Source organism: Rhinolophus hipposideros (assembly GCF_964194185.1).
Source record: "Rhinolophus hipposideros genome assembly, chromosome: 5".
Classification (NCBI taxonomy): domain Eukaryota; kingdom Metazoa; phylum Chordata; class Mammalia; order Chiroptera; family Rhinolophidae; genus Rhinolophus; species Rhinolophus hipposideros.
Window position 1 is genome coordinate 15,797,830 of NC_138051.1, and position 72,089 is coordinate 15,869,918.

A 72,089-nucleotide genomic window follows, 5' to 3' on the forward strand; every position below is an offset into this window, starting at 1 on the left:
TCTGAAGGCATTTGAAACAATGTTTCATCATTGTCCCTGTCCCATTGTCCTTACTAAGAAAAGTAATATTCATGCCAGTAGTGTTGTTTTTCAGTATTCTCCAACACTCAAATCCTCGGGGTTGGAGAACAGCGGTGCATTCCCTTGCGTGGTCGCTGGGTGGGAGCCATGCGGTGGTCAGAGCAGAACCAGGGAGAGAAGCAAGTCCATCCATAGAGGTGAGACTGCTTGATAAGAAGGATGGGGTGAGTGCTCTCTGGTCGCTGGAGGTTCTCCTAAGAAACTGCAGGCCTTTGAAGTGCGTATTGTGTTCCCCTGGTTTATGTTCCTTTCCCCCGTTTACCTTCATGCAACATGAATACAGAGCTTCCTCAAAGCGAGGGTGAAGAAAAAACTAAAGATTCACCAATGGGCACCTAATCTGTTCCTGTCCTTATGTCCGATTTAAGCTATTACATATCCCCAAGGTTGAAGTCATTACTAGTTCTTGAGTAAGTCCATTTAATGTCCTTATTAACCCCAGTGGGGAGATGTTCATGACATGGAGAGAGGTTTTCTTTTTTTCTGATAACCAATCTGCATTTAACTTTTCTTAATTTCTTCTCATTCTCACTATTTAAAATCTGTGGTGTTTACAGTTCACCGGAGTATTTGTAATCTGTTCTTTCCTTAGGCAAGCAAAACGTGTTAAATGATGTTATTTTTCACACAAACATCAGTTCTGTTTTCCAAATTTCTTTTGATGCTCATGTTGGAGCTTTAGGCAAACTGTGCATATTGAGGTATACCTCAATTTACAAAATAGACATATTGCTAAAGATTGCGTTCAAAATTTTCAAATTGAATCCAACTGTTCCATTGACTGAGGTATAAAATTGGCATTGTGTTTCCTTGGGGGCAAAGGGAAATCCCATAATGGCCTTAATTAAAACTTTTGTTAGAGAATGGGTAAACATCGAGCTGGCTTCATGTTTTTGTACTGCACTGTTTCCTGGGAGGATTAGTCTCAGTGGTGTTTTATTCTGAGATTTCACAATAAAACTAGGGTGTCTCTAAACATTCCCCACAGCCTCTTGCCATTACAGAAAGGCTCTCCCTGCCTTTCTCAACTATTTTTAGTACTTTGGCTGAGCCAGAGGCTACTCGCCAGCAACTTTTGGCCTTTGGCCCAGGGGAGATGTACCAAGGACCCGGGCTTTCTTATTCTTTCTTTCTTTCTTTCTTTTTTTTGCTAATTCCATTTGTGCACAGCAACTACACGTTTTGGATTTTTGAGGACAGCTGGATCTTAAGTATCCTGCTCCATTGCCTCCATTGGAATACCCAGGTTTCCTATTATTGTTTTACTATTGGGTTCTGAGAGATGCTAACAATATAAATGGAAGAAGATGACACCACTGAGAAATGAATAATGTTTGTCCATTAGTCTAGAGGATATAGGTATGATTTTTCCCTAACTTCATTAATGTAGTTTTAATAAATTTTACACCTATTTGATTGATTTTTGTTACTGAAAGTGTTTATTTCTCTGGTGTATATGTGAAAAGGGAGGAAATAACTATACAGTCAGGCATAGAAGGGAACAGGTGGGAACTAAACATAAAAACAACTGAGAGGAATGAGAGGAGATACTGAATTTATAGAACATTCTTGCTGGAAGTGCTAGATGCAAATAAGAAAAAAAGTAGCTGTTATTTTTCTATAAATAAGTCTCTAGTCACATTTCCTTTTTGCCTGTCTAACTTTCACTGTTCCACATCCGTATTATTTTCTTGTTATTCATCACATATTTCAGTTTTTCTGTTTTCTGCCACATATCTAACTTCCTCAAATAATAGTATTCCTGAGGGCTTGTTCGGGTTGGGTTGGGGATCTTGTACATTCCTAGAATTTATTTGGTAGCAAAATTGAGGGGTCTTAACTACATATTCCTGAATATGGTTAGTGAAATTTCTTAGAAAACTCTTCAAAGAATAAAACAGTGATCACTGAAGGAAAATGAAAAAGGTGGCAAGAAGGGTGACTTGGACCCTTCACTTTTTTACTGAGCAGAAACTGAATAGTAAAAATAAAAGGAAAATAAACAGGAAATTTTAGAAATTTGAGTTAGTGGCAGTGACAGGAGTCTGACTCTGGATGTGGAGAAGACTCAGAATTATCTCCCTCACTCGTTAGCCATGGAACTTGACATTCCATCAAGATGGACTCAGCCTATGGGTTCACTCCTGGGAATGCTAATTTAAAATGCAGACATTCTTACAGGGGCTGACCCTTACCTGGAAGGCATTCATCATAAGACACATTTTAGCGTAGGCTACTGTATTAGGGTTATTCCTCTTAGGTAGCCAGGATGTGGTCACTGAATGAAATGAGGTTTGAATAACGCTATCTCACCTAGCCCCATGGCTTCAAATACCATCTGTGTGCCAATGGCTTTTATTTTAGATCTCCACTCACAACGTTGAACTCTAGACTGCTTATTAGATATCTTCATTGGGTGTTTGTTTATTAGCATCACAAACTCAACAAATTTGAGTCAGACAAAAAGCGAATACCAGGATAGGATTAAAGGTTCAATCCCATTTACTGGGGAAAATGCCTGTGAGAAAAATTGGGAAGGCAGCTAGAGAAGAGTGAGGAAACTGGAGGAGGCTGGGACAGACGTCAGACTGTCATGCAGGGCTGGCCCATGTCAGGGACAGCCAACCTCAGGCGTACAATCCTCTCCTTACCTTGAGTATGACCCAAGGAAAAATTTTTGTTCCTAGGATTGTGGTAAGGAGTAAATGGGAAAAGGCATGCAAAGCACAAAGCACACCTAGTAGAGTAAAAGCTAATAAATGGGAGCTCCTGTCGCTGTTGTTACTTTATTTGTGTGTTTACACTGTGCTGTTCTGGGGGTGAAACTATTATTCACACATTTTTGGAATCCTTGGGCTTAACAGAGTGCCTGAGATACTAGTAAGTAGTAGTAGTGCTTTAACTACTCAAAAAGTGTGTGTTGTAAGATAAAAGATTGTATAAATCTTTAGTAACAGTGGGACTCTTTGTCTTAGCTGATGTCTCTGTGTCCTGATTCAGCTTCCCGTTTATCTGGTCTTAGAGTGTGTACCTCAGTCTTCCTGGCCTGCCTGCTCCTCATAACCTTGACTTGGGGTCAGCCAAATTATGGCATAACAGTTTCATGCTACTCAATAGAAATTTTAGACTTGATGCTTCCTAGGAAGTTATGGGTTGTGGTAGCCTATGAGTTGTCTAAATGAAAATAGGAATGTCATGTCATCTATTTTTTTTTTTTTTTGCTCATAGGCAATTCATTACACATGCTTTCTCAATATCTGAAATACCTTTATTATATTTTATTTAATCACTTGAGAAGACCCAGGAGGAAGCAGAATTGCATTTCTCTATAAATAACCAGGAGAGGGCCTTCTTTAGAAGGAAAGTGCTCTAAGGTTATTTTCTTTGCCCCTCCAGGCATCCTTTAGAGAGATGCCCTACAGAGACATATATCATAAACTATGAATAAGATGGGAGAAAACCCAAAGATGCCACATTGGATTTGGAAAGTAAGTCAGAGAGAGAACCTAAATTCATGAAATCGAATGTTCCATTAAAATATTTTCTTCTCCCTGTTGTCATTACCCTTTTAATTTCACTGTGGGCTGGTCTGTTGGGGTTTCTGGAGGTCTTATTTTAGTTTGAGACTTTGCGATGGAACCAACTAGCCAAAAGGAAGCCCAACACAATGATTGCTATGACTGCACTAATTAGATTTATTGAGGTTGTGGTGAGATACTAGTCAAGTTTTCTCTTGGGAAATACTCGATGAGAGATTTAACATTTATAGCTGACATTCCAGAATTAACATAACTATGGCTGAAATCATTTTTCTTTTTTATCATTCTTTGCCATGCCTTCCTTAGTCACTAAATGCTGTCGGCTCTGAGCAACCTTGATAGATGAGGCAACATGCTTGTAAATAACAGATATACTTGTAATGCTTGCCAAATAAGAAAGAAATGCATCTTTGCCATTGCATCGTAACTGGAACAGATGTCTGAATATTTTAAAACATGATCGATGTTGTAAATTAAGATTTTGGTCATTAAAAGACATTAAAATTTCTGCCTAACCATTTTTGGATATGATAGAAACAATGTCTTCACATGGTAGCACCCACAACAAGTCCAATCATTTGGAGAAAAAACAAACACCCCTCTCCAATGAATTATTTTGATGTTTAAAGAAAATTCAATATAGAGATCTTTCATTTCCACAAAAGACAATAAATACATTTAGTAATCAAATAACATTGATTCTAACATAGAAAATATAAACTTACTGTATGAGGTTGGACAATTAAGCTTGTGAACTCATCCTTGAAAAAGTGCTACACACCTCATGGCTGAATATCACTATGGTCACCTTCGAAGTGCTCCCCTTGGGAAGCTATGCACCAACACCAGTGCCTTCTCCATCCTTCAAAGCAATTTTGGAACTCTTTTTCTGGAAGGGCCATCAGAGCTGTCATCGTATTACTGTTGATGTCCTGAATGTCATCAAAATGTCTTCCTTTCAAAATTTCCTTTATCTTCGGGTAAAGAAAGAAGTCATTGGAGGCCAGATCAGGTGAGTAGGGAGGGTGTTCCAATACAGTGATTTGTTTACTGGCTGAAAACTCCCTCACAGACAGTGCTGTGTGAGCTGGTGTATTATTGTGATGCAAGAGCCATGAATTGTTGGTAGAAAGTTCAGGTCATCTAACTTTTTCATGCAGCCTTTTCAGCACTTCCAAATAGTAAACTTGGTTAACTGTTTGTCCAGTTGGTACAAATCTATAAGAACAATCCCTCTGATATCAAAAAAGGTTAGCAACATTGTTGCAACAAGTTCACGAACTTAATTGTCAGACCTTGTATAGTAGTACAGAAAATAACAGTACAAAAACGAATCCAAGCTCTATTAATTAGCTGATTTATATGTGCCGTGACTAGTTTCAAAAAAGTTTTTGAGTATAAAATGATACATTCATTTATCGCTTCTCCGCCTTTTGGCTAAGACCCAGTGTAAAATGATACATTCAAATACCGCGATAAGACAGTCTTTCAAAAGTGAGGAAATAGGGGTAACAAGGAAAGGTAATGACGGGAAGTAGAATGACACTCCCAGCAAGAGCCACATGTTAAAAGTGGGCTGTACAGTTTTTCCTGCCAGAGGTGGATCACAGATTAAGTGCTGAACTTTCTAGCGGCCAACAGATTGAAGGAGACATGATTAGTTACATGAGTCACAATGTCTACAAGATGAAAATCAAACATGTTGCTCTGGAGAAGTGTGACTATTCCTGAAATTGAGACCAGAGAGAATTTTCCCCAATTGTTCCTCATGAGAGGACACTGCATAATTGGGGCACTATATTTCACCTTCAAAAATATCTTTACATTAAATATAGGGATTCGTTTTATAGGACAGTTCCTTAAAGCTATCCCTAATAGAGTCCAAAGGCATCAAGCTAATATACAAGTACCAGACCTGCACAGCTCATGTGCAGTGTGATGAGAGTGTAGCAGTGGGGCTTGGGGTCCCGAGGTCACCAGAGGTCAGGCTGTGGGTTGGGGGGAAGAGATTCAATCCACTTGTGAAGTGTGGCAACACGTGCTTCCTAAAAGAGAGGCTTAAATTGAATAATGAAAGGAGAGTAGCAGCACCCTGGAAGATAGCCTGGTATGCTATTTTGCAACAAATTAAAAGATAAAATATTAATTTTGCTTCCATTTTCATTTATTATTTTGGGAAAAGATTTCTTTCAAAAATAGCATTTATTCCTCTCTTGTTGAAACTTTAGAAGTAATAGTTATTTTAGAACATTTACAAAGATAAAATATAAAGAAAATAAAAATTAACCAGAAATAAAAACGGTTAGTGTATTTGTCTATTTTCTTCCAGTTTTTAGTTTGTACATCCCACATATACATATATATGTTTTAAAATTGAGATCATACAGTATGTATAATTTGCATCCTGTAAAATATAACACTATATCTCTCCCCAGTTAGTTAATATTCTTTGATAACTTTAAATAGCTGCATATTATGAACTTTTATATTCATTTTGGTTGTTTCTATTTTTTCCTAATTAAAAGCGTGCTTCAATAAACATGCGTAAGTCTCTGCATAACTTCTGACTGTTTTCTTAATATAGGTTTTCTAGATGTGAAATTATTGAATTAAAGAATATAAACATTTTCAAATCACTTGATAACTATTATCAAATTGAAAATGTTTCTACTTTAGTTTACATAAAACTGTGCTTATACAGAGGGTACAATAAAATGTACATACATTTTAAAAAAGGAAAAAAATAACTATTAAAATTGTAATACTCAATGTATACTGAGAACAAAAAATGAATACAAGTCACATTTGACTTCTGCAATTACAAGAGGTGCTCAAAGTGGTTACCATCAGCATAATTTTCATGCAGTTTTTTCTTTTCTTAAAATGTATAGACATTTTTTTGGAACCCTCTGTAAATGTACATGTATTTACTTATTTATATTTATGTATTTGGGGGTTTATTTTATTCTTATAACAATCAAATGTGTTGGGAAAGTCAGATTTTATTTTTACAGAAGAGAAAAGCTACATGACAGGTTCCTTACCCATTGTTACAGAAAGTGTAGGTGTGTTTTCCCTGAATTGAGCCATGCTTTGATTTTCTCCTTCATTTTGCATAAGCAAATACTACAATGGTATTTTAAGATTGTTTTCTTCTTCCACGGAAATCATCAGATGGCTTGGTGATTTGTTTTGCTGTCCTTTTTATTATTAATATTTTGTCTTCTAAATAGTAAAGTCATAGATGAATTATAAAGCACCACTTGGGGAAGTAGAAATGCTGAACGAAGATATGAGTTTGTCTGCACAACAAATTATCAAGGTGAACTACCTAAACCTACAAGAATCTCTGTCAAGACTGTCCTGAAAAGATCCTAGCACATTTCAAGGAAATTGTTGAGTAGCAGTAAATGATGGAAGCTTCATTTGGCAAGCCCAGGTGGTGATAATCCTTATACAGATAAATGATGAAATAAGGCAGATGCATGAATGGTTCAGCGAAATAAACATTTTCACCTCAAAAGCTGCATTATCGCAGCAAAGGCTATTTATTCCCTTGCGTTAAGGTATTTCATAGAATTCCACAAATTTCATTTCAGTTTTTATGTGAAGGCACATGTTGAAAGAAACATTTTGCTCCTTGGACATAATCAAAACTCATGAAATAGCAGTGTCCTGCAGTGGGCATATAATGCTCTCTGTGGTTCTTTGCCAGAGGCCGCCTCACAGGGAGGTCCACTACAGGTGTGGAAGTTAAGGACATCGAATTGGTCATGTCACAAGCAAATGTGTCGAGAGCAAAGGCAGTCCGAGCCCTAAAGAACAACAGTAATGATATTGTAAATGCTATTATGGAATTAACGATGTAACCATCTAGAAAAGACAAGGACCTTTTTTTGGTGTTTCAAAAGAGTAACTGCAGCTTGATTTGAAATTTGTACTGTTTCTATCATTAATAAAGTTATGGCTTCTTGTGGGATGAAAAACAATAATTAACATGTGAGGGCCTCCTGGTTCTCCTGGACACGAGTGGAGCTACACCTGGGAACTCTCTTCAGAAATCAAAGGTGATAAACAGTCAAGTCCACTTCTGCCGCTGTTGATCACAAAAGGCTTGGAAAAGGAGAATTATTTTATTTTATTTTTATTTTTGGAGAAAGTGAAGCTGTAGAAGAGGACTCAGACTTTAAACGTGAAAATGAGAATCAAAAGAGTCTTGATCAATCAGAAAATTTTCACCTTGGGATAAAATATGTTGCCACCCATAGAATTTGGAATGAAATTGCATTCAGTTTTAGAAGTCCTTCAGGGTACAGTTTTTCTCTTAGTCCTCTATGCAGATTTATTTCAATCAAACCAGGGGAAGGGTCTATGATCTGTAGAAATTTAATTGTAACAAAACAATTAGTTTTGTAACACAAAATTATCAGCAGAGGAGAAGACAAAAATCCATCTGGAATATCTCTCTGGTCACGTATAAATGATATTAAAATATAATGTTTCTCTAAATGCAAACTTATTGGAGAGCTTCCCAAAGGGAATACACAGCCCAGGGTTTTCAGTGCTTGAGGTCACTAGAGCATGGCTCATTACCATCCCACTGAAAAGCTAGTTACTGAACGCCCCTTCCCTGAGTCCATTACGAGCGGAGTTTTGGTCTGACTTGTCTTTGCTGCAAGGGTTGCACTGAACCTGGTCATCCCAACTCAGTGAACTGCTGGTCTGTTCCTGTGCATTATTTTTGCAGCCACCTGTTCACATTCCCAGGCTGCTTGGCAATTAATACCAATGTATGCGAATTGATATCTAGTTCTTAAGAAGTAGGCCTTATCCTTCCTCAGCGAGTGCCACTTTCACCAGTAAAGCCTGGGATTTCACATCTGGGCAAATCCACACAGGCACTTTAGTTTTCTTCTGGATATCATTGATCCTTTCTTGTGAGAGTCAAGCCATTGTTTTATTTGGAAGAGGAAGCTTTTTTTTGAAAAACATAAATCTGTTTTTAAGGAGGCATAAACAAGATTTTGTTTTAAAATCATTTAGAATTTTTAAAAAATGTTTTTCTACCTTCTGCTTGGGTGTATCCTTGTTATTTTGCATTCATCGATGCTATGGTCAAAAGTTAAAAACACAAGACAAACAAATGAGAAACAAAAACTCATAGACACAGACAATAGTTTAGTGCTTACCAGAGAGTAAGGGGGGTGGGAAGAGGGAGATGAAGGTAAGGGGGATCAAATATATGGTGATGGAAGGAGAACTGACTCTGGGTGGTGAACACACAATGGGATTTATAGATGATGTAATACAGAATTGTACACCTGAAATCTATGTAACTTTCACAGTTGTCACCCCAGTAAACTTTAATTGAAAAAAAGTTATATCAAATTAACATTAATTTTCTAATTATGTATAAAGTATTCAGTTTGCTGGGCATTAGAAGGCAGGTTGCCTTCTTTGGAGAACTAGTGATCTGATTAATGGGAGTAGAAAAGAATAACACATGTACACCTGCAATATTAACAGGAAACTCATCTATAATCAAATGCTGGGTTATGTGTACACTCTTAAGTATTGCAAGAATTCAGAGACTGTATAGTGAATGGAGCAGATTGGAAAGGATATGGTGTGTGGGGCAAAGAAACCAGTTGATTATGGTGGGGTGAGAATGATGGGTGTGCCCTGGGTTATGTGGGAAATACATGCAGAGTTAGTGAGCCGTTCAGTGCCAGGGTCAACAAGTTTAGGTTTGATTTAAAATAGCAGAAATACATTACAGTTTCTGAATTAAGGAGATTACATGATCTCCTTAGAAAGATTTATATGACAGTGATGTGTGGAGATAATTTATAGAGGGAGAGTGTAGAGGCAGAGTGAAATTTAAAAAATCATTTTACGTCTGTTTCAGCATCTTTATAGTGTCCTAATTTGCCATTTGGTTTATTGTATATTCATCTTTATAGGGTAGAGATATTCATTGAGCTTGGATTTTTCAGTGTGAGAGCAGGACTTTTTGCTTTGGTTATTGCTTGAGATTATCTATAATACTTGCCAAAATTGATCTGCAATACTCTGTATTATCAACTTTCTAACATCACATTTATGATTTTACCGGTATTTATTATTTTAGAGAATCTTAAATAGATGGCTGTACTTGCTTTCTAGTGGATTTCCAGAAATTTATGGAACTATTGAGAACCTGTATAAGTCAGACTAGGCTAAGTTTGCTAAAGTATCAAACAATCACCAGATCTCTGGCTTAACACCATGAAAGTTTATTTCTAGTGTTTATTTATGCTGAATGTTTATTGTGCGTCCTTGCAGTCACTTGGAACCCTTATGTCAGTATGTGCTTCCATGCTTGCCAAGGCAGGAAAAAGAGAACATGGCAAATTACATACTATCTCTTAAAACTAGAGGGGTACATGCACTTTTTTTTACTATAAATTTTATTGGGGAATATTGGGGGACAGTGTATTTCTCCAGGGTCCATCAGCTCCAGGTCGTTGTCCTTCAATCTAGTTGTGGAGGGTGCAGCTCAGCTCCAAATCCAGTCACCGTTTTCAATCTTTAGTTGTAGGGGGCACAGCCCACCATCCCACGTGGGAATTGAACTGGCAATCTTGTTGTTGAGAGCTTGCACTCTAACCAACTGAGCCGTCCGGCCACCCCTGGATACATGTACTTTTAAATCACATGTAGTTGGCCAAAGGAGAAGACCCGGCTATGCCTAACTTCAGAGTGGCAGGGAAGTGCTGTGCCATCATATGCCCCAAATAAGGGAAAACAGGATATGTGTGGACATCTCTAACGACCACCACAGGTTGTAGCCTCTTTTCAAAGCACTCATGAGCATAGGTCTAGAAAAAATAATATCTCTCAAATGAAATTATTTTACTGAGAAGAAGTATTTCATCCACTGATTTGGTCTGTAGGCTCATAGGCCCAGAGCAAATTAGAATTTTAATATAAATGGTCAAGGTGACTCACAACATGACTAGAATATGATTCTCCGTTATGAATTGATAAGTGTGAGGAGAGATTTTAAAAACTTCTCAATCTGGAAGTTTAATATTAGATTCGTTAGGACTTGCATCCACATTTGCGTACAGAAAGGCTATCATTTTTAATGGAGAAACAATGTATATAATGTATCATAAATGTTTATTATATAAATGCATGCTATTTGTGCTTATATATATAGACCTTATATATTACTTAACAACTAAGGGATGAGTGATCAATATACAGAGACTATGGATCTCTCTCTCGCTCCCTCTGTCTCTCTCTCTCTCTCTTTCTGTCTCTCTCTCTGTCTCTGTCTCTGTCTCTGTCTCTCTCTCTCTCTCTCTATATATATATATACACACACACATATAATATATATGTATATATATATGTATATTTTTAAATTAAATTTATAGGGTGACAATGGTTAGTAAAACTACATAGGTTTCAAGTGTACAATTCTATATAATACATCATCGACCTATCACACTGTGTGCTTACAACCCAGAGTCAGTTCTCTTTCCATCACCATATATTTGAACACCTCATCTACCAGCCGCCTCACCCCTTACCTCTGGTAACCACTAAACTGCTGTTTGTGAGTTTCTGTTTTTTCATTTGTTTGTCTTGCTTGTTTCTTTGTTGCTTTCTGTTTTAATCCCACATATGAGTGGAGTCATATGACTGTCCACTTTTACTGTCTGACTTATTTTGCTTAGCATAATAATCTCAAGATCCATTCATGTCGCAAATGGCACTATTTCATCTTTTCTTATGGCAGAGTAGTATTCCATTGTGTATATATACCACATCTTCTCTATCCAATCATCTATCTAAGGACACTTTGGTTGTTTCCATGTCTTGGCCACAGTAAATAAAGCTGCAATGAACATCGGAGTACATATATCTTTATGGATGAATGTTTTCAGATTTTTTGAGTAAATACCCAGGAAAGGGATTGCTGGGTTGTATGGTAATTCTATTCTTAATTTTTTGAGGAACCTCTATACTGCCTTCCATAGCGGCTGCACCAGTCTGCATTCTCACCAACAGTGTATGAGGGTTCCTTTTTCTCCACAGCCTCTCCAACACTTGTTACTATTTGTCTTGTTGATGATAGCCATTCTAACAGGTATGAGGTGATATCCAATTGTGGTTTTGATTTGCATTTCCCTAATAGCTAGTGAAGTTAAGCATTTTTTTATATATCTGTTGGCTGTTTGTATGTCTTGTTGGGAGCCGTTTCTGTTCATGTCCTCTGCCCATTTTTTAATTGGATTGTTTGTCTTTTTTGTTGAGTTATATTAGTTCCTTATATATTTTGGTTATTAGCCCCTTACTGGTGACATTGTTTGCAAATATATTCTCCCATTCAGTTGGTTGGCTCTTTGTTTTGTTGATGGTTTCTTTTGCTGTGCAGAAGCTTTGTAGTTTGATACAGTCCTATTCATTTATTTTAGCTTTTACTTCCCTTGCCTTTTGAGTAAAATTCATAAAATGCTCTTTGAACCCAAGGTCCATATGTTTAGTACCCTATGATTTCTTCTATGCAGTTTATTGTTTCAAGTCTTATGTTTAGGTCTTTGATCCACTTTGAGTAAATTTTGGTACATGGTGACAGATAGCAGTCTAGTTTTATTGTTTTGCACGTGGCTTTCCATTTTCCCCAGCGCCATTTATTAAAGAGGCTTTCTTTTCTTCATTGTATGTTTTTAGCTCCTTTGTCAAAAATTATCTGTCCATATTTATGTGGGTTTATTTCTGGATTTTAAATTCTATTCCATTGATCTGTGTGTCTGTTTTTCTGCCAATATGATGCTGTTTTGAATATTGTTGCCCTGTAGTACAAGCTAAAGTCAGGGAGTGCGATACCTCCAGTGTTGTTCTTTTTTCTTAAGATTGCTTTGGCTATTCAGGGTCTTTTGTGATTCCATATAAATCTGCTTATTTTTTGTTCTATTTCTTTAAAAAATGCCATTGGTGTTTTGATGGGGATTGCATTAAATCTGTATATTGCTGTGGGTAATATGGCCATTTTAACTATGTTGATTCTTTCAATCCATAAAAAAATCCATTGCATTCCTATATACTAACAATGCAATTTCAGAAAAAGAAATGAAAAAAAAAATCCAATTTCTTTTGCAATTGCAACAAAAACAATAAAATACCTAGGAATAAACTTAACAAAGGACACGAAGGACCTATACACTGGAAATTATAAGACATTTTTAAAAGGAATTGAAGAAGACACAAAGAAATGGATCTCTGTATATTTAGCATATATACTGGATGACTTTGAGAGCACAGCATGTGGATTTTTAAAGTTTTAAGTCAGAGTATTAGAGTATTAGTATGGGGAACACAAGTAAACTTATTTCATAATATTTTAGTTATGAGAAACATAGAATTTACCATTCTTATATAAAGTTTGGATTTTATCTGTTGTATTCTGAAATTTTAAATTCTACAAAAATCATTTTATTTGAGGGAATTCAAGTGTGGTCCATAGGGGCTGGCTTAGAAGACAGTCCAAATAGTAGACTGTGTGCTCCACATATTTAGCTGCATCCCTCTTTGGTAGTGTTGGCCCCTGGACCTTTAGTCAGAGTTAGTGCTTCAGCTTTCAATATTCTTAGGAGTGGCTACTTCCCAGAAGGCTCCTTGAAACCTACTGTGAACGTATGCAATACTCAAGTTTGAGCCTCTGCTAATGGGTATAAAAAAGTAGAAACCTGCAATTTCAGCAATTGTTTACACATAGTACCTATATATTTATATTGCGAAATATGACCTATTTCTTTGATATGACTCAGGAGGCCTAAAGATGTATGCTTAGATTTTAGACTCCAAGTGTTGAGATGAAAGTTGCTAAAAACGATTGTTTTGAGTGGAAGGGAAAACAGCTTTTTGAGACTTCATATAGAGGTAGCAATTGTGTTATTGTTCTCATATCAGTACATCAATATTAATAATACTAATCTCAGTGTGAGTCATTTTATTTTGTTAACAATAATTATGTTGGTGATGCTTGTAATAGGAAGTAATAGATGGTAATTGCATTGACTATTGTATAATAATAATTATTATTATTAAAAGATAATTTTATGTCAAGTTTCAGAAAGAAACTGAAATATAAAATGGGGACTGAATAACTAGTAAGGATATAAAGTAAAGGGTGTTTGAATGGGTAATGTGTAATGTATCTGATTTCAGCTTCCCTATTTATCATGACTAAACAATGATTTTCAGAGTACTGAGAAATTAGTGGACGTAAAACTATCTCAAAGCTTTTGAAAATTGCAAAACGGTGGCACCAAAAAGCACCAAATGCTACATTATTGGTGCCTTCAGTGTTGTATTTGAACCGATCAACTTGGACTTCAGACGTTTAAGTATGCCACTGTTACCTTGATGTTTTGGAGTCTTCATAAAGGACTCAGGGAAATGATATTTGTCAGAATTGTTTCATCAGCTTTCAATCAAGTATGTTCTGTATATTTTCACAAGAACTGATCTAGAGTAGTGACTACCAAATAAGTATATTTTTGTGCATACGTGTGTCTGCACACAATCACACATAAGGGTGAAACTTTCTAATCAATTTATGTTAAAAAATAAAAAGTGTATTTCTCATTGAGATTTTACACTGCAAAATATATCAGTTTGTTTTGCTAGCTTTCGGGTAGGCAGCACAGTATGATCTTCTGCCACACCTGGTTACCATCTCGGTGACTCATCTCAAGGGTCTCGTAGTGATGATCTCAGCTCTTGCACTCCCTTTATTCCCTTCTCCAGTTTTCTTCCATCCATCCCATTTCTTCCATTTTCCTAGGAAGTTGCTGTATTTTCATTCTCCCTCAATTCACTGATGTTACTTATAAGAATACAATTCAGTGAACTTCGGTGTTGCAGATAAATTGAAGGAGTAGGTGAAGCCCAGATGGACTAGCTTAGGCATGTCTTAGTGCTCATGGTAAGGTTCCTCTTCTAGCTCTTATCATACATACAAGGTATGGCAATTAAGTTCGTGAACTTGTTGCAAAACTTTTTTGATATCAGAGGGATTATACTTGTGAATTTGTACCAACTGGACAAACAGTTAACCAAGTTTACTATTTGGAAGTGCTGAAAAGGCTGCATGAAAAAGTTAGATGAAAATGACCTGAACTTTTCACCAGCAATTCATGGCTCTTATATCACGACAATGCACCAGCTCATGTGGAACTATCTGCGAGGGAGTTTTGAGCCAGTAAACAAATAACTGTATTGGAACACCCTCCATCCTCACCTGATTTGGCCCCCAGTGACTTCTTTCTTTACCCGAAGATAAGGAAATATTGAAAGGAAGACATTTTGATGATATTCAGGACATAGAGCGTAATATGATGACAGCTCTGATAGCCATTACAGGAAAAGAGTTCCAAAATTGCTTTGAAGGGTGGACCAGGTGCTGGCGTCGCTTCCCAAGGGGAGTACTTCAAAGGTGACTATAGTAATATTCAGCAATGAGTTATGTAGCATTTTTTCTAGGATGAGTTCACGAACTTAATTGTCCTGCCTTATACACATACAGATGGTATAAGTGAGGAAGAGAGGTGTTAAAGTAACAAGATTAGGCCCAAGATGGAGTTGCTCATGCTAAACCCAATCAGTGAATGCCCAGTATAACTTCCTGTTCCTGTTCACCGTGGTTTATACAATCTCTTGCTTTGTACAACTCTTCAGGGTTCTTTCCTATCTACTAGATTGGATGCTGCCCAATTCATGAACTGCTGACTAAAAGCCTACTAGATCAGAAAATAGTCTATGGAAGGACTTCGAAGCACTGTAGGAGAGCTGAGAGCAACCAAGGACATGGGAGTGAAATCAAGGTGGCCCAGAATGTGGGTCACAGTTCTTTTTTATATTGCCAATTAAAGAAAAGACATCATTTTACTATATTATACAAATTAGGTTGAGCCTACTTAGTCACATTGGAGTACTGAAACACACAGATAATTTAAATCAAAAAAAAAAATCCTCCCCATTTAATTTTCTAGATAGTGCAGGCAAACATGTATTTTAGGTCATGAATTATGCAGAAAACTTCTTCAATTCATCATTATACTTTTTCCCCTGAAATTTTCACAAATACAGCGTTTGGGTGAAATATAAAAGGAATTGAAATGTCTGTCAGAGACTTAGATTTCTCTTCGATTTATCTCTTCTTATTCAGGCTCCCACCTAATTTCCTTTGGGATGTCTTGACTGTATACATCCTGAATACACAGCCATTTGCTTATTTTCTTTGGCACTGTGTCTGATATTTGCTGTACATTTTGGGAAGCCCCTTGCATATTTAGAAGGATCACTGGTCATCTACAAAGAAATAATATTTATACTGTTTGACATTTTTAATCTAAACTTTAAACTTTTTCTTTCACAGTTGTATCCCCTAGTGACAGAGATACAATGTCAGAAAAGCCTAGACAAGCCTCCATTAGCCAAGGAAAGGAAGAGAAGGGATAGTGTAAGTAACACAAAGGAATCATGTTCAGCTGAATCTGCATTTATTTTGTAAACTCTTTTGGGATATATAATGTTTCTAATAAAATAATAAGTCACATTGTAGAAACTCAGAAAAACATGGGAAATTGTTTCATTTTCTTTTTTAAAAAATTTATTGGGGTGACAATTGTTAATGAAATTACATAGATTTCAGGTGTACAATTCTGTATTACATCATCTATAAATCCCATTGTGTGTTCACCACCCAGAGTCAGTTCTCCTTCCATCACCATATATTTGATCCCCCTTACCCTCATCTCCCTCCCCCCACCCCTCTTACCCTCTGGTAACCACTAAACGATTGTCTCTGTCTATGAGTTTTTGTTTCTCATTTGTTTGTCTTGTTCTTTTGTTGTTTTTGGTTTATATTCCTTTGATTCTGCAACTCTTCCTCCACAGTATGGAGGACATTGGGTTTATTCTGCTGAAGCTGAACTTTCCTTTTGCCCTGAATCCACTGATAGTTTAGTGTATGTGTTGTTTGAAAAGGAGGAGATAGGGGATAACATTTTGATTTTAAAGGTTTTTTTCTTGGTGGTTGGATTTGGATGTGCAAAGAGAAGGCAGATATCTCAAGTTGTTTACCCTTCCAGCTTCAAGCGAGCTGTACACATTCAACCCTTTCAAAAGAAAAGCCAGGGAGTACATCTGATACTTCCCCACAAACTGCATACTCTTCTAGGAGATAATCAAAATTTGAACCTAACAAATACCAAGTAATTCCCACTGAATACTTTTCAAAAGAACTTAAGCAAGAGGTCCAGTAAATGCTACACATTTCTTAAAAATAACATATCTTCATTGTATGCTTTGATAGAGATTCAGCTGTCTCCTCATATCTAGTGTCACTTTTGCTGGTTCCCACTTGCTGAGATAGATTATCTGGGAAAGGAGGACGCTGGGCAGGACCTAATCAATGGTATTTACCTAGAAGCCATAGAGTTAATAGCACTGCAAAGAATACCAGGCCCTTGTGAAAGAAATCAAGGTCACATGCAAGGATACAGTTCACATCAGAAGGGAACAGTTAACATCAAATAAGGTTTAGGCAGGGCCCCATCAATGTTCCCAATTACCTTTGGATCCAGGAGATACTGATTAACATCTGTTAGAAAAGTACTCCTGGATCTGGCTTCTGCCTATAGTTCCAGCTTTTTTCTCTGCAGTTCCTAACTCCAACTCTATTGTAGGCCAGTGAATTTTACCCTTTTCTCACATACTTGATCTTTCTCACAGCCAAGCTTCATCCACACCCTCTGGCTAACTGCTCTAGCTCAGGGAGAGCATTTCGTTTACAGGGAGAGTCAAATGTGCTAAGGAGAGATGTGGAAGATGCTTTAGCACCCAACTGAACTTTTCTAGTTGATGTCATTAGGAACATTTGAAGGACACTGGAAAAAAAGACAACCTTCAAGGAACAATGGCTGCCTGCCTGCGCCATGGTTGGGTAGGAATAAATGCTTCTAACTTTTCCTACTGTTAGTCCACATAATCAGTCTGCATTTTAGGCTCCTGATGGAAATATTAACCTTGAGTTCCCTGCTGCTCAACTCTTTCCTAGAGCTCACTTAGAGGAATAATATTCATGGAGGGACAAGTGATCTATTTATTTCTCTAGATAAATGTTACTCTGGATCAAGTAAGATTATCAGGGAACAGTGAATGGATTTAAGTGAATTATGTACATCAATGACTTATTCTTTATGCACAGTATGAAATTCCACCCTTTATGAAGCACTTATGTGTAAGTGGCCATATTTTTAAGGGATGTTTTTAAATATACTTGATGACCCAGCAATTTCATTCTTGGATATATAACTAGGTGAAACTCTTATACACTTTTAACAGGAAACATGAACACGAACCGCCAAATAATCCAAACACCCACCAATGAGAGAGTAAATGAACAAACTGTGTTATAGTCATGCAACGAAAGGTTATAAAGCAGTCAAAACAAATGAATTATAGCAATATAGAGTAATATAGATGAATCTTTCATTTAAAAATTTTTGAAGACTTTTTTTTAGAGAAGTTTAAGATTTACAACAGAATTGAGGGGGAGGTAATAAGATTTCCCATGAAGCCCTGCTCTCATACATGTATAGCCTTCCCATTATCTGCATCATTCACCAGAATGACGCATTTGTTACCAAAGATGAACCTACATGGACTCATCATTATCACCCAAAGTCCACACTTTACGTTCGGGTTCAATCTTGGTATTGTCTACTCCATGGGTTTTAACAAATATATAATGATATGTAACCACCATTATAATATCATACAGAGTACTTTCACTGCCCTAAAAATTCTCTTTTTTCTGTGTATTCTTTCTTCATGCCAGCAACCACTGATCTTTTTATTGTCTCCATAGTTTTGCCTTAACATGGATGAATCCTAGCAACATAATGTTAAGTGAGAAAATTAGTTCTAAAATTACATACATATGATACTCATTTTTGTCACGTTGAAAACAACTAAAATAATAAAAATAAAAACTTTAGGGATATATATAAATGTAATACATTTGTATAAAAAGGAACCCAGTGAATGCGGAACATGTGATTCAGGGATGGTTGCCATTGGTGGAAGGAGTCTGTGGCTCCTTAGGCTAGGTCGGGACCATAGTATTGATGTTTAGCAAAATAAACCTCATTTTTATTGACCAGAATGAAATTCCTCTTGCCATGCCAATGACTTTAAGAAATTTTATCATTCAATGTTTTGTTCTTCATTACCAACAATAAATTTGGGAAACAACAAATTGTATTCCCAAATGAATCCCTTAGTTAACGCAAGTCTGTCATCTATACAGGGAAAATGGAGTTTAGTGTTTAGAATTGTGATAATATCTGTGTGATTCAGAAAGTAAAGCACTGAGACATTTTAGATGCAAACAGGAGTTTTAGATCTGAGTTGGTGGGATAGTAGCCTCAGTTCTTAAGTTTATTTTCTGTATAGCCACAGCCTGAAAGGACAGGCTAATAAAAGGAAATGGACCTTTGAGTAAAACAGACTGATGGGAAGGCCTTAGGATTTTGTCTATTCCTTCTGCCTTCCACTTGATTAATAGCCCTATATAGTGCATGGGCAGAAGGAAAGAATAAAACTGCATTTCCTTAACTACTCAAAGGCCATAACATTTGGATATGTTCTTTAGGTTGAGCCTAAAGCTGTAATACCCTTCAAGCCCTGGATGACTCATAAAAGTGTATTATAACCTTAGATTTGTACTCTCCTTATCTACCTTTAACCAAATGTCTGGACTGCCTTTTGAATTGCTTTTTCATGACCATGGCACAACTAAGCAGCCATTTTGTTCTTTGTGGGATCTTAAAGAAGTAGGCAGTATCGATATGTGTAACACATAGACTGTGAAATTGAAGCAGTTACTGAATAACTGAAGATAATGAACACTCTTTTCGAAATATCTGGATGTTTATAGAAAGACAAGCCCTTTTCTAGAGACATAAATTAAATGTTTCTTGTTCACCTTTTATTTTGCTTGGTGTGCATAGGCACAGCAAGCATAGCATAAAATGTTCACTCCGTGGCTTGCTTTAGTCTTGCTTTCAAATCTCGTCCATTGCTCTCTGACCATCTTTATTTCTTCATAGGACATAGGTTGTTGTAAGCCTACGAAGCTATGATTTTTCTCACCAATCTTAGATTCTATCTAACCATTATTATTGAAATCTTTTTAACCTAAAGCTAATTTTAATCTTATTGAACTATCCCAGGGATTCATTTAATATTTTACACACTCATCTCACTTAAGCAATAAATAAATTTAATTGAAAAAAGCCTTCCTTAAAGAGAAAAAAAGCTCAGAAATCATGATAATACGTCCTCTTTACTGAGCACTTTTATACACAGGGCTTTTTATATGGGTTATCCAAAATAATCTTCACAGTGACTGTATGAGATAGGTATCACTATCACCATTTTATATCAAGAGAGCAGAGACTCTCAGAAGAGGTTGAAGCTATGATGTCGTTTGTTTTGACACTGCATTCCTAAACATTTGGCTATACCCCAAATAGGCTTATGAACCTATGAGAGGTAATGAAACTGATTTAAAAATGTGACTTGGAGAACTGGTCTTATAAAATTGTTTTCTTGAGAGGTTTCTATTCTGTTATCACTTGCTTATTCCAACATATACCTAGTAGAGACAGAATAACTCTTTAGTTCTGCAGTGGCAAATGTGGAAAGACGATCATTTTGACCCTTTCACATACCACACATAAAATTTATTTGGTTTTGTGAAGTGGCACTTGAAGTATTTGTCTTGCTGGTTGGCTATGCAAAGGGACATTGGCTTTTGTTATTTCAAAGGATGAAAACAAATAGGAATAACCTCAGGTGTCTCCTTTCTGTCATCATAAAACACGGTATCTTGTGTGTTGGGTTGTTACTAGGATTCTAATAGCTCACACAGAAATTGCCCTATCAATCACCAATATGCTACTGAGCGCTTTGTGATAATTTAAAAAATCAAATCCAGTCAGAAACCCACTAAATATTAACATTATTCCTGTATTGTATCTCAGAGTTAGATTAATTATCAATTCAGCACTGAAAAAGACATCAGGAAGTTGCCTTAATAAATATTCTGGTCTTACTTACCTGACAGTAGATATATGAGCATTTTGGAAAAGGCTTAACTGGTGCACAGGAACATGAGGCATTAGTTTTTAGATGAGAGTGTTAACACCAAATCTGAAAAACAGATCAGAATCTTGGCTTTGAAAAATACTGATTTTGGTCAGACTGAAGAGAGTTGATTAGACCATGACTAGTTGTCAGACTCATTTTTCAGGTTTGCTCCAACCTTTATTTTTTTTAATACTTGGTGAGTGGATTAACATTCAGAAGAGAAAACAACTGGAATATAAATAACACACTGCAGTTTGGAAGGTGCTTGTCTTGAAGCATACATATATGTAGCTTTAGTATTTAAATCTTGTCCCTGAACCTACAGATAGTTCTTGTATCCACCCTAAATATTAGTTATTTTGTCCTGGGTGTTTTTTCTAACCAATGATAAATGTGCGTTCAATGAGCTCTTCCTTGCTGCAGTCTCTCCAGACAGAGCAGCTCTTGATTTTTTATAGTTTTAAAAGTTAAATATAATTTTCATATATCACATTAGCAAAACCTACTCATTTTTTAGCACGATCATACAGAATAGAGTTTTTATATAATTGGAAAATTTTAGACTTGGAAGTCTTTGTAATTTATATAAACTTGTATAATTTAAAAGTCTTTGTAACTTGTACAAGAATAAGGATGCCAAAGAACTGAGGCTATCTGAAGATGGTCATGGAAAGTGAAGAGAGCAGAGTAACAGGTTATTGAAGAGGAAACTGTCACTACCATGGCAAGGAACACAGGCTTAAAGCTACAGAGAGCCAAAAGAATCATAATCTCTATCTATCCTGTGTGTTTTATATTGGAACTTTCCTTAGTTTAAGAGGAGATATTAAGGAATAATAATAATAATAATAATAATAATAATAATAATAATGTAAATAGTCACTGTGTGCTCAGTACCAGGCATCTTTACCAGGCATCCTAAATTCTCTACCTATAGTTCCCATGAGGTAGCAATCCTTATCATCCCCACTTCACAGATGAAAATACTGAGGCACAGAAAAGTTAATTACAAAAGATCACACACATGAGTGGATCCATCATTATAATTTTGACTATTGATTCTACAACTTGTATTTGTAACCTCCAAACATCAATTTTGAAGAAAAAAAATATTCATATTAGCTTCTCTTTTCAGTACACCTTATGTGGAGGTGACCCTGTAGCTTCGTATGGTTCTTGTTTTGTTTCAACTTTTATTTTTACTGGCATGTCCTTTTCTTTTACTTACCAGCTCACCTCCTTTTTCTTGTTTGCCAGCCATCAGGGAGAAAGTATGGGCTTTCCTGGTCCTGGGAAGGAGGGTGAACTGACACAAGCAGACTTCATAGTATAGTCAAGTTCATTAATAGCATCTTCACTGGCAAGTTCATGGGCTCCTCCCCTCATGAATAGTAATGTGACCTTCTCATAGAATCAAGTATGTGCATATGATCCTAGGTAATCCGGTTTCTTTATCTTTATTTCCTATTCAGATTATCAAGGTTTAAATTTTATTGCGGGTGTGCAATAAATAAAACTTGCAAAATCTCTGGGAGCATACAGCTTCTGAGAGTAAAAGTAAAATATTCCTTAAGACTGTCTTAGCACAGCTGATAATTAAGACAGATGCTGATTCTTTCCAAGGGCAGACGCTGCGCCCTGTATACAGTTATAATCAAAACCTGAAACATTTCACATAGCACACTCATGCTCTGAAGAATGCAGACCAACTTATCAACATTTATAAGCTAGGAAAAAGAAAATAACACTCAGAAGCCTCTAATGAGAGTGTGTACAGTGATCCATCTGTAAATATAGCTTGTGTACAGTATAATCATTTGGATTTGGAAGGAAAAAAAGGATTATTTACAGGCCTTTCTTACAGATGGGGCATGGCTACGTGTATTTGCATGCTGTTCGGGCTACAACTTCATTGGGTCCATGTTTTCCTGACAATAGGTATTGAGTCATCTGAAATCTATAATTAAAACGATAGCAAATTCGTTTAGAAAAAACATATGTACTGTCAGATCCACTTTGTGATATCCTTTACTTCGAGAATTATCGGTGGTAAAGATCAATGAGCTAAGAGTCATGCTCATTTTGTTAACCCTCCACCCCACTTTCAAAACTTCTTTAGTGAAGATTATATCCTGTAGCCTCCGCATTTTAGCAACTGGAAATCAATAATGTCTCATGTCTCTGTGGGGTGAACACAGATGTAGTTCTCTGAAGCCAAAAGATGTCTTCTGAAAGGTGTAAATTCTGGCCCACAAATGGTAGTGGGAAGGTAGGATTGGAGAGGATCATTTAAATAAAAGTGGGAAGACTCTGTAGGGAAACTGCATCCCAGATGGAAGTGAAGAGAAGGAGAAATGCTTAGTGGTGGAAAGATCTCTGGGTTGGTGGTTCAGGTTTTGCTACAATTAGCTGAGAAAATAGGTCAGTTACCCTCTGTGAGCGCTCTTAAAAAAAATTGCTAACGAACTTCTCATTTCAGAAGTTTGTCATGAGGATTGAATGGGATGGTATTTTGTGAAGGGGGTATTGAAATATGTTCTCATTAGATTTGGTGTGCATGAGATGGTGCTAAGCACTTGAGGGGAAGAAATGTGAATAATATTTGTATTCTCACCTTAAGCTAATTAGGTAGATAAAATAAGCACCTAAACATAAATAAATGAGTAGATCACAAAACCAGTAAATTGTTTTATGTAAGTTAAAGAGTGATTTTTCACCATTTAAGATAGGATGTCTCTAGCGCAATGGCTCTCAAATCTGGTTGTGCATTAGAATTATCTGGGAGCATTTAAAATATACCCATGCCCAGGCCCCAGTCCAGAGATTTTAATTTAATTAGTCTGGTATGTCCCACACGCCTCCCATGCACATTCTCATTTAAAAAAAAGTGACCCTGGGGTTTTTAATATTCAGTACTTCTCAAACAAACCGTAACTTCATCAGAATTACCTAGAGGACTGGTTAAACCTCATCTTGCTGTCCCCTCCTTGAGGTATTCTTATTCACTAGATCTGGGGAAGTAGCAAGAATTTATAGTTCTCAGGTCGTACGTGTATTGATTGTCTATAGATCGTACTTCAGAGCCTGGACATGCATTTGATTTTACTATTAATGCTGTATATGCAGTCCACATAGTTATGTTTTCTGGCTTGAGAAAGCAGAAATCCACCCTTTGGTAAAGCAGTAGGAATAGTTAGTTTCACAGCTGGGAAAAATCAACACCGTGTGGCCAAATGAATGCAATATCCCTTGATTGAAGACATAAACGGGCTGACAGAAAAATGTCTTCATATAAAAGATGCTCACTTGCAAATGTGCTAGTTTGTAAAAAGCTTCTGCACAGCAAAACAAACCGTCAACAAAATATACAACCCACCAAATGGGAGAAGATATTTGCAAACAACGCCTCCAATAAGGGGCTAATATCCAAAATATATAAGGAACTCATACAACTCAACAATAAAAAGGCAAACAATCCAATTAGAAAAATGGGCAGAGGACCTGAGCAGAAACTTCTCCCAACAAGATATACAAACAGCCAACAGTATATGAAAAAATACTCAATTTCACTAGCTCAATTTCACAGAGAAATGCAAATAAAAACCACAATGAGATATTCCCTCACCCCAGTTAGAATGGCTATCATCAACAAGACAAATAATAACAAGTGTTAGAGAGGCTGTGGAGAAAAAGGAACCCTCATACACTGTTGGTGGGAATGCAGACTGGTGCAGCCATTATGAAAGACAAAAAATTAAGAATAGAATTACCATACAACCCAGCAATCCCTCTCCTGGGTATCTACCCCAAAAATATGAAAACATTTATCCATAAAAATATATGTGCTCCAATGTTCACTGCAGCTTTACTTACAGTGGCCAAGACATGGAAACAACCAAAGTGTCCTTCGATAGATGATTGGATAAAAAAGTTGTGGTATGTGTACACAATGGAATACTACTCTGCCATAACAAAAGATGAAATAGTGCCATTTGCAACAACATGGATTGATCTTGACATTGTTATGCTAAGCAAAATAAAGCAGACAGAAAAAGTGGAGAACCACATAATTTCACTCATATAAAACTGAAAGCAACAAAGGAATAAGACAAATAAAGGAACGAAAACTCATAGACACAGACAAGAGTTTAGTGGTAAGTAGGGAAGGCGGTGGTAGATAAAGGTAAAAGGGGGTCAAAAATATAGTGACAAAAGGAGAACTGACTTTGGGTGCTGAGCACATAATGTGATATATAGATGATGTATTATAGAATTGTACACTTGAAACCTATGTAATTTTACTAACTATTGTTACCCCAATAATTTTAATTTTAAAAAAATGTGCTAGTTTGACATTATCCTGTAAGATGAGAAGGCATTATTTAGGGGACACCTGGTAAGCAAAGCCATGTTCAACAAAGCATATTTAGGGAGAAGATTTTAGATTTGGAAGGGAACTCTGATTTCTTTTCTCTGGAAATATCTCCCTAAGCAACAGAATGAATGATTCACCTTTCCAAATCCTTGGGTATCAGAATAGCGAAAGCAACACAGCATAATTTTCAGAAATAGAACCCTATTAAACTTTCACAGCCCAAGTAAGATGTTAGTGAGAAAATGTGCAAAATTGATCATCCTGTGTTTCTTACTTGAAGAAGGGCATTCAAGGTTGATTTCAGTGTTAAAATGTATGAACTGTCTATTTCCCAAAGAGTGTAAATCCTAAATGACCATGCACAGCAGTTATAGGAGACTCTAGGGCTTTCGTCACCTTGAAATTAGGAAAATGGAAAATTTGCCTTGACAATTTCTTCCTGAGGGTGGCAAGTTGACAGCTGAGGCTTTGTAGATGTGAGAATGGAATAATATCAGTGATTGGGGAGAGCTCACACCATTCTATTTTATCACTTTTTTCTGTCATAAATATATTTTATGAGCGAAAGACAGGAAGCTTCTGCCAGGACAGCCTTTTTTCTTGTCATGCCCTACCAATCACAGATTGACTGGGGAAAAGGGGATTTTAAACACCTGTTAAAGTCAAAATAAAGGGAAATATCAGTAGAAAAAAATTAATACGATAAACTTAGTTTTATACATGAAAAATAAATGCAGCAATGTATACACTTGCTCTTGTATTGCCGTGGAATAGATAAAGCCTGAGTAAGATTTTATAGACTTTTGTTTTTCCATTTAGAATCAGACAGGTGGAATCTATAGTATTTCTGGACCTGTATCATATTAATTCAAGGTGACACTGTTTCAGGCAAGCATATTATTAAAAAAGCTTGAAGATAGCTTAATAAGATATAAATGGAGATCATATTATATTGTAAAGCAGGCATTGTAATATAGATTGTATAGTATATAATGCTCAAAAAGCCTTTTTTTTAGGCTACACCTAAAATAAGACAAAAAGAAGAGTACACAAATTATAAAACAAAGTCTAAAGTGGCATTATAGGTACAGTCATATTTTATCTCTTTATCAAGTTTACAGTGAAAAAACTTGCAGCAACAAAGTTCTGTTTTTTAAATAGAGACTTAGAAAACACTCATAAAACGTTTTTTTTTTTTCTGGGCTGGATGGGTACTGAGTCAGATAAGTTGCCATAGTGGTAGTACGTGTGAAGTTTGGCATTCTCTAGTTGATCTTTATTCAAGGGCACTATTCTCTTTGGAATCTCCTCCCAGATATTCTTGCACTTGTCCAACATACAGCCTTCTCTTCTTCTATGGCAGCATTCTCTTTTCTCTGTGTCCACATTCTCCTTCAATTATTCCCCCACGGCGTCAGTGATAACTTTTTTGTTGATGACTCGCGAACTCTATATCCCAGGCTTGCGTTCATTTCTTAAGCTCATGTGTATGACTGCTGCCTGGTTGGTGCCCACTTAGCTCTGTTTTGTGGGCCCTTCAGTTCAGTGTTCTAACACCCAAAGCTTGTTACAGTTTCTGCATTCCCTATTTTGATTAATGGTGGCATGATTCTTGCTGCTTAATCCAAAAACTTGATAATCTTAAAGGATTGCCCCTCGTTTACCTCCATTGAATGGCCATTAGCTTCTGTTAGCATCTACCGAAATGTCTCTGAAAGCTATTACCATTATTATTTCTTTAAAAATGCTATTTTGTAAAAGTTTAAAACATAGAGGAAAGTAAAAGTAAGAAAAGTAACAATCATACATCTTAACTTGTTCCCATTAATATCACCTGTACTGCTACCATCCTGGTCTCACATCATCCTTCACCTGGATTATTCCAGTAGCTTCTTCATTCTCTCTGTTTTACCCTTGTTTCCCTATGGTCTGATATTTACACAACAATCAGATTACTTTAATATATAAGTCAGATCAAATTATTCCTTGCTCAAAATCCTCTCTTAGCTTTTTATCTCATTCAGAGTAAAAACCAAACTGCTTACAAGAGCCTACAGGGCCCTTTATGACTTTCTCACATTCTTTCCCCTCCTTCCCCAATCCCTGTGGCCTCACCTCCTACCTCCATCCCTTTGGGTCTTTGTGGTCTTCGAAGATACCGACCACATCTTCTCTTAAGGTCTTTGTCCTTGCTTCTCCTTTTGCCTGGAGTATTCCTTCCCTCAGGTATCTCCATGGCTTGCTCCCTCCCTCCCTTCAAGTCTCTGCTCAATATTGCCTTATCAAGAAAACTTCTCTGGCGTCCACCCTAAAGAACTTCATATCCTCCTTACCTGGGGTGAACATATGATTTGTCACTTAAACAGGGCAATTTTGGGAATGTAAAAGAGCCCCAGTCAGAGAGGAAGTTGGAACAAGAATCCTAAACTAGATTGGCCCTGGCAAACTGGGACATATGGTATAGTTATCCCGTTCTTAGACAAACTTATTTTTTCTTTGTAGCTCATTTTATCACTCTGACTTAGTGCATGTTTTCTCTCTCTCTCTCTTTCTCTTTTTCCTTCCTTCCTTCCTTCCTTCCTTCCTTCCTTCCTTCCTTCCTTCCTTCCTTCCTTCCTTCCTTCCTTCCTTCCTTCTTTCCTTCCTTCCTTCCTTCCTTCTTTCTTTTATCTCTCTCTCTCTCTCTCTCTCTCTCTCCCCCCCGCCCCCGTCTGTTCTTCCTCGCAAGCTCCTTGAAGAAAGGGACTTTGTTTTCTCCGCTGTTGTATATTCAGAAACTTGGACAGTACTTATCACATAATAGGTACTCAATAAAGATTTTTGAATATTATAAATCAATAAATCCATATTCCTAATATCCAGTATTAGTCACTACTAACATCTTGGCATATCAGTTTTCACTTTTGTAAAAACTGTAAACATGCATTATTAAAATCAGTGCTGGGAAGTGCAAAAAAACCACTAAATCACAACTCCTAGAAATTCCCATTTAGTAAACATTCTGGATATCTTCCATGCAAATTAATGGAAGGACAGAAGAGAAAAATAGAAGGATTTTAATAAAAATTAAGTCATATTACTGATGATGTTTTTCAAATGAAAGGTATTTTGTTAATTTTACTTGAATTTAACTGTAGAAAAATAAATGAGTAAAATTAATTGTTGAAATTCAAATATTTTTCTACCATAAAGATTTTATTTCTTACATAATCTCTTTATGGATGGAAAAAGAAATTTTCCCCCCCAAATAACAATTCCCACAGTTATTTAGGACTGGTTTTATATTTAAATTGATTCAGTCTCACTACCAATCTCTTTATTGTAGCTTCTTTATTCTGAAAACCGTTTTATCTATCCATCTTCTGATATGCTGGATTTAACTGTCAGGCAAACTTTTAAAGAAATGCTCATTACTACTGTATTATTTGTGTTATATTTTTGGGTTGCACTTTCTACTGAATTTACACATAGTGCTTTCTTATCTTTTGGCATTTAATGTCCCAGCAGAAAGATGGCATCTTTTTCCTTGTGAAGATGATCCACCCCCTTCTCCTTTGTTTGACTAATCCAAAAGTGGGTTTTCCTTTTAAGTTCAAAAACGTCACTGGGTTTGTTTTAGAGTTGAGGTGTTTTTTTTCCCCCCAAAATTTCCTAGAACACAACGTGCTTTATTTTTTTTTTTTTTAATTTATCAGCAGACTCAGTTGTTTCTCCATTTCTAAGAAATTTTTATTAACACATTATTCTTGTGTTGGACCATTTTTGTATTTCATTTCTATTAGCTTTTGACTAATAACTTTATTTTTTTCTTAGAAGTCACTGTGATATTTTTAAATACCCTTTTCTATGTTAACTAATATAATTTTCAGTAGTGCCTATTCTGTTCCTTGTTTCAGATTTAATTTTCTCATTTCATCCTGTTTTATCAGCTAGTCTTTGGGCTTTTTTCTCTTTGAGTTGATATTCTTAAGTTGTTTTATGGTATAAATCAAGTCATTGAAACTTTTTTTTCATTCTTTGAGTTATGTTTTTGTCATAGCTTGCTTTCTTTTTCTGGCTTTTGCATGCATGTTCTTTGCTGTAATGTGTTTGTATAATGTCTATGCCATTTCTTCATATGTTGCTAAAGCATGGGTGTCTCTGATTAGACAGTCCATTTACTCCGATATGGTACAGGTGATTTGATCCATTTCCCAGAACTGCTTCCTTGAAAGCAATTCTTTTTGTTGTTGTTGTTTTCCTCTCCAAGCTATAGTGAAAGGGATGCATTTCATTCTCCCCATTTTTCTGTCATCTGAAGAAATGGTAAGGAAAGAAGAGAACCAAACATTCTTAGACTACGCAGATTCTGCTCTTTTTCCTAGAAGAGTGTTGAAGGCCGAGTAACAGAGTTAATCTTGCTTATGTGGTAGGGGGTGTCCCATTCTAGAGGTTTTGGGTCACTTATACAATGTAATGTATAGACTTGGAGCCTTCAATTCCAAAGTTAGCATCATTTCTAAGCTTCCCAGTTTCATTTGTTTCTCCTCAGCAGTGGTTTCCATTGTATCTTAAAAAAAAAATGAACCAGGTAAAGATATTCATTTTGCTCTCTTCTTTCTAAATTTGTGGGTTCAGGGAAGATATTCCATTCCCTTCTATGTTTGTTTTGCTCTAGTTAATGTGAAACTTCTTGCAGGAAGCTGCTGTCATGTTTTCTTTTTGCCTCTATGCCTCCACAAATTATTTTCCCTATGTCTGGAGTGTTCTTTCTCTTCTCTCTGTCTTCTTTTCATTCCATTTTCTGTCCTGTGAACTTTTACTTATCTTTAAAGACACAGCTCAAATGCAACAATTTCCTTGAAATTTAAATACTTTTTCTGCATTCCTATGGAGTTAATATATGCATTTTATCACATTGCTGTGGTAATTTGTTTGCATATTTTTTTCCATACTAAATTCTGATCTCTCTGTCCCTATGAAAATATACTTAATAATTGCTTGTGGAGTAGCTCTTCTGTCACAACAACATTGAATAAATATTTTTTTGTGTGTACATCTGGGTGTGGTAGACCCAAATCTCTAAAAATAAAGAGGTTCTTAAAGAATATACTTTACGTTACCCCTGCCTTGTCTCTTAGGATGATTGTCACTTTCTCAAGAGGAATTTACAGGACACTTGAAGTAATACCTTATACCAGAATCTTCAGGGCAAATATCTGTGATTTGCTTGACTTGGCTAGGTGCTTGCTCACTAATCACTGTGAGAAAATGCTTCTAGAGAAGGAAGGAATCCTGTGTCTCCTTGATACAAGCTACCCTACAATGTGTGAAATTTGTACGTCCATTTTTTTTCCTTTCTATTAGTAACAAAATTACGTATTTCTATCTTTTTTTTCCTGAACTTGCTCTTTGAGATCTTTCTCAAACAACTACAGTTAAAAAGAAGATACAAACAACCACTGAAATTATTTCCTTCAGTACATTTTGGCTATCAGAGAAGAATGTACATTTAAAAAATACAATTAAATAGAGATCCTCGGAAGTAGAATGAAGTAATGCTCAACTTAGAGTAGAGGCCATTTTTAAAGAAAAACAGCCATTTCCATCACCCTGAATGTGTAAGGTCAGACCACAAAAGACACCAACCACCTGAACTTATCACAAATGGGTAATTAGTATAAAGGTTCTTCCTTTCAGTTTAAAAGTCCTTGCACTCTGATGACATTATTTAATGATTGTCTATCAAATGACAAAAGTGAGCTTCATTTAAAACATCTCACCTCGTTCAACACCAGGAGACACTCTTGTGACATACAATTAGATATAAACTAAAATTTTATAATTATATAAACATAATATCAATCAAAAGCTGACTTATTTGTATTACTTACATAAAAGGACTGGATCAAGAACACACATCAGCATAAAATTATATTTCCCGTAGTAAAATGAATTAGAACTATATTTGTTATCTTCATATGATTAATATAGTAAAAATCAGCCTAAGGGTTTGAGTTATAAATTTTGATTGCTATGTGCATTAGACTAGTAATCACCAAACTTGATTCAAGTCCTCATATCTTTTGGGTTATGGAGACAGCCTAACATCAAAGTGGATAAATATTTTGATTAAGACATTTACTCCACCTAATGATATTTGCAGCTCTTTTTTCCCAATAGTGTAAACAATATTTGAGACTCTTATCTTTTCCAGTAATGTATGTCTTAAGTGATCCACCTAACAATATAACTCAGGAACACTTGTTTTAGACATCAGTTTGAGCTAACTTCAGGATAAAACTAAGCAAGACTGATACATTATTTCACTTCTTTGTTGCGCTTTGGCTATCAAATCATGTGCTGCCTGATATCCAAACCACTATTTACATTGAAAACTTGAGGATCCATGAAGATTCAGCAGCAGCTCTTATTTTTTTAGAATTTCCTTATCCTAATGTTAGAATATTATTTACAGCAGTAGTTTCTGCTGACTAATATCTTTGTCATCAGTAAGATATATTATGAAAATAAACTTGCAAGTCTTTAATTAGTATATATTGGTTGTATAGTAAAACAACATCTGGTGTCATTCAAGTGAATTTCCATTCGGAGATCTGAATTTCAAACATTTATCAATTCACCTTATTAGCTTAAGACTATTACTGTCTTTTAGTAAAATGGTCCTATGCTCTTTTACATTGTTGTGTTCAATGTACTAAATAGTTTTTGTCTTGTAGTTTAACCATTTTTAGAATTAAAACAAAAAGAATAATATTTTACTTAGAAACCATTTGGAACTAAAGAAACAAGCTGGAACTTAAAAAAACACGGTTTCTTTAATCCCTGGCACTGTGCTTCCATACAGATGTCATGTTACTCATCCTGACTGTGTCATTTACTGCTCGAGTCTGATTTATATATCTGTGGCAGTTGGGCATGTTTCCACTGCCGCCGTGAATAATGAAAGTTTCGAACATTTAGCCAATAGCATCAAGCTGTTTGGTTATATAAGCAAGGGTAGAAGGGACTTTGAAACAAATAAGGTTTTTTTTATTATCACATTAAATATGTATGTTATAAAATATCTCAAGGTTTTACAATGTACATACACAAGGCCCTGAAGATGTCTCTTTATATAGTACAAAACCTCATAAATGGTTCATCTGACCAAAGCACATCCATCTTCCCTTTGTGGTTCAGGGAGAGAACAGAGCGTAAGGTTGTGTATAATGCAAATGGTTCTTTCCTCAAGGCATTGTTCTCTGATATAGTTTACCTTAATGGCTACTGTCATTTATGTAGTCACTGTACTTTCTTTGATGGATCGTGATGACACTGAGAGATGCTCTAAGAAGGATGAAGACATTAAGGCAAAGCAGTTTAACAAATGTAGAAAATTCCATCCATCACAGAACTGGTGCTGGATTCAGACTTTGTCTATATGCTTAGACCAATCTATATGTTTCGATTAACTTGTTCAGTAAAATTCATCCTCATCCCAGCAGAGAAAGACAGAGAAGGCCCTTTTGGAAAAAGTCCAGAAAGATTGCTTTGTTTGTGTGTTTAGACAGAGCTTTGTCTTACCAAGGATATCAAGCACTGTTCTCATTTCCTTCTAGCACTCTTGGCATGAGAATGTTTTATGGCTATTGTATTTTATAATTTGATTCAACAACTGTTCAATAATGCTACTTTTAATTAGGTTTAAATTACGAATTTTAGTAATAGATAATGGGAATTGGTAAAAAAGTGTCATAAATTGTCCCAATGTTACCAGAGACTACTCATTACAAAATCAATACCGCCTGAAACAGGACAATGTCCATTTGTGTGATTTAGCTAAACTGTGAGAAGTCTCGGTAAATAAATAAATAAATAAATAAATAAATAAATAAATAAATAAAGGCCCTCACTTTTTCTTGAAAGCTGGGCTGATTTGTCCGTATACCTGTGATGAGCCTAATTCTGTGATTATTCATAGATGGGGGTAAAGCAAGAATATAGAGCTGGAAAAAGAAAAAGAAATAATAATAGACCATATCTATAAGAAAACATACAAAAGGAAGTGTTTATCTAAATAATGTCTGACGACCAACTTGACTGATTAATTACCCCCTTCCTGTGCCTCTGTCCCAGCGAATTAATTGGCTAAACTTGAAGAGTTGTTTTCCTGCACAAACACGATCTATAAGAAAGTTAACACTGGAGGGAAAAAAGTTGTCACTATGGTCTATTTTAATACTGTAATATACACATATATACATTTATAAACAACATATAGAATTGTTTTGCCTGTGTTTTGAATGTACAAAAAGGGCATACAGTTTTGCATCAATATTTTTTAAAGATAGATCTATCTATCTATCATCTATCTATCTCTATCTCTATCTATCTATCTATCTATCTATCTATCTATCTATCTATCTATCTATCATCTATCTATCTATCTACAGTATATATCTATCATCTATCTGTCTGTTACTTTTATTCTTTCTTAAAGAGTTAAAAAAATATCCCTCAGTACTTCTTTTCTGGAAACTGAGGTGCCAAAATTCCTATGTCATTCTAACAGTAATTTTTTCATTATCTATACAATCTAAAACAATTTCTAAATTCAGTTAATTCATTAGAGAAAACAGTCAAATTGGTTGGAAGAAGGAGAGAAAAAGCTGTAGCAGACCTTGACATTCTGTACCCAGTGCCAGCCTGACCCCTGTCTGCGCCCACTTCTCTAGGACTTTGAATTTCCTTGTTCTCCTTGCCTCCTGTTTGGGCTCCATAACTCAACATCTGTTATCACCTACTCTATTCTTTTCCTTTCTTCTTTGGCAGTTTATTTGAGACTTGCTTTAGCCTCATCACCGTGGCAAGAGTTACTCTTCTTCTGATTCTGTGCCCTAATTTGGGACTCAAGGGAAAGCGCAGGGGTTCCAGGTCTTCCTCTGACCCATCCATTCCCACCTCTCCTCCTTTTGAGTTCTTACCTCTGAGTGTAAATACCAGTCCCTTAGGGTCATGCAATAATTGCCAGCAAAGTAATTTGGATTCAGGTAGCCTCATGTTTCTCTCATTCTTATCAATTTCTCAATGTAAGACAACTTTATGTGAACATTTTTGAGTGTGAAAACCAAACTGAGAGAAAGAAAAAAGCAGATGACCTAAATTAGATGTGCGTAAAACACCTAACACAGTGGTTGGCACATAGAAAGCTCTTAAGAAATGGGAGTTCTTATGGGGATTTAAATATGATTAAATGGTATCATTGATTTCCAAGTTTTATTTATTTTTATATTTCCAGCATGGATTTAGACTGATTAAACAAACAAACAAACAAACAAACAAACAAACAAACAAATGACCAGGAAATTTGTTTAGGCTAATGAAGAACAGGGAAATGCTTATGACTTACTGCTCTTTCTTCCCTTATTATTGGAGGCAAACAGGATGCCTGAGAGCAATGCAACACTAAGTCCAAGAGGAGAGGGGTGAGAGGCGGGGCAGGAATGGGAAAGGAAGCTGACTTCATCTCTGAAAATATATAACAGGTCCCATGGCAGTCATTGATGGCAGCTGCTGTTTTGAGAAGCAAAAAGACTGCTGGGGAAAATAATTATGTAAAGAAAATTTGTTCTTGATTTTTTTTTCCAAAAAATGTGTAGGGATAGAAAACACACTGTAGATATAACATATTTAACTCATATTCTATGATTTATTTTTTAAAGAACAAATATCATCTGGGACCAAGTATAAAAAAATGAATTCATTTCCATTACTATCACAAGATTTTGTTATAATTGCATTCTTTCCAAGTGACCTTTAAGCTATGATAATGTTTGAAGTTGGCTTTCCCAATGGATGAGTTGCAATTATAAGGTGATAGTTGTAATAGCTTAGGTCACAGGTGGAATAATTGAATATTATTAACAATGGCATTTGATTATGTTTCTTCATTTTTTCTGATGATATGTCAGGTTCCTCATGAAATCAAAGACCATGGAGATTCATTATTACTAGGGTTGATAGTATTGCAATTTTATAACCACCTAATAAATTAGCATTGAATACTGAGAGATTTCATCTTAAACTCAGTAGGTTGCTTTTGTATTAAAGAAGATTATTGCAAGAAGAAGCAAAAAATAATCAGAAAATGCAGGAGATGAAAAGTCTTGTCCAAGCAAATGGATCTTGGATCTTTGTAATTATTTGGATTATCAGAATATGATTCTATGGTAAAAAGGGAAAATAAGGGATTACATGTCAAAAATCACTGAGCCAAAATTCTCTCGACTTCACCAATTTTGTACTTCTCTGTTTCCAGATTTTTCACATAGTTCTCTCTCCATCCTGGTTATCCTTGTTCTTTTCTAGCTCATTTCCACACTAAAAGAAGTCATAAATATAATGTTCTATACAGAGTCAGAATTCTCTCACAAATGCAGATTTATATGAATGTCAAAGGAAAACATGTTTATCACATTTTTCTAATTTGAGTCAATGATTATTTTATTAGGTCAGATATTTGGGTTAGGACCTTCACAGCCTCTTTTTTTTTTTTTAAATGTTCATTAAAATAGCATGTTGACATAATATTATTGGAATTCCAGATTTTGGCTTTTATCAACTAATATATACATATTTTTTCCTTTGTGGGTGGGGTGGGAGAATCATTTTCTATTTAAAATGAAAGGAACATGTGAATCAGGTCAAACGGCTAGTGTGTGTGTATGTGTGTGTGCATGAGTGTGTGTGTGTGTGTGTGTGTGTGTGTACTACTGCTTTCACTTTCCTTCAGAAAAAAATAAAGGAAAAAAATTAGTGCCATAAAATATGTGGATGAATATATAATGTGACATTTTACATTTTATTTATTGACATTTAGTCCTCTGAAAAATCTGCTTAATTTGCTATTAAATGAAAAATGGGCTGTTTCCAAAATAGCTACAACATTGTAATGCACTGATGTGTCTTCATGCTTGTCTTATCAACAGCAAGATATTAGGAGGATTTATACTGCATGTGAAATGTCAGCTCTGGGGTTCTGATGTCTCAATGAATGTTTACTACTCCAATCATTATTCAGTGGTTGCTTTAGGGTTAGGATTACATCTTTAACATCACTGGAAAAATTTAGACAGAAACTTGACAAATTTGATAGTAACTCCTTATGGTTCTTTTGGGGTTGTAGGGTTTGGTTTACTTGCATACTTGTCTAATGGTTCACATTTAAAATTTTTGTGGCAGATAGATTTACTGCTACTATTAGTTTGACCACTGTATTCAAACCAATTATGTTGCTTTTAAAATGAATTTTAAAAGAGAGTATAAAGTTACCTCTGTTTATAGCGATACGAAGGCACATTTTCAAATATGATGTTGTTTGAACTTGAGTGACTAAAACCAAATAAAGGTGAAGGTGATTCTGAAGTAAAGCATAAGAGGTGACATGAGCGGCTAAGTTGCCTACTTGTAAGTGTCACAAAAGGATTTATCCTCACATCAGAGGGCATTTTTGAAGCAGTGAAGATTGGGGCTGTATGACCAGAATATGGTCACCTTGGTTGTAGGAATATTGTTTTCATAGTCACTTTTAAATGTCTATAGACCAACAGATAGTTGTACCAAGATATGTAAGGCATTAAAATGTTTCAAATTTTTAAAAACATTTTTTTATTTTAAATCCCAATTCTTAACAATTTAGGGAGAAAGAGAGAAAAAGATTGGCAAATGGAAGGAGTCACACAATTCAAATATTGGTTAGTCACATGATGTTTCAAGTATACAGAGAGTTTTTCTGGAAATGAACATTGTAGTATGAATCTTCCCTCAGGGTGGTAAACTAATAGATCTATTTGAAACAAAAATGTTTTTAACATTTTGCCAAAATTGCTGTTACTTATCTATCTGTATACCTACCTACCGACCTACCGATTTACCTACCTATCATTTGTTGCTGAACCATTTGGATGTAAGTTGCAGACATCATCACACTTCATCCCTAAATACTTCAGCATCCATCGTACATACCATAATGCCACTGTCATCCCTAATATGATCAATAGTAATTCAATAATAGAATTTATTATACGTTTATATTCAAATTTCTGCAAAGGTCCCCAGAATGTCTTTTAGAGTGGAAACAAATGTTTTGATGTAATATTTTGTTAAGTGAATCAAGTTCTCATATAAACATGTCATAATTATGTTTTCTCAAAATAGTCACTGGCTGTTAAATAGGCTTGGGTTTCCATGGCCCCAAACCTCCAACTGAATCCACTAGAGTAATTGCTAAAATGAGAAATGCTAACTGCCAAAACCAAGGAATGTTAATCAGCAACCAGCTTGACTATGATTTCCAAGGTGCTAATCACTTGGAAAAATTGCCTCTCATTGGCTCAGTCTATAGGATAATTACTAATTGAAAAGCAGCTAGAATAGTAAAAAGGTGTATTAGCATGTTAATAGGTCTTTGTGCCCAAAGGCTTTGGATTATAAATTATGAAGACTGCATTAGCCAGACGGACAGGACTAATTAGCATGCTGGTATTACCTGGCATCCTATGGTAGTTAAAGGTAAATAAAGTGACTGTGACCATTTAGGCATAGCGTGTTTGTCATTAAATTGCTCACTTTTGGTAGTCAGGAATAGGGTTTTATCCTGCATGTAGAGCACTAAGAGTCAGTAATTCTTGATAACTAATAACTAGCAAAGCATTTCGACTTTTTGTATGTTGACTAAAATCATTCTTTTGTGCTTCAGTTTACCCCACTTCTAATAAATGAAACAGGCAACCCCTTCAATCCCTTCATGCCTCTGTTTCATATCTGTAATATAAGGTTGAACTAGAAATTCTCTGAGATCCTTTCCCAATTTGAGATTTATGGGGCTGTGTAGATTCATGCCCAGAAACAGATCTGGAATGGGAGGAGAAGTAGGCTAAAAGCAAATGTGTTTCATTTAAGGCACCTGGAACCAATATTTCCAAATGAAAACAACCTATAAACAAATATAGTGGGGATGATTTGATATTTCCCAAGTCATACAGGCTGCCTTGTTGGCCTCCTGGGTGGTTATTCTTCCCAGGTAAGTACATGATTGTTCTGTTTTTCTATCCTGGAACTCACTTTTTACAAAGGTGCTGTGGGAATCCTTGGGAAGAGAGAGAGATTCCCATCTCAGCTCACCTGAGAGCTCAATAGGAAGAAGTGATGTTATCTTCAAAATGCTCTGTGTCAGTGGCTTCAGTTGTACTAAGTTAAAACTATTTAACGGAGTAAAATTTTTCTGCAGTTGTGACTTGAAGAGTACACTTTAGTTCGTGTCATAAGTCAATGAGTGTGTGGCTTTGATCAGAGCTATTTCTACTATTGAGTATAACGATAATAACTAACATTTAATGAATACTTACCATTCAATGGGGATAGGGCTAAATGCTTTACAAGGATTATTAGCATATTATAGTTAATCCTCACAAAACACCATGCCATTGGACTCTTAATAGCCTCATCTAAAAGATGAAAAGCTTAGGAGTTTAGGCCACCCAACTAAGTTAAAGGGTGGAGCTGAAATTTAAATGTAGGGCACATTCTCAGAGTGTTTGCTGTGGTTCCTGATGCTGTGTCTAAAGTTACGGAAGGCTTGAAGTCTACTTAGCAACACCTACAACTCCATGTCTCCTAAAAGAGACCTGAAAGTTTCAGAAAATCCTGGAAACTTTCTTTTGTCTTCCCTGCTTGTTATTCCTCCAGTTGCCTGCATCATACTCCTCAGTAGCTTCTTAACTTTCCAGGCAGGATAGTTGGCAGTTTTGTTGTAGAAGGGCTTTAAGAATTGGAGGCGGGGGGATGGCTGTCAAGGTCCATTCTAGTTCTGAGTGCCTGCAACTCACCTACAACTCATAGCATACATTTAGGTTGTGGTTAGTACTTTAGTGCTAGCACTTAGCCTCATCTCAGTGTGATGCCCCTAACCTGTCACTTCGATGTTCAACAGTTAATAGGTGGCATTGATAAAGCATGTTGAAAAATCAAGTGTGTTGGTATGTTAATTTCTGTAGCAGGTCCATGGTTCGTTGGCACAATGAGATAAAAGACACCACTGCTTATGACCTTGCTCAATAGTGCAGTGTCATATTCCTGCCATGTTTTGTTGGCTCCCTAAAGTAAATTTCTCTCCTCTTTGTCTAGCAACGACACTCAAATAGCAGAATTCAGTTACAACTTTCAGTTTTATTTGAAAGGCTTTTTCTTCTCAATATAAATTTATCTAATAACATAAAAGAATGGGGGAATTTGAGGGTTATATTTAAATAGCTATTTTCATATTAGTGGTATGTCCATAAAATATATTGTACTTTGCTGGTCATCTCAGTCGAAGAACCCTGGATCCATTCCCCAAAGTGGCTCTGATTCCACTGCTATGTAAAACCCATATATAACACCCTGGTACATTAATTATTTCTGGCTACTATCACAGAACACTGGGTGGCTTAAAGAACACAAATTTATTTCTCATAGTTCTTGAGGCTGAGAAGCCCAAGATCAAGGTTCTGGCAGCTGTGGTATCTAGTGAGATGCTGCTTTCTGGTTTGCAGAATGGCTATGTACTCACCTGGCGGGGAACAGACAGAGAGGAAGCAAGCTCTCTTGTGTCTCCTCTGAAAAGGTTCTAATCCCATTATGAGGACTCTACCCTCATGACATAATTACCTCCCAAAGGTAATTGGAAGTACCTCCAAAGGTACCTCCCATCTCTTAATACCTTTCCATTTGGGATTAGGGTTTCAACATACAATTTGGAGAGACTTACACAGGCAATTCATCACATCTTGTTAATAATTATTAGTAATAATATTGGTAACTAACATTTATCAATTATCTCCTATGTTCTAGGCCCTGGGCCAAATATTTGACAAGTATCTCCATATTCAAATAATCTGATAAGATAAATACTATTAAGTTTTAAAACTTCCTTTTAAAAGAAAAAATTATCAGCCACTTGGCCTGCGGGGTCAGAGGAGGATGTGGCAAAGCCAGGAGGAGGCCACCCTGGCCAAGTCCGGGTGTCCCCTTCTCCCACCTTCACTCTACCCTACTCAGTCCTGGGCTCTGGCCCACTATAGGGGTAAGAAACGGGGTGTCCTTCCAGGCCGGTCTGGCCTGCAAGAAATGCACAATTGAGGGGTTGTGCCAGCCAATCCATCCTAGCAGGCTGGAGGCCGGAGACAGCGAGGTGGGAGGATGTCCCAGCAACCCCAGCTGTGGCCAGAATTTTGGGGTGCCCCCCAAACATGGGCAGGGGGAGAGCCCCAAGTCCCCACAGCGGGTCCTCCCTTCAAGTGATAAGTTGTCCTGAAGGAAGCTCCAGAACCTATTGTCAGTCTCCAGGAACGTTATAATAATCTACATATGGAAAAGTCCCAGAAAATAATCCTTTTATATTGCATATACTCCAAGGAGTGGATGAAGAAATTGATAAGGAATTAGAAGGAATCACATTAAACATTGCTGGTAACAACCGGTTGGAAGAGTAACAGGTGAAGCTTTTTGGCTTCTTTCCAGAATTTTAGAGAAGAATCCATATATCAATGAAACAATACAATTTCATTTACTTAAACCTTATGTTTAACGATATTGGGCCTGAAGGTGGAGAATTGATTGCTAAAGCACTGCATAAGAATACAGTGCCGACATACCTAAGAATGACTGGAAACAAGATTGAAAATAAACGTAGAATATTTTTTACTGCCATGCTACAAATTAATTCATCCTTAGAGAAGTTATATCTGGATGACTGCCATCTCGGAATGCAAAGTGTGATAGCATTTGCTACAGTCCTAACTCAAAACCAAACAATCAAAGGAATAAACCTAAATTGACCTATACTGTACAGTGAACAGGAAGAGTCCAATGTTCACCTAGGTCACAGGTTAAAAGAAAATCACTGTCTTGTTGAACTACACACGTGTAAGCATGATCTAAGAAACTGTGGTATAAAAGTTATGTGATACATTGTATCTGAACAAAAGCTGCAATAACATAACCTGATGGAATGGTGTTTTGGGCTTATGTACTAAAAGGTAATACTACCCTAGAAGTAATAGATCTTTCTGTTAACAAAATGAAAAATGCAGGAGCACAGTATCTCTGAAACTCTTGCTTCCCAACACAGGAGTCTTCAAGCGTTGTCAGTAGTCAGCATCAACATACAGGGAGAAGGACTTATTACCCTTTCACAATTGATGAAAACAAATCCTACACTCTCTGCATTTGAGGAAATAGCTACATTTGGGGAATCAAGTTTGATGAGGCCACTTGTGTGGAGTATTCAGACTTAATTAAAATGGGCTGTCTAACACCAGACAATACAGATGTGGAAACATTTGTTGGGGATGGATGGGGGTATCTGATGGATGGGGGTATCTTGCGGAAGTCTCCAATGGCCTTAAAAAGCTCCATTACTGGACACCAACTTATGGAGAAGCTTGTAGCCACTCAGCTAATGCAGGTGTTAGTCTTGTACCAGTAGGTTGACATCTATAAATAACAAGTTGTTAAATAATTTACACATATTTGTCTTATTACATTCACAGATTAATATTTTATTGCCTATTAAATTTTTCTTTCATAAATTAGAACAAGCTACTTTTGTCAAATGTGTAAAAGATATGACTATATTAAACTTTGTATAACTCCCCATTATGAAAAAAATTATCAAAGCAATTAATACATATTTTGAACAGTAAAGAACTTAAAATGTAAAGCAACTTTGCTTCCTATTTCTCGCTACTCCAAATTTCACTCCCTCTCCCCAGAGGAAACCTCGTTTTTTAAAAACAATTACAATCTTTTAAATTGAAAAATTGTAATTTTTCAATTACAATTGCCATACAATGGTATATTAATTTCAGGTGTGCAACATAGTGCTTAGACATTTATATATCTTATGAGGTGATCACCCTAATAAGTCTTGTACCCATCTGACACCATATATAGTTATTATATTGACTATATTCCCTGTGCTATACTTTATATCCCATGGCTATTTTTTATAACTATCAATTTGTACTTAATCCTTTCCTTTTTCACCTAATCCCCCTCCCATCTAGTGACCATCAATTTGTTCTCTATCTATGAGTTCATTTCTGTTTTGTTTATTCATTTGTTTTTTAGATACCACATATAACTGAAATCATGGTATGTGTCTTTCTCTGTATGACTTATTTAACTTAGCATAATACCCTCTAGGCCAATCCATGTTGTCGAAAATGGCAAAGTTTCATTCTTTTGCATGGCCAAGTACTATTCTATTGGATGTACATACCACCTCTTCATTATCCAGTGGTCTATTGATGGACATTTAGGTTGCTTCCATATCTTGACTATTGTAAATAATGTTGCAATGAACATCGGGGTGCATATATCTTTTTGAATCAATGTTTTGGATTTCTCCAGATAAATACCCAGAAGTGGAATTGCTGGGTCATACTGTAGTTCTATTTTTATTTTTTTTTTTGAGGAATCTCCATACTGTTTTCCATAGTGGCTGCACCAATTTGCAATCCCACCAACAGTGTACGAGGGTTCCCTTTTCTCCACATCCTTGCTAACATTTGTTGTTTTTTGATTTATCAATAACAGCCATTCTGACAGGTATGAGGTGACATTTCATTGTGGTTTTGATTTGTATTTTCCTGATGATTAGTGTGATGTTCAGCATCTTTCCATGTGTCTGTTGGCCATCTATATGTCCTCTTTGGAGAAAAGTCTCTTCAGGTCCTCTGTACATTTTTAAATCAGATTTTTAAAGAATTTGAGCTGTAAGAGTTTTTAAAATATATATTGTATATTAAACCCTTATTGGATATATAACTTAGAAATATCTTCTCCCATTCAGTAGGTCAGAAGGAACCAACGTTGCATATTTATATTATTATTCTAATTCTTTTTTTATATTATATTTTTTAGATTTATTGAGGTATAATTGACAGATAAAAATGATATATATTTAACGTGTACAATGTAATGGTTTGGTATACATAAACATTGTGAAATGATTACCACAATAAAGCTAATTACACATCCATCACCAAAAATGGTTACTTTTTTTTAAACTTTTTTTTAACAATAAGTTATTCAGCTCCATGAATTGGTGTGTCTTCCAGTTTTTTTTCCTGTGGTTCATTTCTAATTTCATAGCACTGTGATCAGAGAAGACAATTGGTATGATTTCAATTTTCTTAAATTTATCAAGACTTGTTTTGTGGCCTAACATATGGTCTATCTTGGAAAATGTTCCATGTGCGCTTGAGAAAAACTTGTATTTTTCAGCATTGGGGTGAAATGCTCTGAAAATATCGATTAAATCCAAGTGGTCCAATGTATCATTTAAGGCTGTTGTTTCCATATTGATTTTCCGTCTGGAAGACCTGTCCCTTGTTGTCACAGGTGTGTTGAAGTCCCCTACTATGATAGTGTTACTGTTGATCTCTGTCTTTATGTCAGTCAATATCTGTTTTATATATTTAGGCGCTCCTATGTTGGGTGCATAGATGTTTACTAGGGTTATGTCCTCTTGTCGAATCGATTTCTTTATTATTATATAGTGCCCATCTTTGTCTTTTAATATGTTCTTCATTTTAAAGTCTATTTTGTCAGATATAAGTATTGCAACTCCAGCTTTTTTCTCATTTCCATTTGCATGAAATATCTTACTCCAACCCTTCACTTTCAGCCTGTGTGTGTCTTTTGATCTGAGGTGAGTCTCTTGTATACAGCATATACAAGGGTCTTGCTTCCTTATCCACTCAGCCACCCTATGTCTCTTGTTTGGAGCATTTAATCCATTTACATTTAAACTAATTATTGATAGGTACATAGTCATTGCCATTTTAAAATCTATAGTTAGATTGTTTTCATCTTTCTTTTATTTATAGCAGTCCTTTTAGTATTTCTTGCAATGCTGGCTTGGTGGTAATAAATTCCTTTAGCTTATTCTTTTCTGGGTTGCTCTTTATCTCTCCGTCAACTTTAAATGATAGTCTTGCTGGATAAAGCAATCTAGGTTGTAGGCCTCTGTGTTTCATCACTTTGAGTATCTCCTGCCACTCCCTCCTGGCCTTCAATGTTTCTGTAGAAAAGTCATTTGATAGTCTTATGGGAGTTCTCTTGTATGTAACCCTCTGTCTTTCTCTTGCTGCTTTTAGGATTCTTTCTTTGTCTTTAAGCTTTGCCATTTTCACTATAATGTGTCTTGGTGTGGACCTGTTTGGGTTTATCCTGGTTGGAACTCTCTGCACTTCCTGGGCTTGTATGTTGGTTTCCTTCATCAGGTTAGGGAAGTTTTCAGACATTATTACTTCAAATATGTTCTCAATCCCTTGCTTCCTCTCTTCACCTTCTGGTATTCATATGATGCACATGTTGTTGCACTTGATGTTATCCCAGAGATCTCTTAAACCATCTTCATTGTTCTTTATTCTTTTTTCTTTCTGTTGTTCTGTTTGGGTGATCTCTGCTAACTTGTCTTCTAAGTCGCTGATTTGATCCTCTGCTTCATCTAACCTGCTGTTAATTCCTTCAAGTGAGTTCTTAATTTCGGTAATTGTGTTCTTTAGTTCTCACTGGTTGTTTGTTATGATTTCTACATCCTTCTTTATGTTGTCTCTAAGCTCCTTAAACATTCTTATCACCAGTGTTCTGAACTCTGTCTCTGGTAGGTTGGTTACCTCTGCTTCATTTGGTTCCATTTCTGGAGGTTTCTTCTATTCTTTTATTAGGGACATGTTTCTTTGTTTTCCCATTTTGGCTGTCTCTCTGTGTTTGCTTCGATGTATTAGGTAGATCCCCTAGAGTTCTTATTTCTTGCTGGGTTATCTTCTGTAGTCTGTGTCCTTCATATTTGACTTGCACTACTTCGTTCTTCTCCTCTGCATGTGCTCCAAAGGTGACTCTTGTGTTGTCCTGTTAAAGGACATTGTCCTGTTAAAGAAGATCTTTAATTGTTTTTCACTTGTGAGTAGGTGGGGTTAACTCCCAGGCTGACTAGTTGTGAGACTTGGCTCTGTCCACCAGCAGGGTGTTCTGATGCGTGATGGTTGACCACTTAAATGTGGTTTGGCCTCTATGGGCTCTTGTGCCTGTAGAGAATTCCCTCTGCGTGTGTGACTTGTAGGTCAAACTAGGTAGTACTCTGGTTTGGTCTGGAGTTGGCCTCTGGATATGTTGAATCTTATGCCTCTCAAGCTGGGCCCTGGTAGGGCAATTTCAGAACAAAACAAATCACCAAGCACAACAACCACAACAACAACAAAGAAAAAATCAAATACGTTCATATGTAAAAGCAACCGACAATCCCCACTCAACACAGGCAAAGATATCAAAGATATAAAGACAAAACAAAACAAAACAAAGCAAAACAAAAAGCAGCGCCAGTCTTGGCTTAAGCCCACCAAGTAATCTCCAGGTTGTCCTCTGCTGTACCAAAGAGTCCCCTGCCTATTGTGCATGCAGAGCTGGTCACCTGGTGCCCAGAGTGACTTTTGGACTGCAGATTTAGATGTGTGGGGTGAGGGGTCTGGATGGTAGTTTTTAGAAAGTCAGTGCAGTTTCTGTCCTTGCCTGCACATATGCGCACTGAGAGTAGCACTACCAGCCCTGTGTCCATTCTCCTGAGTCTTAGGGCATTTCTTCCGTGTGTGTGTGTGTGTGTGTGTGTGTGTGTGTGTGTGTGTGTGGCAGGCGGGAGATTTCTGAGCTGCTGAAAGTCGGGAGCTGCATCTACCACTTACTGCTGATCCCTGGGAGTACCTCTGCAGTTGTAATTGCCCTGCCCTAGACAGGCCAGAAAGGGTGGGGGCTGGGGATGGAGGGTTCTTCTCTCTCTCAGCCCAGCCGTGTCACACTCTTCCCGCAGGCCAGAAAAGATGGTGGCTGGAGATGGAGGAGTCTCTTCTCTCCAAGCCCAGCAAAAATCACACTTTTCCCAGCCTCTTCCCTGGGTCAGAGCTGCCTGTCAGTCTTCCCAGAGCCTGAGCACTAAGGCTCCTCTGTAATCTGACACTATTCCTCAGTTCAGGGGCCAGTTTAAGTCTCTGGAAGGGTGGGGATAGGATTGGAAGAGGAGGGGGGAGGGGCACAGGTATGGAGTTTGTGTCCTTTGTCCGACCTAGGGCCCAACTAGCTGCCCCCTCCGTGGGAGAGATCAGCTGTGGGACGCAGGGAAAGAGCCCATGTCCTGGCTTTTGTTTTCTCTGTTCCGTCCTGGGATCCCCTGCATCTCTGCAGCTGTGGATGCTGGCCACATTTCCACAGCTTGCAGATGTGGGCCACGTTTCCACTCCGCTCCCTTCCCTCTTCCCCCGCTCGCCCACTTTGCGCACCTTCAAGTAATCCTTGCACGAGTCTCTTAGCTGTTCTCTATGATGAGTAGAGAGTACTTTGATGGGTTATATGTCCCGTTTGTGATTAGATCCGAAGGAGAACTGAAAAAGTGCTTGCCGCTGCCTCCATTCCTATGACGTCACTTCTACTTCTTTTATATCCTTTTTTTAGAGATGAGGAAATTGAGGCAAAAGAGGTTAATTTTCCCAAGATCCCACAAATAGTAAAGCTGGGATTTGATCCCAAGTAGTGTGACTGCACAGACTTACATGTAACCACCCTTCACCACTTACTTGCAAACTAGAAGTTTTGGTAGCTGAAACTATGTAAGTGGAAAGGAAATCAGATGAATTAAGATTAACTGTTGATTAATCTTTCAGTTGTCTAGAGACAGAGACTTTCTCTCTTACATGAGGACTTTTACTTAAAAAATGCTATTGTATTATACCACCCCAGTCACCCAAATTATTATTAGACTTATATGCCCTACTGCACATGAAAACAAAAGTCCACTAAGTGATTGAAAAAATGCCATTAAGTAGAGTTAGGGATTTATTAAAGTGGAACCAGTCCAGTTTGGTGCATGTCAGGTTACAGTAGCTTCCTTCTAATATCATTCTAAAGAAGTGATTTGGGAATCGAACAATTATTGGCTACTATTATGTTTGTGCATGAGCCTGGACTGCTAACAGTATAAGTCAAGTGCATTCCATTAGTGATCTTAGCAGCAAAGCAAAGATACATAATTGATTGTTGGTGTTGAATGAATATGTCCAGTAAGCAGCTGGAAGTAGTGTCTCTGTTCAGTTTCTAAGAGTGACAGAAGTAGCCTCTTTTCATCATTGCTAATGTGGGGGAGAAGAGAAGTAGCATTTCCTGTCAGGGCCAGTCAAACAGTGCTAGGAATTAGTGTCCAATATCACTAAAGACCCAGAGCACTTAAGTAAGAAGTAGAAATGGTGTCTCAGAAATGGAACGTGTTTTTCAAAAAGGTTTCTGTACTTTATAGTCCTGTTTTGTTCTTTGTTTCAGTATTTTCTTTATCACTGAGTAATTTAACAAGCAAACACCTATGGTGAAACCACTAAACTAGGTTTTGTGGGGACAACAAGGGCATAGGCCACATATTTACTCTTGAGAAGTTTGTAGTCAATCTGTGTGACAGGCAAAGATGTACATACAATCCGAAACTCCTAGGGTTCTTTAAGATAGAATTTAATCAAGCTCTGTACTCTGTAATGCAGGTGACAAGTACTAAGAGAATCTCAAAATATTTTCTTTCTTTTTTTTTTTGTTGTTGTTAGCATATAAAATAGTTTCTGTCTCCTTTTTTTAATTTCCCCCCAAGTTAAACAAAATACCTCCCCTTCTCATAGAACAGTGCACTTATTGAAAAGAGACTGTGGCATGGTTTTTAGGGCTATAAGCCTGGATGGGCTTTGGGTCCAGTTTCTTTTTGTAGATCTTGGACCTTGGCTGAATTACTTGACTCCATTAAGCCTCCGCTTTCTTATTTATAAAATGAAGAAAATAGTGGTCATTACTTCATGGAGTTTTGTGAGGATTAGAGAAAATAGTGTAAAGCACTTTACCATATTGCCTAATGCATGATGAAGATTCAGTGATAGCTCTTACTATTGTTATTCATAACAACATTGAAGAAATTCTTAAAAGTAAATTACTCCTAAATTTAACTCTTCACCTTAGCAATTGATATCATTTTGGTGTATTTTAGTCTTTGACTATATATATAAATTTTTTTTTCTTAAAAAACGTAATTCTCCTTTCTCTGTGAGCTCAAAATGCTGATCTTGCCAATGGCAAAGTTTCATCTAATAGAATTCTTCAGCCCCTTGTGCATGATGGGAATTTAATTATTTGTTGGCAAAATAAGCCCTTTTCTGACCCTGTCTTGTGTTAATTACTTTTAACTCTATCCTGGCTTCACAGGTAAACATGCTGAAGGCTTGTTTGCACCTGTGATTGATTTTTGGTGCTCACCACGTCTCTGAACGGCACTTACCAAGATCATCATGCCTTCCTTGCCCCTGATTCCCAAGGACATTTTCAATCCTTACCTTCTTATTGACCTTGGGCTCACTTTGGTGCTGTTAGCTCCCCACTCCTCCTAGAAATACACACTCTGGATTCCCCTGTCTATTGTTTTTCCAATCCTACCTTTTCCAAGGCTTTCTCTACTTTTATAGTCAAACTGACCATTATGGGATGAATTATGTTTCCTCAAAATTCACATGTTGAAGTCCTAACCTACACTACCTCAGATTGTGACTGTACTTGGAGACAATCTTTAAAGAGTTAATTAAGTTACAGTAAGGTCACTAGGACGGGCTCTAATCCAACTTGACTGATGTCCTTACAAGAAGAGATCAGGACATAGACAAGGAGAGAGAGAAAACCTTATGAAGACACAGAGAGAAGGTAGCCATCTACAAGTCAAGTAGAGAGGCCTCTGAAGAAATCAACTCAGCTAACAGCTTGTTCTTGGACTTCTAGCATCCAGAACTGTAAGAAAATAAATTTCTGTTACTTAAGCCACATATTCTGTGGTACTTTGTTATGGCAGCCTTAGCAGACTAACGCAGTGACATTCCAGACAGTGAATCTGATGGTGCCATACCCCAGCTGAAAACTCTAACCATTCTTTATTAACCAATTTATCAGTACCAGTGTTCTTTCAATAGCTCGGTTGGCATTTCGGACCCCTGCCCTGGTTTCTCGCCAACGTCTCCCTACACCTCCCCACACCTTCTCTTGGCCAGCTCCATGGATCCTTCAGGTCTCAGCTTTGAGACTGCCTCCCCCTGCATTTACTGCCACCCAGCACTCACCACACTGGTATATTGCCTGGTTACTTGGTTGTATTTCCCCTGGGCCGTAAGCTCCTTGAAGACAGGGAAAACATTCCCTTCACTTGTATCCTCTGGCATGTAGTAGGGTCTCAGGATTGTTGAATAAATGAATGAGAGGCTATTAGTAGAAGAGAAAATTATTTTCCTAATTCTGATGGTGAGCTTAATGAGATTGGGCAAAAATACAAATGTTAAAGCTACTTTAATTCTGTAGATCTATTCTATTTTGAAAATTGTTCATTACAGAAGATACTTAGACTTGGAGTACAAATATTCCACTTTGCCTACTTCTGGTGGTAAATTTCTCAGCCTCAGACCTCTGTTCTGTTAAAGCACCCACTGCTGCAAGAAAAATTAAAAACCGGTACCATATAAATGTAAAATAGGATTTTATTAAATTTCCTCCCTCCCTCTCTTCCCCTCTTCCTCCTCCTTCTCTCTCCCTCTCTCTTCCTCTCCTTCTCCCTCTCCCATTTCCAAAGTAATACATGTATATCTGATTATATTAGTATTAGATATAAATGTATTACTTTGGAAATGATAAACTCACCTTCTGAATCTACATAAATGGAGACACATCAGGAAAATCAGTCCAAACAGTGTTTAGTTTTCATGTGGTAAATTTACTTGGTATTTTTAGCACTTGTGGAGCCAGCAACCAGCATTTTTACTGGTGGAAGAGAGTGGATAAATTTGTGCTTCAGGAAACGCTAGAAGAGTTTTGTGTAGATGATTTTACAGAAGTACTTGGAGCCCAGGAAATGAAACTCTTTCAACATGTCGACATTAGAAGTTTGTCACTGCATGTCCTTCAGAGGGGAGGAGAGCTCCACATTAGGCATAGCCACCTGGCTCTGAAGAAATAGTTTTGGTTCTGGGAATGAGCCAGATGAGAAATAATTTCATCTATTATTGATGAACATGCTCATAGTTAAAGATGATTTTCTACATGAGCAGAGATGGAGCTCAGGCTTCTGCATATATATATATATATATATATATATATATATATATATATATATATATATATATATATATACACACACACACACACACACACATAATATATTTTTTTTAAACTTCCAGGCACACACTCAACACTTAAATGTTTAAAAGCATCCCACACACTGAGGATATTCATAAGCATCTAACTAAAGAGAATCAAAATTAGAACTTAAAAGAAAAAATATACAGACAACTGGCATATTTTAAATTTAAAATAGGGAGGGGCCCCCAGCCCCAAGGAAATTCTATTATATCACAGCTTACTTGCCTTTTTTGTTTTCTTTTTTTGAAAATAACAATAAAGAAAATTGGGAAGGATCATGTTCTCTTCAGGTTGAAATTAAAAACAAAACTAAAAACACCAACCTCTAAAAGTTCTTTAAAAATTCCCTTCTATTTATTAAAAAAAAAGAAATCTCCCTAGCTGAATTTTCTTTGATTTATTTTGTTGACCATGCCTAACTTACGTTACCTGTAAAAACTGACACATGCTTTCGTGTCCATGCTTTCGTTCCCAGAGCAGAATTATATCAGGGCCTGACGCTAAAGCACTATGCAGTTACTATTATCAAATGCTGAATCTCATTTCAGCTGTGATGAAAGGCCCCTAGTATTAAAACACTGGGTTTACAGATGATAGATGAAAAATGTATTTTTCAAACCATGGCCTTTATGGTTGGACATGACTTGCTTACTATGGAAATTTCTCCAGCTGCCTAGAAATGTTGCTTAGCAACCCCTGGAAACACAGAAAACCTAATATCATTTCCAAGTTGCTTGTGGGTAAAGGGATTATTAAAAATATCAGTTAGAAAAAAAGGACCACAAAGTTTGTTCTTGGGCACCACAACAACGAATACTTTCTAGTTTGAAAGTTGCTCTGTGCCCCTTTCCCACAGAATTTCAAGTGTTTTGCATGTGTTCTCCTGTGAATGCTCTAGATTCTAAATCTCAACAGAAGAGGGTGATTTGAAAAGACCGTCAGAGGATTCAGCTCCTTACCCTCAGGCTTGTGACTCCATTCCACTCCCTGCTTTGGTTAGCAGCAGCCAGCCAGCTTTGATGGCTGCCTAATGCCATAGCTGCCAGCTTCCTTCAGACCCAGCAATTTCCGGGTGGATTGTGAGTGATTTGTAGTTGGCTGCTGCCCTGACTCTGTTCTGCTGGTCAGCCAAGGCTGTGGGCAGCTTGTTCCAGAAAGAGCACCCTACACTCTTGCTCTCTGGTCCGACACTCTTGCTTTTGCCCACAGATCCACTCCACTGATGGCACAAAACTTATGAAGGGCTCTAGTCTCTACAGCAGGCAGATAGGCGTTCTGTATTGTAAGCAGAGTAAAATGGCTGGCTCGGCTCTGGCTTTACTTCATTTAAAGTCCCTATTTTATTCATAGGACTGGAAAATTGTTTAGTTGGATAAATGCATTGATGGATTTTCTGTGTGTGACAGAAAATGAATCTTCCTAAATTAATTTGAACAACTGAGTTGTATCCAACCTGAAACTAAATATAGCTTTGAAACTAAATATAGTTTTAAAAGCCCATCTCCACTCTTAATAATTGTCATAACAATAGTAATAATGAAGATAGCACTTTCAATACTTGTAGTGTTACAGTCTATAGAAAACGTGGACATCTGTGTCTTCATATGATCTGCATAAGTGCCTTTGAGAGGGGTTAATACTATCTCCATTTTGTAGCAATTGAAGGGATTCTTGAAGAGGTAAGAAGGCTTGTTCAAGGTCATTGACTAGTAAGTGGAAGGAGTGTTCTTGAACCTGAGTTTTCTGGTTTCCAGTCTAGTGTGATTGTTAATATTAGACTTTTGGGTTGAGGCCTGTCTATAGGAGAAAGCCCAGAAGTGACCAGTATAAAGGTCCCTGAACTGGGAGGACTGGACTGGAATCTCCTGTGTGATTTTGGGGAAATCACAAGTCTTGTGGACATGGATTTCCTCATCGATTATGTTAGGAGTTAAGCCAAATCATCTCCAAATCTTAAAATTCTTAATAAAAAGTGAAAGTGGCATCGAGAAAGCCACACACTACTCACCATTATTGTGAAAAACTTCAGAAGTAGTAATGGCACGTTGATGGTTCAACCTGAAGGCCATTCTTGGTTTTAGGATCAGTTTTCATGTAATTTATTTTCTCCTGAAGAACTAATTTTACTTCTTCAGCAAAAGCCTGAAAGAGTAAAAATATCAGTTCCAATATCCTGCTCCTATCATGTTAATTGAGTGCTTACTGTTCGCTACCCTGTGCTGAGCACCTCACATGGAGTAATCATTTCCACAACCCTGAGAAGGGGCTTGGATTATTACATGCCCATTCCATGGAAGTTGCTGTTCTGATAGTTGTTTGACCAGATTTGCCCAGAATTACACAGTGAAGAAGTTTCAGAACCATGTTGAATCCAGGCAGACTGACCACCATGCAGGACTGACAGTACTTCCTTGTCTCCAGGAGGTGGCTGTGAGGGGACACTGTGGCTGACGCTTTCAAAGAGACCTTCATTTTAAAGTTTCATTTGAGATTGGTTTCTTTACAGTTAGGGTGGATTACACATGAATTTACATGGATTGAATTCTGTATCATCAAAACCCAGGCCATATTATATGCCTCCTTTACTTCTCCTAACTGAAGTGGACCTCCTTCCCCCTCCCCCCGCCACATCTTTGCATACACACCATTGATCTGCCAGACCTAGGCGTGGGTCCATGCATAGATGCTAAAATTATATTTTATTCCTCTCCCAGTCACCTGAACTAGGAGCCTTCTATTAGCCTGCTTATCAGTTTTGACTCATTCAAAGATGGACTCATTATAGTCTCAAGAAACCCTCAGGCCAAATGACTTTTACTAGATCATTATAGACCATAGTTCCTAACCATGTGGTCAGTGGACATCTGCACATTAGTCACCAGAGGAGGATCTTTACATAATTCAGATTTCTTAGTATTGCCTCTCAACCTAATGAGCCATAACCTTTGGGAAAGTGGAACCTTAGAATGTGCATTTTTAACAATCTGCCCAGGGGACTCCTGAGCATGCTGAAGCTTAAGAATCACTCAGGTGCAACTTATGCCCTCTCAAAAAATTAATTGCATGCATAGTGCATGCTCCCTTCCTTCTGTATTTCAGTCTCCTTTTCTACCGGAAGGGAAAACTTTAAGGGCCTTCTTCCCCTTTTCTCCATTTCTTTCTTTCTTTCTGTTTTTTTCTTTTGCTGCTGTGACTTCTTGCCGACTCCCTTCTGCCTCTCATATTGGGAAGAACCACCGCTATGCAGAAAAGAGCTATTTGCTCCTTGACTATTTGCAAAGTTTATGCAGCACTTATGTCCCTTTCCACTTGGTAATTGTCCAATATGGTTTTTGAAGAGGTTCTCTGCATACTTCACACGCTACTGAATTTCAATTCCACAGAAATCATCAGTCACTCCCCTTCTGAGCTGGATGCTTGCATCTCTGTCAGCGAGAGTCACCAGACCTTGAATGTGAACATTCAAGGAAGAAGGTGTTCCCATCAGTGTTGCCAGATGGTGTATAGGTTTGCAGCACTTTAAGACTCCGTTAAATTGGACTCTCGATCTCTCATTTCATTTTCCCCCTTTCTTTTACTCCCCAACACCCATAGGCTACAGGCTTATTCATTCATAAATAACTCCTTTCTTGCATTTTTCTCTAACTCTTCTGATATCCATGGTAACCAGGCCACAGTTAGCACAAGTGCCACAAAGAGGTCAGCTCATGGAAGCCCTTGAAAGACTTGACTTTCTATATTCTTATAATCTCTGTGTGTGGCTGTTTACATAGAAACTACCAGAGCCAGAAAGAGAGAAGTAGACATATTATAACATACAGGGCCCTACCCCCACACCATCATTTGGGTTTAATCACTTCATCTCCAGTTTCACTCAAAATCCTCATGCCTTGTAGGGTTGAGCCGGCTGTTCACAAACACTGGAGTTTTAGTCTCTTCCTGTTTGTTCAGCAACGTAAACCATGTCCCAGAGTATATTCTCACAGTTCTTTTAGGCTCTCCTGGTGGGTGGAGGCTGCATAAGGAAGGATATTGAGGTACTGGAACACATTGCATATTCTCTTTCTTTGGACCATTCCAGAGAGGACTCATTTAGGAGAGAAATACGGTTTTAATTTAGCTTAATACACACTTACTCCATTACAAAACACTTATTAACAGGGTTCTGTGCAGCATAATTTTATAGAATTCTCTGATAAATGTAGCTGAAGAACCAATGGATTTTGTCACTTAACTGGTAGATTAACCATAATTCTTACTTCTTTTCTCTTTGGATCCACTACTGGGCATTTACACCTCTGTTAGAGGAAGGCTAGAAGAAGAAAGGTTAAACTGACTTTTTTAGAAAAGGCTTATGAGTGTTTTCAATTCCCTTCTAAATTCAGGACTCACTTTTTACCTCATTCTGACATTGTAGGCCATGTATCATGTTGTGCTACCTTTCCAACTTTCACCCCTCCTGTGTTCCTGAACATTCTCCTTCAGCTAGCCACCTGCTGCTCCATGTGCTAATGATTTCTTACTTTTATGACCTTCCTCATGCTGTTTCCAAAGCTTTAAAAGCCCCCCTTTTCATCTGTCTCTTTTATGAAGCCTTTCTTGACTAACACCTCCTCTTCTCCCTGCTTAATTAAACAATGATTGTATTCAACACGTGTCAAGTGAAAGCTTATTGTGTGAAAGACTAGGTTGGACTCTTGTGATACAGCAATAATGGAGACAGACCTGGTCTGTTACCACAGAGATGGGATTCTCTATCTTCTCAACCCTATCTCACTTTGCTTATGCTGCCCTTAGAGCAAGTGCTCTTAGTCGTTGCCTCTTTTTATAATTTTTATTTTGAAACAATTTCAAATTGACAGAAAAGTTAAACAGTATGAATAGCTCACATATATCCTTCACTCGGAGACTCCATTTTAATTTTCCTTATAGCAGTAGGATCCAATCTAGGATCATACTTTACACCTAGTTATCATGTTGCTCAAATCTCCAACCTGGAATGATTCTTGTCTGTCTTTGACTTTCTGTGACCTTGAAGTGTTTAGAAGATTACAGACCAATTTGAGTTTGATGTTTTCTCACAGTAAGAGCCATAATTTTGGGCCAGAATTTCATAGAAGTGATGCTGTGTTCTCATTTCATCCTATCTGGTAGCAGTTGTTTGTCTACTTCTCTCATTGCTGGTGGTATTAACTTTGATTCCTTAGTTAAGATGATGTCTTCTGAGATTCTCCACTATAACATTACCTTTCTTCCCCTTTGTAATAATAGGTATTTTGTGGGGAGACACTTGGAGAATATGTAAAATTAGTTACGCATACCACATTGATCTACCAGTTTTAACCTCCATGATGTTTCTTGCCTGAATTCATTATTATTCTAATGGTCGCCAAATGGTGATTTTCTAATTCTATTTACTAGTTGGCATTTTACAGTAGGTAAGTAGGTATGTATGAATGTATGCATGTATATATTTATGTCAGTGTGTACTCAGAGACTTACATTTTATTCACTGAGTTATAATTTATTACAATCATTTATTTTGATGCTCCAACTGTTCCAGGTTTGGCCAATGGCAGCTTCCTAAAGCTGGTGTACCAAAGACTATGGGCACATTTTCTTTCCTTGTCCCACCCTGAAATCAGCTACTTGTGCAAGTACTATTTTGTTTGTTTTAACGGATGAGTGTCATTTAAAAGTCAAGATTTGTGCTAGGCGCATTTTACTTCTCAGATATTGCTGCTCCTAGACTTAGGGGACAGAGCAAATAAATCTATGCAAGTATATGCATATAATATACACATACATAATACATATGTCTGCATATGTATACATATGTATCATGTATATGTATATATACACATTTTTCATTTCTATATATTTCTCTGTCTTTCTAGGTATACATTGAAAACTGTGACATCCCCCTCTCATACATTAAATTCCAATCTAACACTGCAGGCATTGTTCCTGCTTCCCCCTTTTCATATTAGTACCTTTCTTCACTGACAGTGAAAACCTGCTCACATTATACTCCATACTTTTATGTATTTATTCAATTCCCTAATCTCTGACCTTACTGGGCTGCCACCCTGCTCTGATGCTATTCTGTGTGGACCCTGGCTGTTATGAGGCTGCCTTTCTGCCAGGGAAGGGGAAAGAAGGCAGGCTCATCAACGTTTGTGTGCATAAAGAAAATGAGGTGCATTAAATGTCATCTCTTGACAAACTATAAAATGCATCTACTTATCTCTTTATGTAGATATAGATATATGGAAACTTGTTACTTTCCTTTAAAATAAGCCAGTAAAATAAAAATTTTATTTGAGCAAACATATTTCATAAACACTCTGACAAAAAGAGGTAAATTTTCCTTCTGCTCCAGGACTCTAAGCTCCTTGAAGTCAGGGGCTAGCCTCTGTCTGTTCTTGAATCAGTGGAACATTTTGCATAATGTCTGGAGCAGAATGGGTGTCTAATTTATTATTGGTTATTTTTCTCCTCTTAAAACTGAACAGCTATTTTGCAGAATTGATAGAACTTATTCATTATTCTGACAATGCATACAAGTAGCTTCAGTCTATGCAAATATCTCACCTATGGGGTCTTAGGAAGCTTGTGGGAAATATAGAGATCAGAAGTTTATACACTAGAAAAATTTTTATAAGCTGAATAATGCCCTTACTTATGAAAACAGGAAGAAAAATGATGTGGATGAAACAAAGGAGGCATTATAGAGATGATTATTTGCATAAAATTGTTGGGGATATTTACTTTTCCTAGCACATAAAATTTTCTATGCAGCAAATTGATTCTGTTTAAAATAGAAATAGTCTATTGATTAAGAGAGAAATGTACAAATTTTTTACTTTGAAAATTGTAAAATGGAATACCAGTAAATTATAAAAAATAGTTTTAAGCTTAAGGGTGAACTTGTTTTAGGTATAATTTGGCTTGAAAATAAGCATTTCATAATGGTTGGCATTTTGCCTAACGTATGGTAGTCTTCACCAATCTTTGAGTACCTGTTTACACAATGTTCAAGTTATAACAAATTCAAGCCCCCACTATAGGAATTCCCCTCTCCGAATAGTTCTCATGACCTTGTCTGTAAATTAGTTGTCATTCTTATTGTTACTACCATTTTCTTAAGATGACTTCAAAGGGTCTTCTTTAAAGTCTTTCTCCACAACCGCTGGCTTTTTTCTCCCGTCTGCTGGCCTCATACATTAGATTTTGGACCCACTTAATTTATAGTCTAGTTGAGATAGATTAAAGAAATGATGACTGACATCTGATAGCACAACAGCCAAGGTTAAAAATGCAATTTCTGGTTTATTAAACTTCACAGATAAGGTCAGCCTTTAATAATTGTATAATCTATTAAGCTAGGTTCTCAAGAGGCTTCTGGTAGATTTGCCTGTAACAGAAATGTGCACATTTGAGAAAAAAAAAAATATATATATATATATATATATATTTTAATTTACTTGAAACGTCTCACTTAAAAACAAGTTTGACCTAACCAAGATATGAACTAATTTTCTTCCTTTTGCTGGCATTAGTAGGACTAACTAGAACTGAAGACGAAGGCCGATTGGGTCTGTAGGATTATAAAAGATATATTTATCTCACGGTGTTGATGGGATTATGGGAGTAGGCCACACATTTCAAGTCCTGCTTACAAGAATAGGTTTTCACAGAACGTTATATAGACAAAATGTCTCTCCACAGAATAACATTACTTTCCATTTTTCCCCAATTCAGCCCTCTCTTATTACAAAGGCTACTCACATCTTGTAATAAAGAGTGGTGGCTACTATCCATATTAGGGGAGAAGTAAGCTGTAGGTGTCCCCTCAGTAGTCTTTTTTGTGGTGCTAACTTCCTTTCTGAGGCTTTTTTACAACATTTTTTTATTAGTTTCAGGTGTACAAAACGATGTAATAGTTAGATATTTACATAGATATTTATTTATGTCCCTCAAACAGTGATAACACCCATCCCCCATCTACTACCTCTCTGACATCGCATGCAGCCATTACATTTCTACTGTCTCTATTCCTAATGCTGTACTCTGTTTTTGGTATATATATAAAATTATATAGTTGACATATAAAATTAAAGTTGACATTCATTATTGTTCAGCTTCAGCTTTAGGTGTACAGTGCAGTGATCAGGCATCTACATCATCCCTGAGGTGGTCTCCCTAATGAGACAAGTGCCCATCGGATACCCTACAAAATCTTTACAACATTATTGATTATATTCCCCAAATTGACTTTCATATCCCCGAGGCAATCCTGTGGTTACCGATTGTGCTCCCATTTAGCAACCCTCAGTTTTTCCTCTGTGTCTCTGAGACTGTTTCTGATTAGTTCATTCATTTATTCTTTTCTTCAGATTCCACATATTAATAAGACCATATGGTATTTGTATTTCTCTGTCTGACTTATTTCACTTAGCAAAATGTCCTCTCTGAGGCTTTTAACATGCTGGGATACACAGCTTGGGCTGATGATCATTTAAAATTCCCTGTCTGGATTCATGTGCTAAGAAATAAGTATTCACTTCAATGTCCAGCAGTCACACATCAAACGTATGGTGAAAACTAGATTAGTTTAGTTCTGAAAAAATATCCTTTTAGAGTAAAACATGTGAATTGGAATCTTGGCTCTGATACTTCCTAGGCAATTTTCTTCACCTCTCCAAGGCCATACTTGTTAGTAGGTCTCCTAGAGGGTTCAGGAGGGACTTAGAATGTACTCATATGGTCTCAGAAGGTCAGACATCTCCCTTGTCTTCCAAGTCTTCATGTTTCTATTTAAACTACACATTCAGCTACTCAGAATGGGGTGTGCCTCACACAAAGAAAGATGTAATTGCAGGTCAATTGTTGTCTCTCTGTGGACATCCCATAGCCCTTGTAATACCTCATTTCCTTTTACCAAAGAAAAAATATTTCACTGCAGTCAATACTAGTGTACTCATTCATATAATGGAAGTAGAGAGTATTCAGATATAGACTATATATTCCTGGAATTGTAAAGAGAGAAGGAAAATCAGAGAAATGTAGTGTCTTGGACTCAGAGGAGAAAGTATTTTGAGAAGGAGATGGCAGTCAATATGCCAAATAGAGCAGACAGACCTTAGAAAGTAATGGTTAAGAAAAGCCTAATAGATTTGGTGAGGTCACTGGTGACCATTTAAAGATTTCAGAAGAAAAGTGGTTTGGGAAGCCTGAGGTTTTTTTGTTTTGTTTTTGTTTTTAGTGAATGTGGTATGGTGGTGGCTGGTTATGACAGGAATTTTAAGGTATGTGAGTAAGAGCAGAAGCACTGGACACAGAATATTTTTTTAAAGAACTTTGTGAAAGGAAGGCTATATTGAGGATGGTAGCTGGAAAGATCAGTAGTAGAATCAAAGAAACAGAAACACATCCTTTAAGCCAGTTACACCTGAGTATCTGAAGACATGGAAGCTCAAACCTGTGGAAGAAGAGGTTTCAGGTTCTGAAAGGAATGGATAGATGTAAGAAGTAGATCATCGATTGCCAAGGAGAGGATCCAAGATGATGGACTAGAAAAATGCTGTGCTTGCCTTCTCCCATGACTACATTAAAATTACAACTAAATTATAGAACCCAATTAACCTAGAGAACCAGCTGAAGTCTAGCTGAACAGAAGTCCTATAACTAAGAATATGAAGAAGAAGCCAGTTGAGGGCCAGAGACATAAAATGGCTGGCCCCACACCTGTGTGTGATGATGAAGAATTAGAAGGGATATCTTGACCACTGAGGTCCCCTTGGGGGAGCAAAGGACCCCAGCCACATAGCAGGCTGCCCAGCCTGGAATACTGGTGCCAGGAAGAGGAACCCCCACATCTGCTGTGAAAAACAGCAGGGATTCCAACAGTGTGGGTGAGATGAAAGGCTGTACATAGACTGACTCGCTTGCAGGCACTCACCCTGCACTCTGGCGTATGGTGATTTGAGTGGAATCAGAGTCATACAGGGGAGACCAATTTGTGTGGCCTCAGAGCGAGCCCTGGAGGGACAGTCACCATTTTCCATGTAGAATCTTTTTTTTTGTGCAGCTGGCAGGCAGGTACCATCTTTCCTGTGTTGAGCCCTTCCCTGCATGGCCAAATCTGAATCTGCATTGGTCTGGTGAACTCTGCTCACTCCATCCTGGAGATTCCCTGGGACCCTTCCCCACCCAATTTGTGCAACACCAGAGGAACATTCTTGGTCAGCAGTCAGCCACCCACATTGCACTCTTTCTTGGAAAACTATCAGGGGTCTGTGGGCCCCAGGTGGGCAGCAGCTGGCCTCAGTGTGCTCTGAGACTTTTTCTGAGAATTTCTAGGCTCAGCCCTGACACCAAATCAGAATTTATATTAACCTGGTGAATACCACGCATCCCACACTGGTGACTCTCTGAGACCCCATCCCACCCAAATTGCATACCCCATGAAGCTCTAACATTGAGTGAACCTTATGGGAGCTGACAGGTGGCAGGCTTGGGGTACCCTGGGCTTTTTGCAGAGCTATTTCAGACCTGGTTCTGGTGGCAGCCATTCTTGGTTATTATCATGGCCTCTCCCACATGCCTCCAGGTCCAGCACAGGGAGTGACCAACCATGGATCATTGAAGCTCCTGTCAGGTAGTTCCTGGATGGTCACAGACAGTGGCTGACTTGGGCCTGCATTGGAGCCCTTTCTAAGAGCCCCAGAACCAACATACTGGAAGTTGGCTTAAGACAACAGCAGAACACCACCCAATTATTCCCGTAAGCAGTACACCCAGAAGGCAGTCTCAGCAGACACCAGAGCTCACTGGGGTGAATCCAGCTCAGTAGGGTAACACCCCACCTCTAACCCCCATCCCCCATCACACAGCAGCCCATAAGTTGTGAATATGGGGGAACCCCACAGCCAGTCAGCCTGAGGGTCAGTCCCATCCACTGATATGCAAATAGTGCATATCCCACCCACTATTCAAATCTCAATTATAACAGGAGGGCACACACATCCCACACAAGGGACACTCCTGAATCACTCAGTGCAGGTGACTTTGTCACTGGGCCCCACATAGCACCTGCTACATAAGGCCACCCAGCCTTGACAGGGAGATGTAGCAGATCTATCTAATACATAGAAACAAACACAAAGAGACAGCTAAAATGAGGAATCAAAGAAATATGTCCCAAATGAAAGAACAGGAGAAAACTCCAGAAGAAGAACTAAATGAAATGGAGACAAGAAACCTACCAGAGACAGAGTTCCAAACACTAGTTATAAGGATAGTCAAGGAACTTAATGAGAACTTCAACAAAGAGATAGCAAGCATAAAAAAGGACATAGAAACCATAAAAAAGAACCAGTCAGAATGAAGAACACAATAACTGAAATGAAGAACATACTAGAAGGAATCAGCAACATACTAGAAGGAATCAGCAACAGACTAGATGAAGCAGAGGAGTGAGTCAGCGATTTGGAAGACGAAAAGCAGAAAACACTCAATTGGAACAGCAAAAAAAAAAAAAAAAGGATAAAAGAATTAGATCCTCTAGGAGTAAGGAATGAATCTTATTTTGTAATTTTACTACCTAAATATTGAAAATAGTATCAGCAGTTATTAGAATGATGATATAGGCTTTGTAAAATGATATCGGTATGTAGAGGAGTCATTCACAAGTTATGACTAATGTTGACAGTCCCGAGTATGACTTATTCTACAGCGTTTTCTGGCCAGAAACACTTTTTAAGCAGAATCTACTCAAATAGAAAGAACTTGTTAAAGTCCTACTTTATATTAGCTCTCTGAGTGTGGGGCTGGTTATAGCTAGTTTACATCAGTTTGTCACATTCTGCTGACCAAATATAGTAAACACTCCAATCAAAACACAGACCTTCAGGAGGGTGCCATAAATCATAATTCCAGGCTGTCATGGCAGAGTGATCACTGTTCCCACTATCCTGGTTCTAACTCTATTGTTCTAAAGGGCAAGTGAGTTCTGAGAGTATTTATGTTCTATTTGGATTAACTAATTGAGATTTTGGCCTTTTTCTCTAGTTGCCTGTTCCTTTTCTTAAAATTAATTTGTTACAAGGCACAGTGAGTTAATTAGTATGATTAGTTCCCTGGTCTCCATGCTTGCATTTTTAAGAACCTTAAAGTCAAGGTACTGCTTACACAGATTATTTGCAGACAGTTAATTCCTGAGTTATTATCTTGGGATGGCCATTATCATATTATTAGCATGTCTTTTATTTTTCTTGATTCTTTAGGGAGAAGCATCTCACCTTTCCATCTCATTTTAGAACTTTGGTTGTTAGTAAACATTGAAACAAACTTCTGTCAAAAAACATTTTTTGTGTTTCAAAATATGAAATTTCAAATTCCAAAAGAATTGATTTTTTTATACATACTAGGTTTAGGGAGGTGGTGGTAGTCAGCTTTTTTGTCCATGAAGTTGTCATAATAATGAATAATCAATTAAATTTCAACTTGTACCTGTTGAAAATTTGAAGCTGAGCAGAAAAGGGGTCTTAAAGCATACACCAACTCATGGCAATTCCAACAATGACAATGGAAGTGATATCAATAAGTAATTTGATTACTGTAAAATGGAGGTAGTTTGTGTGAATTTCATACTCTAAATATGGGATGTAAAGTTCCAGCCTTGATGAGGATTTTTGTTCTAAAATGTTTTTTTTCAGATGCTATGCAAATATGTTGTATTATTTGACAGTACTAAGCCATTCCCCAAATCATAAAGGAGAAAGGTGTAGTTTGGTGATTCTAGGAGAAGGAGTCATCAACTTAGCATTGATATCAGTTTTCACTAATACATGGCAAAGCTATTTAACTGTTCTACTCTGGCTTACTTATCCATAAAAAGATAAAAAGCTTATCTGCCTCTTAGGAATGTTATAAGAGAGAGTTGGTTAAAGTGTGCAATGTCCTAATGACAGTAGCTGTTAAATAATATTATGTAAAGCAATGTAATGATATTAAAATCAACATAATGCTTCAATGAAGGAGTTGTTTGGTGATCCAATTACACATTAAAACATCAGTCTTGTGTGATAAGGTATTCTCTATAGAGTATCTAGCCAGTATTTCTATAAAGAAGCAACTAGTCAATGGTTTTGGCTTCTGGAGCTTATCCTGCTGGGAGCACTCTGAGAAGCCCCGGAGATTCCACCTCAGATTTGACTGCAGCTGTAGTTCAGGGTTGGGCAGAGGTTGCCCCACACGGGGACAATTCTCACTTGAACTATTGTAGACATTTCAGAATGACTGACTAGGTTCCCAAAGGTATCTCTCCTGGGAGCAGCAGAGAAGCCCAGGGTGAAAATTATAGCTCCCTGGAGCAGCTAAAGTGTTGTCAGATTACAACAGTGGCTGGAGTAAAAAGGCGGGACCAGAGGAGGTGAGTTGGGGAGAAGTGTTTGATGCACCCAGCTGGGAAGAGGCAGAGCTGCTGGTTAAGTCTTTCTGACTTCACGGCCCTCAGCTCCTATATCACCATCTCTTGCACTTTGTTTAACAAATACATCTTTTCCATAGGCATTGTGTTTCTTCTTTTCATTGAAATCCTCCATTTAATTGTCATTGCTTTTAGTAAAACCATTTACTGCAGAGCTTCTCAAAACATAATGTGCATACAGACTACCCTGGGATCTTGTGAAATGCAGATTTCGATTCAGTACATCATCAGTGAGGTGTGGTTTTCTGGTCTGCATTTCTAACCACCTCCCAGGTCATGCAGATGCTGCTGGTCTGCAGACCACATTTTGAGTAGCAACATCATAAGGTAGAAATATAAATGAAAGGGCATAACTAGGTTGTACGTTTGAATGAATTGGATAAAACAGTTATGACAATGCACCTTGAAGTTGCTAACTCAGCAGAGCCTTTGTCAAACTTGCCTGCTTTCTTTGTGGCCTGAAAGTTTATTAAGACCCTCTCAGTGTATTTTCAATGATAGTTTGAATAATATTATTACACAAAACCATTTCCTAGAGCAGTTCCAAGTGCTTTTTATACAGTTAGCCATCTGGTCATTGCCTTCCGAGCATACTAATTTCCTTATAGGAAAATAGTAATAATATACAAGTAATGTGAAAAATCAGATGCATGCTCTCCACAGAGCATCATTTTCTTGCTCTGTAAGTACATCCTCTTACAAACTGCATTCCCTAAACCTAAATAACAGTATCATTAGGGTACACTGAGCCTACTGGAGTTTTGTTTCTTCCTAAAGGGACAAACATTAGATTTCAAAGTCCTGCATTACCTGCTAAGCAGTTTCGTTCTGGAAACACTGTATTTATTACTGACTGATTCAATTTGATGAACTTTTCATTCATAGTATCTGCAATTCCAAAGAAGAAATAAATGAAGTAATCGCAGAGATCCTATCACACAGTTATGCAGTTCTCTAAAAGATGTGTTAACTTCTGCAATGTGGTTTCTGAAGAGGCACTTTGAAAGGGAATATGTAAAAGCTTACTTCTAATGTTTTAAGCCAAGTTGAGATTTGATGTTGTAATATGAGATAGCAGGTAAGGAATGGACTTGAAACATACAGACTGAACCTCAAATACCAGTGATGGTTTTGTAAAAATTATTTAGATACTTTTTCTTCTCTTGGGCTTATTATTTATTTACTCAGTGTTTGACACACACTGGGTATCCACCGTGAGCACTGATACATTCTCCATGCATGTAGTGGGGACAAAACAGAGTTCCTGGCCTCATGGAAGTTACTCTTGGGGGGGGAAGGGAGACATAAAGCCAATAGCCACACAAATGCACATATGATTACCTACTGTGGTAAGTGCTATGACAGAGAATCCCTGTGGAGTTCTAGGGGCAGGAGAGTGCTCATCATACTTGAGGAATTAAAGAAGTCACATGCAGCTGGAGCACAGAGACAATGAGAACGGAGTCAGTAAATGCTTGTGTAATGTGCGTAAAGTAGCAGGTATGGCGCTGAGAGCCTTACTGCCCTTATTCCTTAATTTTTTGTGATGTCAGTACTATTATTACCCTCATTTTTATAGACCAGAGGCGCAGAGAGGGTAAGTCAGTTGCCCAGGGATTCATGGGTAGAGGGATTTGAACTTCGGAAGTCTTCATTACTGCCTGGAATTGCTTCAATGCGGGGGTGGGGGGGGGAAGGGTGGGGGGGTGGAGAGGGGTGGGGGGGTCAGGTAAGGGCCCAGGCAGGTCACACCGGTTGGCAGCTCGATCTTCTCTCTCAATATAACAACGTATGACTTCAACATTTTACTCGCTTTGTGAAAGAAAATCTTACTTCTCATATTAGTACCATCCTCTGTTCTAGATGCTAGTTTGAGGATCAACGGAGAAGCAGGAGATTAACTGATTTAATTAGATAAAAATAATAGTGAAATAAAATAATAACTTACTTGATTGTAATAGTTTACTTTATAGTCCTAGTAGGTAAACTCTCAAAATGCATGGCCCTGTTGTCATTTCCAAAGACTTCTCTATGAGGGGTTACACGTGGAAGAATAAAAAACACCTATAAATTATTTTCACATCTCTGCATGGGGGATCCAGGTCTTCATTTTCTGACCATGATGCTAACACACCTCTTCTGTAATTCTTTGCGGATGTGTAACTGATACAACCCAATGAGAAGACTTCGCTAGGTATTTTCAACAGCAGGAAAACTACGCAGCAAAAGTTTAGGAGCAATGTCAGGATTTGAAGAAATGGAATTTTATTTTTATTTATTTATTTATTTTGTTATTCAGAGTAGTTTAATTTTGCTATGGATTTATTTTCAGCTTTAATAAATAAGTATAAACTTAAAAAAATATTTATGCCACATTTATGCCAAATGGCTTATGCCACATACATTTTAGAAACCAAGCCCTCGGATGTGTTATTGCTGTCATTGCTACTGGAATTTTGTAAATGACAGGGCTGTGGAAGAGAATGCAACAGGTGCAGGGTCACTTGTTATCACACCAAGTAACCCAGAAGCCTCCGAGAAACTTAGAAAAGAACGAATAAAGGATTCTTAAGTTTCATGATCTATGATTTTCAGGGCTTTACCTTTTTGTGTCTGGGTTTTCATAAATGTCATGGTTCATAGTGGGCAGAAAGAGAAGAAAAAACGTGGGCAAACCACAAGCTAGATAAATACCTGTCTGAGAAGCTAAAAGTTTGCCATTTAGAGTTTTGATTGTCTAGAATCATAGGATTCATAGAAGTCGTATCACCAGCTTTCCCCTTGAAGGATGAACCAGCAAGTGATTTCCCAAGGTCATATGTCAAGCTGGTAGCAATAGAACTGGAGTTTAGAGACAACATTTCTGACTCTCAGGCAGTCCTCTCTGCAGTGGGGTCAGGCGTGTGTGTGCAACATTGTGCTTTCAGGTTTTCTCAGACAAAGGGTGTAAAATTATAAATATAATACCTGATTCTTAAGGAACACACACCTAGAAAACACAGAAAATCCAATACTTAGGATATATGTGGTTTACGATACAAAGATAAGTCAATAATGGTACGATTTAGGGAGAATGTTCTTAAAAAATAATAAAACAGCATTTGATAAGGTGACACCATGGTTGTTCTTTTTTGACTTAACCAGTCTTTTTAAAGACTAAAACACCTTACAAATGGATTTTACATTTTTTAAAAAGTAGGGTCATTTCATGAATTCATTATGCCCTCATCCGCTCTTGGCCACGTAGATCTCCCTTTGAGAACCAAGAATGACCTTCCACTGTGTAAAGCCCACTCAAGGTGCCCCTAGAACTATGACATATGAAGGGCCAGTGATACCTAGGAGAGGTCTGCCCAGAGCACAGGGAATAAGTGTATCTGCTTTCTATTGCTATTCATCTGCAATTACAAAAATGTCCATGATAAAATACTTCTCCTTCCTGGGCTGACTGCACTGTCTCCCTCCACCTTGGTAAATTATTGATACAGTGAACTGTGAACCAACCAGATCCAAGGGCAGGGAAGAGGGAGAGAGCCGTAGGAAGCTTTACCTAGATAATAACATTTACTTCTCTACTGATGTTTAGACTGGCATCTATAACAGAGAATAGTACTAATATGAGAAATGAGTAAGATTTTCTTTTACAAGGTAAATGTTAATAATGAAGGATAACATCGTAATGAAATAGCTTTCCTTTATACAATAGAAAATCAGGTGCAAAATACAATGGAAAATAATTACTACAAATCAAAGAAAAACTATAAAATATTTAGAAATAAATTTTATTCCAAATACAGAAGACCAATATGAAGAACTAAATTATAAAAGAAGATTTGAGTAAATGATGGAACATACCATATTTTTGGTTGAAAAGATATTTCTTTCCTCTAAGTGAGCCTATGTGTGTAATGCAATTCCAATAAAAAAAATCCAAAGAATTTAAAATATTTCTTTTTAATTTTACCTTGGACACAATATGCAATGTCTTTAGACTTTGGTGCAAGAATAAACAATTGGTGATTCTTGAAGACATTTTTGAAATATGAATAATGGCCTTAAAATGCTCATATAGCTTAACTCAGTAATTTCACTTCAAAGATTTTATACTAGATAAGTAATTGGAGATGACCATAAAACTCCATATGTAAGAATGTTTGTCAAAATTTTATTTAAAAAAAGCAAAACTGGCAAAAACAATGGGGTAATTAGCTTAAACACACTTTGATATGAACATGGTGAAGTATTATGTAGCTATTAAAATCTCTAGTTTGAATACTAATTAATGACTTGGAAAACTTAAATAAATGTAAAATTATATAAAGTGTCTCCATTAAAATACATACATACACACATATGCAAAGGACATGTATAGGTGAAGAAGATATATAAAAAAGTTTCTAGTGTTTATCTCAGGATGGTGAAATGGTAAAGTAAATGTCGGTTCAAATACCCCTTTCCAGCTTTGGGTTAAGTGACAATGTTACTTCACATCTCAGTTTCCTCTTATATTGAAGTGAAGAAAAAAGCAATAAAGTTTCTGTGAGGTTTAAATTAGCAAATATATGCAAAACATTTAGTTTGGCATATACCAAGTGCTCAATAATTGCTATTTATTATCAATAATATAGATTTCTATATTTTAAAAATTTAATCTTATTTAATTTTATTGATATATAATTGACATATAACGTTGTAAAAGTTTAAGGTATAAAATGTACTGATTTGATGCATTTGTATATTGCAATATGATTACCACTGTAGCATTAGCTAACACCTTCATCATGTCACATAATTGTCATTTCATTTTGTGGTGTGAACATTTAAGATATAGTCTCTTAGCAACTTTGAAATATATAATACAGTATTGTTGACTGTCATCACAGGCTGTGTATTAGATCCCCAGAACTTACTCATCATTCAGCTCTAAATTTGCACCCTTTGACCAACATCTCCCCAATTCCCCCAGTAACCTCCATTCTACTCTCTGTTTCTACAAGTTTCGCTTCTTTAGATTCCACATATAAATGATATCATACAGTATTTGTCTTTTTCTGTCTGACATCTCGCTTCGCATAATGTCCTCAAGGTCCAATCAGGTCGTTGCTTTTAGACATTACAGATTTATTGATTCCATAATGAGAAAAAGATGATGAATACTATACATTTTAAAGAAGAGGAAGTTCAGAAAGTTGAGGCAAAGCACAAACCAAGTGTAAGAAGAGCTGGAAAATATGCAGAGAACACAAACTATACCCAATGAAGTAGTAGTCTTAAGTGGTTAAACTTAAAACAAATCATGATATAACGTTTATTTAGTTATTTCTTTGTGCTAGGACTCTATTTAATTATTATGTATGTATAATTCATTTATTTCTTGATATCACCGTATGAGGAAGGTGCTGTTATCATCATCATCATTTTACAGATGAAAGAACTGAGGTACAGAAAATTTAAACAATTCAACCATGGTGTAGAGCTAGTAAGAAGCAGACCTGGGCTATGAAGCTGTGCTAGTTACCTTCTCAGATAACTCATGTAAGATAAAAGCAAAAGAATTGTTTAGGATAAGCACAACAGTTCTTGATGCTGAGACAAGAAATACATTTCCCCAAATGGCCTCATGAAGGTGACACCGCTCAATTTAATGGTGAATATCCTCAACAATATCCTTACAGCAGACACAATGACAAGTTTTCATAGGATTGTTTATTATAGTGTTCCTGAGTGTGAGGCTATGGCCTTGCATTAAACCACAATTCATTAAAAGACTTATGTCTTAGGAAAGCCCATGAACGGAGAGTAGACTAGATTGGTTGATGGAGGAACACTGGGACACTGAAAAATCTTTAAAATAATTCTCTGTATACTGAAAAATCTTTAAAATAACTTAGAGGAATCAAAAGATAAATGGAGGCTTTGTCAAAGACTTGAAACTTAAACAGGACTTTCAAAGGGGTAAGAAATCTATGAAACATAGGAATAAGATCATAATTTGTTTCTGCTATTCTTCAAAAATTTTGACTGGAAAAAAATTTCAAAATGTAAGATGTTGACTGGAATCACTTATAAAAAGTTGCACATAGTTGTGAAATTGGAAATGACCTTTTTGGTTTGCAGTTGGAAAAGGATATTAATTTGGTGTTGCATGTTGAATAATTCGATTGTCATAGATAGACTTGAAGATGCTGTCACAGGTTGGACTCTCTAGAAGCAGATGCTGAGATGGAGTTTGGGTGCAAGATGTGAAAGGAATAGGGAAGAAGCAGGATTGTTTGTGTTGAGACACAATGACCTGGCAGTTAGCCACATGCATTGCTTAGTTATAGGATACAAACTGCCCTGGGATGAGTGTGATCTGGGGAGAAGCAGCTCTCTTCAGCTAAGGCAGATCCTGAAAGAACTGCCATCTGGGGGCTTTCTATTGGCTGCATTTCCCACAAATGGGCATCAAGTCTTCCTTTTAAAAAGAATCAGCGTGCTGTATCTCTATCCCCATAAAACTGTGATGATGAATCCTCTAGAATATCTATAAGAGATAGTAGAACATTAGATTTTTGTGTAAATTTTGCATCGGAGATAGGAAGTGATCTTGAGAAACTTGGACCTATTATGTTTTTATAACTGGAGCCAATAATAACCTATTACTTTAATCTCTTGACAGATATGTTGGGAATGGGTGTCTGTTCAAGCTTAATGAAAAATTTTGCTTGTTATGGGTACCCCGTAGTATGTGGTCAATTTCTAGTGGGATTAGCAGATGTTTCAGTCTGCTTGGCTGCCATAACAAAATACCACAGATTGAGTAGTGTAAGCAATAGAAACATTTCTTATAGTATGGAGGCTGGGAAGTCTGAGATGAAGGTGTTGGTGAGATATTTTTCATTCTGAGGCCTTTTTTGGCTTGTAGGTAGCCAGCTTATCTTGCTCACATGGCCTTTCTTCAAAGTGTATGAGTGTGTGTTTGGAAAGGGAGAGAGAGAGACAGAGAGAGAGAGAGAGAGAGAGAGAGAGAGAGAGAGAGAGAGAGAGAGAGAGAGAGAGGAGACAGAGAGAGAGAGAGAGAGAGAGACAGAGAGAGACAGAGAGACAGAGAGACAGAGACAGAGAGATCTCCCTTTCTTTTTTTATAAGGCCATTAGTTCTATTGAATTTGGAACAATGATTATAACCTCATTTAACCTTAATTACCTCCTAAAGATCCTATCTCCAAATGCAGTGACATTGGAGGCTAGAGCTTCAATGTATAAATATTGGATGGAGACAGTTCAGTCCATAACAGTTGGTAAGCATTAGAGGGACAGTGCTTAGAACTGGGGTAAGCAAACTGTAGTCCATGGGCCGAATCCAGCCAGTGGACCACTTTTGTACAGCGCATGAGCTAAGAATGGTTTTATATTTTTAAAGGATTATGAACAAACAAAACCCCCAAAGAATAATATGTAAGAGATACTATATGTGGCCCATAAATATTTACTCCCTGGCTCTTTATAGAAAATGTTTGCCAATCCCTGACTTAGTTTCAGATAAATATACCCAGTTTCTACAACTCAAAAAATGGGATTTAGAAATTATTTTTATTGCATTCCTTAGGAAAAAGGGATTAGTCTGCTCATCCATTGTGGCAGGACGTATTTCTTTAATGGATAACTCAGGTGGGGTCTCTTGAGGTAAATCCCGAGTCAGTTTGGGCTGTTCTGGAAAATGACAGCACATCCATCTGATCAATAATGGATAAGCAACATGCAGTTTCTGTGGAGTAGTGGTGGAGATGCCTTGGAAGCGCTGGTTAGGGAGAGTGCCCAAACCAAGTTAGATGGCGAGGAGACTGGGAATATGGGTGACAGGGACATTCCACCCCTCAAAGAATGATGGAAGTTTAGATGATACTAGAGTATGCAGTGTAGGTAGTTTAGTTGGGTGACCACAATGAAAAATGCCATGTGATGAGAAACATTTAGATTGTATTGTGGCTGATAATGTAATAAACCCAGATATATCTGAGTGCTTTGGGATGGCTGATTTTGATCAGATTTTACTTTGTTCCCTGGAGGCAGTCAGAAGTTACTGGAGAATTACAGACCTTTCATATTCAAAGGGCTTTATTCTG

General features: G+C 37.1%; 1 pseudogene across 1 annotated transcript; it reads left to right on the forward strand.

Annotated features, from left to right (window-relative positions):
• The first annotated feature begins 40,593 nt into the window (after window positions 1–40,593).
• LOC308497111 (leucine-rich repeat-containing protein 34-like) lies at window positions 40,594–41,721 on the forward strand (annotated as a pseudogene). The gene has a single exon. The product of its transcript is annotated as a leucine-rich repeat-containing protein 34-like (transcript).
• The last annotated feature ends 30,368 nt before the right edge of the window (window positions 41,722–72,089 follow it).